Source organism: Malaclemys terrapin, chromosome 2 (genome assembly GCF_027887155.1).
Source record: "Malaclemys terrapin pileata isolate rMalTer1 chromosome 2, rMalTer1.hap1, whole genome shotgun sequence".
NCBI classification, from domain to species: Eukaryota; Metazoa; Chordata; order Testudines; family Emydidae; genus Malaclemys; species Malaclemys terrapin.
In genome coordinates this window covers 231487125-231559213 of record NC_071506.1, presented here as the reverse complement: position 1 = coordinate 231559213, position 72089 = coordinate 231487125, and the positions used below count along the sequence as shown (strand labels likewise).

Here is a 72089-nt window from a genome sequence, read left to right as displayed (position 1 = left end):
CAAGCTCATGGATTTGTTCAAGGGCAAATCCTACAGCAACCTTTGAGTCATCATAGGTTGCTATGAATGGACAAATGGATCCAGGAATTTAAGCACAGCAGAGTTCAAAAGTCCTTTCTTCAAATGTTCTTTTTGGTATATCTGAATATTGTCCAGGAACAGGTTCATTCTATTAATACCATTAATACCCAGGTGTTTTTGTGATTCCCTCAGATTCCATCATTAGAAATATTGGTCACCACAACAAAAGTCTATTCTACAGAGATCCCAAGTTCAGTGGAAGCTGGATTTCTCCTGTTGTCTGCGGTGGCTGATGATTAATCATCATCAGTTAACTCCCGAAGTACAAATTTCCTTCCTCTTGAGTACTGCGTTTCCAATGGATCAGATTTATTTCAGAACCTGAGTCCAAGAGTATTGTGGTTTTCTAGCCATCAGTGTCTCCAGACTGCCCAGGTATCTGGGCAGCTCTTTATGTGGGTTGTTTGTGCATCTCAGCATCTTCTGGTTTCCTGTGTCACATTTCCCTCTCTGCTTGGGCAATTCCATCTTCGGGGGCCATTGCATCTGCATTGCCTGCAAATATCATCTGGTTGGGGACCCTCTCAGGAAACAGTCTCTCTTACCTGACCCAGGGAATATCTGCAAATAGCTTGCACCTGGGCTGCCTCCATTTTTTTTAGCACTTCCCTAGCCATCTTTTCTCAAAGAGCTGCCAAGGAGTCACCCTTGAGCTGGGAATTAACACCTAATACCTTTAAGGAAACCCCACGTTTCAAAGCAGGACCAACCCCCAGACAGATTTTTGCCCCAGATCCCATAAACTGTCTTTTCACACACAATCCTCTCATGGTTTATTACTGGGCACAGGCTCCTTTATGCACTGCCACCTTCATAACAGCAGGTTCTGCTTTGCTCAAGCCATCTCCTGCCCAAGATGGTGCAGGGAAAGCCTCATCAAACAGTCTTTGTAATGCACACAAATAATTGTACAGGGGTTCTGCCTCCTGGCTTGTCATTTTTTTCCAGTATTTCAAAAGGACCAATCCCTCATCATAGTGGTTGTGTAACTGTCTGTAAGAATCATGATCCAGACTGGGAAGCTGCTGGTAAGATGCTTTGACAACACCATCCAAAAGCACCGCTTGGTCTGAAAAGAGAGCAGCAAAGTACTTTTCATTCACAATGAGCAGCAGTTCAAAGTCTGTCAAGTGCTATCAGATTACAGTTTTACCTGCATGACTGATAAAGTTCTTCTCAGGGGAAAGTGCTTTTGCCATCTTGAAGCTGCTGACACCAGTCATAGTACTCGCTTATAAAGATTTATTGTAAAAGTGCAAGTACCAAGTCCAGCATGCATGGCCATGACTGACTTTCTGCTAAAACCTCTAGAGACAATGCAATAACATATAAGACAACAGCTTAACACTAAGATAAAGATCAGGACTATCTACTGTTGGAGGTGCTACCTGCACTGATCATTCCAGATGGCTAAAAATTGGTGCTGGGGTTATTGCGCTAGTTACACTATTCCTCATAGCTATGTCAGGCTGTTCTATTCCAGACAAATGGCTAAGCTGCACAAAGAACCTCACAGAAATCTGAACTGGCAGGAAGTGCACAGGGTATAAAGCCCAAAAAGTCCTGCCACAGGATATCAGGCTTTTCTGTTGTACCACCCTTCACTTTTATTGGGGTTTTATTCCCTTCCAGTCCATGTTGCTTTGTTTAATGTTTAAACATATTCATCTTTAACAAAAGACAATGGCAAAAAACTCCCATAGATGTAGTTGCTAATATTTTTGTAAATTAATGGACATTTTGATGCAAGTAGTAAAGTCACACTGGTTTCTATCCCCACTGAAATGCACAGGGAGTGAAATTCACCTTGTGCAGAAGACTAGTCTAAAGACTATTGCTGGGTCTACACTAAAAAATTAGGTTGCCCCACCTATGTTGCTCAGGGGTGTGAAACATCTACACCCCTGAGCCATGTAGTTAAGCTGAGCTAGCCCTAAGGGTAGACCATGATAGGTTATGGAAGAATTCTTCCATTGACCTAGCTACCACTTCTCTGGGAGGTGGATTAACTGCAGCAATGGGAGAATCTCTCCCTTTGCTATAGTGAGAGTCGACACTGCTGTAGCAGTTTAAGTGTAGACGTATCCTCAGAGTGCTGTAATTCCTCAAAAGAAGACTTGATTGGCATTCAGGGTGTTCTTTCTACAGGAGGGAATTTCATCTGAGTTATCTGAACTCTTTGGAAGACAGAGTGGAAACAAAGAGAAATGTTTGCTGTCAACAAAGGATAGCTGACCTCTCTAAAAAGCTATGTTACAAAACTACTATAAGTCAGGGCTGCCCAGAGGGGGGGGGGCAAGTGGGGCAATTTGCCCCAGGCCCCACAGGGGCCCCCAAAAGAGTTTTTCGGGGCCCCGGGAGTGGGGTCCTTCACTCACTCTGGGGCCCCTGGAAAACTCTCGCGGGGCCCGGGTCCCTGGAGCTTCTTCCACTCTGGGTCTTTGGCGGCAGTTCAGCGGCGGGGGTTCCTTCCGCTCTGGGACCCGCCGCCGAAGTGCCCTGAAGACCTGCGATGGGGGGTCCTTCCGCCCCAGGACCCACCGCCAAAGTGCCGTGTCTTTGGTGGCAATTCGGCGGCGGGAGCCCCCTACCGCTGAAGACCCCAGGCCCCCTGAATCCTCTGGGCGGCCCTGCTATAAGTTCTCAATTAGGCCAACATTTTGAGTGCATAACTTGAGGACTCTTAAGGGGCTTGATTTTCAGAAAGTGATGAGCGCTCACTTTCTGAAAAATCAGGCCTGTTTAAGAGGACTCACAGTGAGAATCCAAAATCATAAGTCACTCAGACCTTGGCCTTACTATATATACTATGCAATATTTTTATAAAAGTATGTGCATGAAGAACATTTTAACTAAAAGTGTGAGTCAACAGCTAAATCGGTACATTGCTCAGGATTCTACCACAGAGGCCATCTCTGGTGGCTAAATCCTGGGAAGGAATTACTTGGGTCATGGGAAATGGATGGGAGAGACTATTCTATATCATGATTAAGGCTACGTTTTAGTCATGGATATTTTTAGTAAAAGTCGTGGACAGGTCACAGGCAGTAAACAAAAATTCACGGCCGGTGACCTGTCCATTATTTTTACTATATACTCCTAACTGAAACTTGAGGCAGGCTGGGGGTACCGTGGGTACTGGGTGGTGGTGATAGCCCGGGACCCCTGCTGGTGCTGGGCGGGGGGGTGGGGTGGGCAGCACGTGCCCCAGAACCCCCGCTGGTGCTGGGATGGGGGTGTGGTCCAGGACCCCTGCTGGTCGGCGGGGGAGGGTGGGGGAGAGGGTTGGCAGGCTCCCTACCCGGCTCCTATCGGCATGTCTCTGGAGCTCCTAGTGGAAGCCAGGGGGGCTCTATGGCTTATCCTGCCACAAGCACCGGCTCTGCAGCTCCCATTGGCTGGGCCCAGAAACCACAGCCAATGGGAGCTGCAGGGGCGGGAGCTGCGGGTGCGGGCAGCACGTGGGGGCTCCCCAGCTGCTCCACCTAGGAGCTGTAGGGACATCCCAGTGGGAGCCGGGGAACCCCCCCCCCAAGTAAGTACAGCCAGGTGTTAGCCCTGAGCCTCCTCCCATACACCCAGACTGAGCCAGCACCGTCTGCTGCAGAAGTCACGGAGGTCATGGAATCTGTGACTTCCGTGACCCCCATGACAGACAGGCAGCTTTAATCATGATTACTTTGTATCTTCTCAGCTGCTCTTGAGGAATTGTATGTAGTCAGGTAAAAAAAGATTCCTTCAAGTTTGAGCTACTGTTGAAAAGGATAATAAATGTATTAGAGAAATTTATAGTATTACTGTCTTTGAAGATTGGTCCTAACCGAACTGCATTGGAATCTGAACCTGGATTCAGGTCCCAGTTTTGCATCTGGCCTCTATTAATAGAGTGAACCAAAACCCCATAGTCAGTTATCCCTAAAAAAAAAAAAAAAATTGTAGGCGTGACATATTTTTGTTTGCATAGAATTGCATGCCTAAGTTGCTTTAGCCCTATATGCTTAGGGCTGTATATGGTACAATTTTTAATCCATTAGAAAGATTGATGAGGATTTGAACCCAGGACCTCTTGAACTATTCACCTGTTGTGGAGCTCAACATAAGCTTTTGCAATCTGAGCCTTTCTCTCCTTTATTCTTTCCCTTTCTTACTTTCCCCAGTGCCTACCCAAAACCAACCAACCAAAAAGGAAAAACAAAACAATTGTATTAAGCCTTTCACCAGTGCAGACTAAAATCCATTCCTTCCTAACTACAGGATCAGAAAGAAGCTAAATGACCACAATCATGCAGAAATACTTCCTTACAATGGCTGATTAAATGTTTGTTTGGAGAAGTGGTAAGTGTGCTACTGTTGCAAAGTCTAATGGTGTTGAAGACATCAAACCAATTGTTAAAAATGTGCTAAAATAATATAGACAAATATTTCTGTTCCCTCTGTCATCTAGGTCTGTTTGCCAGCCATCTGTTTTGAGTGCACTGTAGTGAATGTTACAAACACATTCTGTTTTTGAAAAGAATTCAATGAAATTAAATATTAAAAAAAATTGTGTTTGGACAAACTCCGTTGCTGATTATGATAGAAGAGACACCCTGCCAAGTGTTATACAGACATAGAAAGACACGGTTCTTGCCCTGGAGAGCATACAGTCTAATAAGCAATGTTGTCTAGACCAGTGTCATAAAATCAGGATTAGAGGGTGATCTGGTCAGTCAGAGCCACATACTGCTATCTGTTACACACTACTGAAAGAAGAAGCAGATCATAATTTAGCTATGATTGCCTAGGACATTCCTGTGTTGAATTAGGACTGAAATAACTCCTGGCATTACATTACATAAAATGAGATTTCCCAAAGGGAATTAAATCAGCCCACACAAAACCAAGGTTATGTCGATAGGATTTCCTTTCTATCCAGACTGAGTGGCGCAGTGCATCTGCCACTTGTTGCTCAGGGTTCACCATTTAGGTCCTTCTCTGCTCCTGGGTGTAACAAGTGTGGCCTAGTACGTTCTTTTTTCCCCTATGCCTGCCAAGAAGGGTGTGGACCTTGTTACAGTCATCCATATCTTTTCCATCCTTGAGCCTTAGTAAAAGGTTTCCTACATAATGCTACATCTTAAATCCATTTGGAAATTTAAACTGGTACAGAAGGTGGCTACCGTTATAGCGTGTGGTGCTTCATACAGAAAGCACAATACACTAGTGCACTGAAATCTGCCCTGGTTCCCAGTTCACTTCCAGCTGGAGTGTAAAGGATGGTTTTGATGTATAGAGCTCAGAATGGTTTAAGACCTGTCTAGTAAAAACTTGCCCGATGCCTGCATGACACTAACACATTTGTGATGAGAGTATACACTTGAGCTAACAACTTGAGCTTTTAAGGAAGCTGGCAAAGTAGCATTTTGTTTGCTATCCTGGACTTTAGAATTTACTTCTTCCTCTTGCAACAGTAGAAGAGACCCTGGAATGCTTAACCATTAAAGCTCCTAGAGCATAGAATAGGCACTACATAGACATCTAAATAAATCAAGTGTGAATGCAATGGAGTGAGTATGTCAGAGTAGCTGGCCATGCTGGCAGAAGTGTCCAGGAACTACCTTCCTCTTAGTTCCTGGTTTGTGACTAACTCTCAAGGCTGACTGGATACAATTTATTTCCATTTGAGCTGTAGCCTAGTTTGTGTTTCAGCTGTGTTTGAACAACTAATCTCCCTACAATCTATATGTACTTTATCATGAGGTGCACTAGGGCAGCTAATGTAACTGGAAAATGTTGATTGCACTGGCAACATAGTTCATTAAGTGATGATAAACCAGTTCAGAATTCCTGAACTCTCAAATCCATTTCAAAATGCCTGCTGACGCAGTCTCCTTGTGGAGAGAATCAGTTTGTAAATATCTATTTCTTGTTGCTTTGGTGGCCTTCAAGTCAAGTTTTAGGGCTTCAGTAGTTCTAGAGCTGTATTTATCCAGAAATGCTTCTGTTTCTAAAGCTGCTACTTCAGTGGGAGTTCCTTTTTCCTGAAGCAATTTCCTATTGATCAGAACTAAAACATTTTTGGGCTCACATTTCCTAAATCTAATTTACTTTATTCTAAATCATCCTTATCTCTGTTTTCTTCCCTCCTGCGATTGGTAGCTCATCAGATGCTTGCTCTGTGCATCTCAAGCTTCTTACATTTATGCATCAGTGTAGTTTTTTGGTTTTTTTTTTCCTTTTGTGTGTGTGTATACATGCCTGCATGCATACAAACAAGTCTATGGAGAGACGGAGTTATGATGAAGTACAGTAAAACCTCAGAGTTATGAGCACCAGAGTTATGAACTGACTAGTCAATCACCCACCTCATTTGGAACCAGAAGTACGCAATCAGGCAGCAGTAGAGACCAAAAAACAAATACACAACTGTTAAACATAAACTACTGAAAAAAATAAAGGGAAAGTTATTAAAAAAAAAATTGACAAGGCAAAGAAACTGTTTCTGGGCTTGTTTCATTTAAATTAAGATGGTTAAAAGCAGCATTTTTCTTCTGCATAGTAGAGATTCAAAGCTGTATTAAGTCAATATTCAGTTGTTTTTGTAAACTTTTGAAAGGACAACTTTAATTTTGTTCAAAGTTACAAACATCCTCCATTTCTGAGACGTTCATAACTCTGAGGTTCTACTGTAGTGACATAACTGGCATCTCTTCAATTAATATTAGTAAACCGAAACCATGGGATTTTTTTTCTTGAGCCATTTCAAAGCCTCAAGCTCCACTGAAATCACCACTGGCATCATTGCCAGGTCAGATTCAACTTTTTCATTATGAATGATGGAGACAGACCATCTCCTGGAGGCTTTTTTTTTTTTTTTTTTTAATTGTAATCAACAGTTGAGATTTAATGTAATCCACAAATTCTACATATTTCCTTAGAAGTGAACAAATTTGATTAGCTTTCAAATAACTGGGAATACTGCCCTTTCACTTATCCTGTAGGTGGTATTCGTGGTCAGTCAAATTCCTTCAGTCCCAATTTGTAGCTCTGAAGACACACAGCCTCAAAGTATCATGTTTTGATGTTGGATTATATCATGTTACATCCTCTGGATTAGGTTTGCTGGAGGGTCTGAGCACATACAGCCAGGGCTGGGGCAGAATTTCTGTAAGACACCATAACCTTAACTTGGCCTTAAGGTAGAAGTTGCTTCAAAAATTGACAGTGCTGGCCTGGACAGGGATGCCACTGCAGAGGCTGCTGGGGTGTGCTGATTCAGCCCTTCTCCACTGCAGCTACCACCTGCAGTGCTGTTACGGAGGACAGGTAGCAACCTCAATACCTGCCCTCCTCCTGGTGAATCTCTCTCCATTGCAGCAGGCACAGCAGTGCCGGCAAGAATGAATCTGTGCACCTACAAAACACACGTGCTCTCTCCACCAACTAGTGGCCAAGAATCCAGTTACAATGGCTGGATTTAAATTGCATGTGTGACGCACATTACTGAACTTGAGGCTCAGAATGGGCTCTCTGTGTTAGAGAACCTTCAGCTAGACAGGGGTGGGGGTTGATCTCGGATACCACACTGCAGGTGAATGCTTCAGTGCCCCTTGTAATTATGTTCTCTCTGGCCACCCAGCTGCCAGACACAAGAAAGTACACAATTTTATGAGCTGCTATAGTCCAGCTGGGAAAATCAATGATGTTTTTACAGGTAATATCCTATCCCAACAAAACCACAAAATATAGTTGTGTAAAATGTCTGTCTTTCAGACACACTTTTTCTTTCTCCATTTGATCATACTTAATATAAGCAAGATGTGAAATGAAAAGCATATTGTAAGTCTCTGGGACTAGATGAAACATGTATCATATAAAACAAATACATAGGGAGCAGCTCTTCTTGAATGATTCATCATTAGTGCTCTACTGTTTACATTCTCTCTTTGCATGGCAAAAAACTCAGGTGGAAAAAAAGACCTTTGATCACAACAGTGCCCCTAAACTCAGCCTGTAAATTTCATTGCTCTAGGTGAGGCTCCACTTCCTTTTTGCACAGATGCCAACTTCATTGAATGAAGTAGGGCAATCACCCTAATGTAGAATCCTTCTTCTCTTTTTTTTTTTTTTTTTTTTTTTTTAAGTTCATGTGTCAAATCTATTCTGAAAGTTTACTTTCAGTATTTCATGGATTTCAGTAGCTTTGCGTAAGTTCTGTTTTTTTCAGAGTAGGGGTTTCTGTCACAGCTTGATCCCGTTATGTTTATCTAACTGGATGGTTGCTCTAAGATGAAGGGCAAAAGTTCTCAGGAGCGATGATTTTGATTTGCTGAGTGCTGCCGTCTCTTCCTCGTGCACCTGTCAGAGATCCCACTCTCAACAGTCACCAACCGAGGGTGTGTGGGGGGGGGAATTCTGCGCTCCTGTGTTGGTGTTAGACCTGCTTTATGTGAGTGAAGGAGAAGAGAATCAGGCCTACCATGTACAGTATATTCATTCACTGCTTTAATTTTCTGTAGCACTGAGAAGGACACAGCATTTCCTTTCACAAAATGTCTGTCAAGAACCACAGGAACAATTACAATGAATCTTCACCTTGGGAAACCGCTCAGCACAATCTATAACATTTATGTCTGTATTTATGCTGAATTTCAGCTTGCTCATTTCTCAGAAGTTTGCAGAAGAGGATGCTGAGCAGATGACTCAAGTAAAATCCAATAAGAAACAAAGATGAATTGTAGCAAGAATATATAGAGATACAAAAACCTGGTTTTGAAAATGAGTTGCATCTGTTATAGGGGGCAGTGGAGTAACTAGTCAAATATTGCCTTTATTTAGAAATCTGAATCCTTGTTTGAGTTTGATTATTGGCTTGTTGTCTCCAAAATGAAATAATCTTTTTCTTTTCTTTCTTTGCCTATCAGTACTACTGTAACTGCTAGCTGAAGACCAACATGATTTATAATGAGTTTTTTGGCTGTTGAAAATTCTGTGGATTGTATTATTTAAAATCTGTCCTAGTTACAGCATGAACGTCTAGATGTCGCCTAGTTCCTCTTATGTGCACCCTTATGGGGACAAGTTTCGTTATATTCACCTTTCTCTGAGTGGTAGAACCATGTGATGCCACCCAGACTGGATCTCTGGGCTGCAGCCCCCTGGTTTACCAACCATGTTAACCTGACAGGTCCAAATGTGTTTGGTGAGCTCTTTTCTTCCAGGAGAATGTGACAGCAACTGATTAAGTGACTCAAACCAGCTTCTTCAAAACAAAGCATTATTTATTCACCTAAAGGTATCTAGCAAGCAGAGATAAAGGTAAAAACCAAAAAGACCTGTACAGATGGGTATTGCATACCAGCTTGAAATGAAGGACTAAAGTGTAAGTTTCCCCTCAGCCAGGTTGTGGCTGGGAGAGACAGAGTACCTGCTTGCTGCAGTTTCTCCTTCTCTCTCTGTGTGTCTGTTAGAATCTTCCCTCCTAGGCAATTGCTGGAAAATCATTCCACCTTTTTTTTTTCCCCATTAGGCCAGCATTTTTAAAGTGTTAGTATTACCTTTTGATCGCAGGATTGGCTCTGGGAAGCATAAACATGGCCAGCCTAGCTGGAGACAGGTAGGGGCTGCTGCTGCTGCTGATGGGCAATCACTCGTTACCGAGTATGATCATCTTCCATGGGAGTTATGGGGCCTCAGGTGCTAATAAGGCCAATCCTTGAAGCACAAGTTCTATTACAACAAGGGCTGATGTTTTTAGGCTCAGCAAGAGCAAGTTCAAAATGCAGGGGACCATCACGTAGGACTTCATTCCATTTTAAGCCTTCCTGGACAAGTGTCAATGTCAATATTACATTTTTTTTTTTAGGTTGTCCTTAGCGAGTCTTTGTAACTCTTCCATTGTCCACCCATGTTATGGTAGCCTTCTTTCAGCTGAGAGAACAGGACCTGTTTTGGGAGGCGATGGTCAGGCATCCAGACAACGTGACCAGTCCAGCGGAATTGCTCACAGATGATCATTGCCTCGATCCTGGTGGTCTTTGCCTCTTCCAGAACACTAATATTGGGGCGCCTGTCTTCCCATTTGTTTTTCAGAATCTTATGAAGGCAGCATTGATAGTGCCTCTCAAGGACTTTCAAGTGGTGTCTATAGGTTGTCCAAGTTTTGGACCCATACAACAATGTTGGGAGAATAACGGCTTGATAAACAAGAAGCTTGGTGTCTATTCGAATGTCATGCTCTTCAAAAACCCTGTGCCGTAAATGAGAAAAAGCTACACTGGCGTAACTCAGGTGATGTTGAATTTCTGCATCAATATCTGCGTTGGATGAAAGATGACTTCCAAGGTAGAGAAAATGATCGACGTTCTCCAGTGCCACTCCATTGATTTTGATAGATGGGGCATGTAATACCTCATTTGGAGAGGGCTGATAGAGCACTTTTGTCTTCTTGATATTAAGAGTGAAACCAAAACATGAGTAAGCATCGTCAAACACATTCAGGATAGTTTGAAGATCTTTCTCAGAGTGGGCAAAGATTGCGTTGTCATAAGCATATTGAAGTTCCACAATAGATGTTGTGGAAATCTTACTCTTGGCTTTCAGCCTGCTAAGCCTGAACAGCTTTCCATCCATTCTGTAAATGATTTCAACGCCAGCTGTAAAGAATGAGGGCAATAAAAACCACAAACATGGTTGGAGCAATGATACAGCCCTGATTGACTCCTGTTTGTACTTTGAAAGGTTCATTTGATGTTTGTTTAATTTCCTGTGTGTTTCTACCATTACAACATCATAAGAACGGCCATACTGGGTCATACCAAAGGTCAATCTAGTTCAGTATCCTGTTTTCCAACAGTGGCCAATGCCAGGTGCCCCAGAGGGAATGAACAGAACAGGTAATCATCCCCTGTTGCCCATTTCCATCTTCTGTCAAACAGAGGCCAGGGACACCATCCCTGCCCATCCTGGCTAATAGCCATTGATGGACCTATCCTCCATTAATTTATCTTGTTCTTTTTTGAACCCTGTTTATAGTCTTAGCCTTCACAACATCCTCTGGCAAGGAGTTCCACAGGTTGACTGTGCATTGTGTGAAAAAATACTTATTTTTGTTTGTTTTAAACCTGCTGCCTATTAATTTAATTTGGTGACCCCTAGATCTTGTGTTATGAGAAGGAGTAAATAACATTCCTTATTTACTTTCTCCATAGCAGTCATGATTTTATAGACCTCCATCATATCCTCTCTTAGTCATCTTTTTTCCAAGCTGAAAAGTCCCAGTCTTCTTAATCTCTCCTTATATGGCAGACACTCCATGCCCCTAATCATTTTTGTTGCCCTTTTCCAATTCCAATATATCTTTTTTGAGAGGAGGTGACTACATCTGCTTGCAGTATTCAAGATGCAGTCCAAGTATTCATGGATTTATATAGAGGTAATATGATATTTTCTGTTTTATGGTCTATCCCTTTCTTAATGATTCCCAACATTCTGTTTGCGTTTTTGACTGTCACTGCACATTGAGTGGATGTTTTCAGAGAACTATTCACAATGACTCCAAGATCTTTCTTGAGTGGTAACAGCTAATTTAGACCCCATCATTTTATATGTATAGTTTGGATTATATTTTTCTAATGTGCATTACTTTGCATTTATCAGCATTGAATTTCATCTGCCATTTTGTTGCCCAGTCACCCAGTTTTGAGAGAGCCTTTTATAGCTCTTTGCAGTCTGCTGGGACTTAACTATCTTGAGTAGTTTTGCCACCACACTGTTTACCCCTTTTTCCAGACCCCTGGGGGACACCACTATTTCCCTCTCTCCGTTCTGAAAACTGACCATTTATTCCTACCCTTTGTTTCCTATCTTTTAACCAGTTACCAATCCATGAGAGGATCTTCCCTCTTATCCCACGACTGCTTACTTTGCTTAATAGCCTTTGGTGAGGGACCTTGTGAAAGGCTTTCTGAAAATCTAAATACACTATATCCACTGGAACCCCCTTGTCCACATGCTTGTTGACCCCCTCAAAGAATTCTAGTAGATTGGTGAGGCATGATTTCCATTTACAAAAACCATGTTGACTCTTCCCCAACAAATTATGTTCGTCTATGTGTCTGACAATTTTGTTCTTTACTATAGTTTCAACCAGTTTGCCCGGTACTGAAGTCAGGCTTACCGGCCTGTAATTACTGACATCGCCTCTGGAGCCCTTTTTAAAAATTGGCGTCACATTAGCTATCCTCCACTCATTTGGTACAGAAGCTGATTTAAATGGTAGGTTACAGACTGCAGTCAGTAGTCATGCAATTTCATATTTGAGTTTCTTCAGAACTCTTGGGTGAATACCATCTGATCCTGGTGACTTATTACTGTTTAGTTTATCAATTTTTTCCAAAACCTCCTCTAACGACACCTCTATCTGGGACAGTTTCTCAGATTTGTCACCTAAAGCGAATGACTCAGGTTTGGGAATCTCCTTCACATCCTCAACTGTGAAGACCGATGCAAAGAATTCATTTAGTTTCTCTGCAATGGCCTTATCATCCTTGAGTGCTCCGTTAGCATCTCGATTGTCCAGTGGCCTCACTGGTTGTTTAGCAGGCTTCCTGCTTCTGATGTACATAAAAGTTGTTTTTGCTATTATATTTTGAGACTTTGGCTAGCTGTTCTTTAAATTCTTTTTTGGCCTTCCTAATTATATTTTTACACTTTGTTTTGACAGAGTTTGTTTCTTTCTATTCTCCTCACTAGGATTTAACTTCCACTTTTTAAAGGATGCCTTTTTGCCTCTCACTGCTTCTTTTCTTTGTTGTTTAGTCACAATGGCACTTTTTTGGTTCTCTTATTATGTTTTTTAATTTGGGGTATATATTTAAGTTGAGTCTTTATTATGGTGTCTTTAAAAAGTTTCCATGAAGCTTGCAGGGATTTTACTTTTGGTGCTCTACCTTTTAATTTCTGTTTAACTAACCTTCTCATTTGTATGTAGTTCCCCTTTCTGAAATTTAAATGCTACAGTGCTGAGCCACTGTGATTTTTTTCCCCACCACAGCGATGTTAAATTTAATTATATTATGGTCACTATGACCACACGGTCCAGCTATATTCACCTCTTGGACCTGATCTTGTGCTCCACTTAGGACTAAATCAAGAATTGCCTCTCCTCTTGAGGGTTCCAGGACTAGCTGCTCCAAGAAGCAGTCATTTAAGGTGTCAAGAAACTTTATCTCTGCATCCCATCCTGAGGTGACATGTACCCAATCAATATGGGGATAGTTGAAATCCCCCATTATTATTGAGTTTTTTATTTTAATAGCCTCTCTAATCTCCCTGAGCATTTCATAGTCACTATCACCATCCTGGTCAGGTATCAGAGGGGTAGCCGTGTTAGTCTGGATCTGTAAAAAGCAACAGAGAGTCCTGTGGCACCTTTAAGACTAACAGATGTATTGGAGCATAAGCTTTCGTGGGTGAATGCCCACTTCGTCGGATGCATCCTGGTCAGGTGGTCAGTAATACTGTATATCACTATTGCTATATTCTTCTTATTAGAGCATGGAATTACTATCCATAGAGATTCTATGGAGCAGTTGAGAAGACTTAACTAATTAGTAGTGTTCCTTCTCTGCTGGCTGGCCTTCCTTTTTTGGCAAAGGTGTCAGGGGGTTGGCAGCACAACCCCACTGACTACTTGATTAGTTTTTTTTTTTTTAAACATTGGACAAGTTAACCTTTCAGAAAAGATACATATCAATACAGGTTATTACAATATTCTACTACTGCCCTATAACCCAGACTCACTATTCAAATCAAGGATCTCAAAACGCTTTACAAATGGTTAGTAAAGCCACACAGTACCCCTGAGACGCATGTGAGTAATACCTATGTGGGTACCTGTTTCTCTGCTGAGAGAGGACTGAGATTAATAGCTTCTCTGTTGATCAACCTGTTTCACAATGATCGCTGAATAGCATGGCAATAACTTTTGGTCATTCCTCACCTGGGTCCAATTTTGTGACTGAGACCTGGAGGTAAAAAGGCTAGAAATATCCAGCTTCCAGTATTCCATATTTTACTTAATCACATTCAACTTTTTTGTATCCCACAGAAAACAGTTCTTAAAGATGAGGGTTTTCCTTCCTATGGACTCACCATACAGGCTTGTAAACTTGGCAGACTATTTCTAAAATAAATTAGTCTCCGTCCAAGCTGTGATGAAGATGATTTCCCAGATCTTAAACAGGACTTCATGCAACCAGAGTGGAACTTATTTCTAAAGGAGACCAGTTTGAAATTCAGTTGCTGTATCTATGGTGCAGTAACTGCCATGATAATTACTTTGATAATTAGAACTAATGATTATTGTTAGAGTTCCTAAATCTGTCTTTATAAATAGATACTCTGTCTACTCACACAATTTAGCTCCATAAATATCTTTATAGTAGGATTCTTTTTTAATATATACAAATCGTTTCCTTTATGAGGAATGATAAAAAATATTCTAATGAATGCATGGAGCCTAACATTTCAAAGTGGCTGCTTAAATTGTATTCATACAACCACTATGTGTGCAGAAAGATTTAGGCACATATAATATTGTTTGTGCTGCAAACTTATGTGTACATCTGTAGGAACAAATATAGGATTTCCATATGGAGTTTAAGTGGCCAAAAATTGGGCCCCTTGTTGTAAATGTTCCCTCAAAAGGAATCCTTAGACTCAGATGGTTGGTAACTTAAAAAATATACTAAGGGTCAAATTCTTCTCTGATATGGCCATTGATCTTTAAGGCCTTTGTAAACAGAATTTGGCTGTTTTATTTTTTTAAATAATATTGTCATTGCTTCCCCCATTATGCCCTTCCTAAATTCTATTCAAGAGTTGACCCTTGCTTTATTCCCTCTGTTGCCTGCTTGCAGTTATAATGACTGCTGTCTAATTCTGCCCAGATGTAAACTGCAGTCCTTCCCACTGAATTCAGACATGTCAGGGCAGAGTTTAGCCACTAGATAAACTTATTAGAAGTGCAAATGCCCATTGGACTATTACTACACCTCTACCGCGATATAACGCCACCCGATATAACACGAATTCGGATATAATACGGTAAAGCAGTGCTCCGGGAGGGTGGGGCTGTGCATTCCAGGGGATCAAACCAAGTTTGATATAACGTGGTTTCACCTATAACGCGGTAAGATTTTTTTGGCTCCTGAGGACAGCGTTCTATCAAGGTAGAGGTGTATTACAAGCAGATATTGTACTGAGTTAAACAATTCACTACTCTCTTTGGTGTGTGTTCCCGGTTTATAGACAGTTTTGTAAGCTGTTTTTACTGAAAAGAGTACATTGTATGTAAGAAGGCCTATAAGTTTTCTAATTAAAGTGGAGTTGTGGTAATAACAGAAAAATGTGTGTATACCACCTTGTACTCACTAGATCTCATTAGCTTTGAGTCCTATCAGCTTCACTGCAGGGTTGAGCTGTATTCTATTTCTTATGCATCATCAAAAGCATTGTGTCTAGATTCTACTGTTTGAATAAGTGGCAAAACTCCCATTGTGACATTAAAGGGGTAAGAGCAGACCCTACATTTCAGCTACCAGGCCAAGTTGTTCTCTCTGTTACAATCCCATTGAGGACTAAAGGGTTGTACAGTTGAAACTGAGGACAAATTTAGCCACAGACTCTTTATTAATACTGGTGATATGTAACCAGAAAGAAAATACTTTCAAATCCCTAAAAATCATATTTTGGGTGTACTATGAATTCATGTGGTGAATTTGCCCATTGAGAGACAACACTCCATAATGTTAATTTTCCAAATTCACTTTTGGTCATAAGACCTCACTTTAGACTACTCTTGTGTGTACTTTACATAGGAAGGTAAGGTGTTAGTAGTGTATAATTAGTGAAAAAAGACTCTCTTGGTTTTGGGAAGTATTTGCTTTACCGTCACAAATTAATTGTGCTCAAAACATAATATCAATTTCAGGTAAATATTTTTGACACAAACTCATATTCTTCTCTGCTTTCTTTGGTTGAATCAAGGTGAATAATGACTCACATTTTTGTAACTGAGGAATTTGAATGCAATTTTTTTTTACTCTAGATCTCTACAGTTTGACACTATCTTTTTGAATAAGTCAATAATTACTGGGTAGAAATAACAGTTGCTTCATTCATTGAGTATAATTTGAATGATTTAATTATGTGGATGGAAGATTTTAGTTTTTCAGCTTTGCTGTTTACTTCCTTTTTTGAGTACAGATTATCAACCTAACATCTTTTTGGCAACTGAGGAACGAACAAACAGAGCTTGTCAACATTGGGATATTCAGGAAAATTAATCCAAATTAATTAAAGTTGTGAATTTTCAAGAGGATTAGTTTAGCTGCATTAAATCCCTGTGTGGTCTTTCTCATTCAGAATTAAAGTGGCTTTAATTTGATTTAGCTTAGTCTACTTAAAAAAAAAAATCACTGAAGTGAAGTCTTATATGTCACTGCACATCAACTGGTCATGAAGCCATGAGTGCTCCCTGCCACCCTTATATGTTGTGACAGTGAAAAGTTATACTGCATGCATGTGTGTTCCTGATTGGTGAGAGAGACTATGGGTTTGTCTATCCAGGGACGATCTCCTTACTTAGAAGTCCAAAAATTTGCTAGGTTTATGCTTATCCTGGCACAAAGGAGGTGAATCCAAGGGTTCTTGGGAGAAATTATTTAGTGGCCTCAGAGTGCAGCCACCAACTCTTGATGGTGGCCATTCTCACACACATTCCTAAAACACTTAATTAGCGTTAGGAAAAACAAATATTCACATAGACCTGTCCAAATCATTGTAATTTATTTATTGCTAATCTGTTGTGAAAAGTGATATTAACCAATGTACAAGTATAATTTTTCACAGCAAGCCTGGGGACAAATTAAGCCCTAGACAGGGGTTGGGGGAGGTAGCAGGGGGTAGGGACGATGAGGGGGGGAGGCAGTGGGGCTGGAGGATGGAGCAGAAGCCACGCGGATGGAGTCTGGGGCAGGAGCCTGAAGCCCATGGCCAGAGTCTGCCACCCCAGGGCTAAAGCCCAAAGTCTGAGCCCCACCACCCCTGGGAAGGTGAGGAACTCACTGGCTGCCTGCTCCTCCAGCGTTGTGCCCCAGGTGTCTCCAGAGGGGGACAGGGCCAAACCCCTGCTGATGTCCCAGCAACCAAGGTGGTGCATCCAGGAGCACCAGGGAGGGGTAGGGGCAAAAAAGCCACTGGTGGCCGCATTGAGAAATGCTGGACTAGAACACCCACTTAGTGCTAGGACAGACTCTCTTATTACCAGTCCTAGAAGCCATATAGACCATACGACTATTAGCATTGTGCAAGTTGGCATATTACCAGTTTCCACAAATATTTTTGGGATTTACCCTTTCCTAATGATATTGTTAGTGCCCCTGGGTTTTTTTATGGCTCAGTAGAGGATGTTATGAAATTATACAGCACAGAGGTATTTTTTCTCTTCTCTTTGGTGAGTCATCTTTTCTCTGTTGGAAGAACACGTATCCCTTGAGGTTTCAGTGCAAGAAGAAAGACCTTATGGCTCACTGCACAGCAATCCGTCTTCAAGACCTGAGTGCCCCCTCCCCTTACTTGTATGTTATAACACTTAACCTTTATTTTTTTTTTTAAATTCAAGCATAATCAAGGTCCAGTAGTGTGAATTTTTGTGTGCCCAGAAATAAGAAACTCTCTTTATTTTTAGGCATTTTACTTTGTATATGTGGTACAGACAAATTAAACACATTACACTGTTGTAACACCTAGTTCATATGTTCATATGCATCATGATGACTTAGTGGGTAAGGTGCTAACCCGGGACATGGGAGACTCCAATTCCTTGCTCTTCCATGGGCTTCCTGTGTGACCTTAGGCAAATCACATAGCCTCTCTGTGCCTTGGTTTGCTATCTCCAAAAATGAGGATAATAGCACTTCTCTACCTCATGGGTATAGTCAGGATAAATACATTACAAATTGTGAGGCACTCAAATATTATGGTAATGGAGGCCTTATAAGTCCCTAGGATACATACATGCTCACCTCTGCATCTTCTCGTTATACCACAGAAGATGCAAGTAATTTTCATACACAATCTTTTTAAAACATCATTAATGTTGTTTGTAGGCCACATCATTGAGAATAGCCTATCTTTTATTTTATGTACAAGATCAAAATATTTTTTGTATCCTACATCTTTAGACAAAGGGAATTGAACAATCTAAGTAGTACTATGGGATCGTTAGAGTGTAATGTAGAGTGTTTACACTCCCTTTGATTTTAACTATTTATTAATTAAACTAATGAATAAATAATAGTGAAATCCTTCCAAGGAAGAAAAGTTTGAGAGAAATGCCTGACCCACAGTAACTTCTACTTTGGGATCTGATTTTGGGTGCATAAGTCTGACATGAAGGTTGAGAAAGTACAAGTTAATAAGAAATGAAGCATAGTCTATTCAGTAGACTCACTTCTAGAGGTAGGCTGATATTTCTTTGAATTAGCCAGTCCTTGACTGTTGCTTGATGTGACGTACATGAGAGAATATTTGCTAAAGGTCAGCTTCCTTAGAATGTGGAATTGCTTTCCAAGCTGGAGGAGTGGAAGCAGGTGCCTCTTCCAAGCTACTCTAAAACAGAGTCCATGCAAAGTCAAAAACTCACCACTTTCCAGGGCATTAACTTTATTAACAAAGAAAATAACAAAACCATAAATTTCAGCTCAAGATTTCTCCCCAGTTTACATCCTGGATATAGCTCAGTCCACACTCAAAGACCTTTCCCCCTAGACAATCACACTCCTCTTCCTTATATCTGGGTAGAGTAGCAAGCCACCTGCCAGGAATAAATCAGCAGAATTCCCTTGAACCTCCCCCAGGAGAATCAACATTTATTAGCAGGGTAGGGTGTTTCTGAGAAACACTACAACTGGAGTATGCAAAGTGCTAAAATACATAGCGTAGGGAACAAGGCTGCATGGATGTGGTGCCATAACAGATGACCCAAGTAGGTCTTTTCCTTTTTTATTTCTTTAAATGTTTGTAGAGACTTGCCTGAACCAATTTGCCAGATTGCAACACCAGGAAGCTGGCGTCATTATCTTATGTGGGATGCCTGCAGGTATATAGAGGAAATGATACCTCACACAGTGGCTTCCTCCTTCTTTGAGACAGGTGGAGCACGATTCTGGCTTAACATCTGTGACGGAGCAGGGAGCGGGGCGGATTTGACCTGGGAATGTTGCAGGGGGGTTACATTGGGGATGGAAAGGAAGCTACCTGAGCTGTAACCTGAGCCTGGAGGGGGTTGGGAGAAGTGACACTTTCTGCCAGGGAGACTGAACAAAGGAGAGGAGGAGCAGAGGGGAGGGGAGAGAAAGCTGCTGGAGAAGTTTTTGTTTTCAGTTTGGGCTGGGTGGTGCAACGCAGGGAACCCCACGCTGGGGTCTAAGCTCCCTAAACCCCCCAGAAAGACTTGATTGAGGGGTTCTGGTTGTACCTACATGCTCTGCTTGGGACTATGTTCCTGTCATCTAATAAACCTTCTGTTTTACTGGCTGGCGGAGAGTCTCGGTGAATCTCAGGAAGGGGGGTGCAGGGCCCTGACTTCCCCACACTCCGTGACAACATCTACTTAGAGGATTCCATGGACCTGGGGAAGGAAGGCTGGGGGAAATGAAGAGGCACTCTTTGAAGTGGTTCTATGATTCAAGGAACAGTTGAACCAGACCAGGTGCCTTCTCATCACTTAAGGAGACAGAATGCTCTCTCTGTTCACGTGTAGCATCTCTTTATCCTAAAGGTTCACAAATATATCTGCCAATAACAGTAAACACTCCATAAGCTACAGCTATTTAACAATGCACAGTAGCAGCTTGGGACAGAAGTGAAGCGCATCATGTCAAATTGAAACAGCAAAGATAATGTGGTAGTTAATCTGAGTAATTAGATCCTGGAGTTGTCCAGACACCAGTACCAATATTGCTACTCTTCTCAAAAGTGCTACAGGATTTTTAATTGCCATGAGGATTTCTACTTTCCATTTTATACTGATGATCTGAACAAGCCATTACCTCCCATGAAGGAAGGAAAAGAAAGCAATAAGTCTTAATTTGACTGGTCCGCTGGGGGTACAGCTCAGCATTTGGAACTTTCCTTTCACCAGTCTTTTGATAAGAACAGGTTTAGAACATGAAACAATTGAAATCAGGATCGGAGCTCATTCATCCGGTTCACGTTGCTTAAATGCTGAGGTGTCCTAAAGTCTCTGGTTTCCATGGTAAACAAAGCTGCAGTGTTTTTCTTTTGTTCTGGTTCAGTGCAAATATTTGCACGCTGGGAAATGTTCAGCTCCACAGACCTATACATCAGCCATCTGCTTATAAAAGCCAACACCCTTTTGCTCAGAGACGGATATAGGGGAGTATCCTGTTCTGTCAGTTTCCTAATTCCTGGGCCTCAGTTCATTGACTTTTAAAAGTCCAAGTTCATTAGACCTTCCCTGTTCAAATTACAGCTGATAAGTCTAGAAAGGAAAATGTGTGAGAGGCAATAGAAGCTGCTGTCACAATGAAGCAAGTCTGTAGCCGAGCTAGAAGAATGCCAATGATGTAGATGTGTCCTCTTATACAGGCTTATAACAGATTATATTGTAGACACATCTACATCATTGGTCTTCCTGAATGATAGTTCTGCTATACTGCTATTACAAACTTGATTCAATGTTTAAAAACAAAAACAAACAAACAAAAAAACACAGCTTTTATTGCCTCTCTCTCACACACTCTCTCTCTGTCTTTTTTTCCTTCCTGGTCTTCTCAGCTGTAATCTAAACAGAGGAGACCAAACAAACCTGGACTTTCTAATGTCAATTAATTGTGGTCTAGGAATAAGGAACTTGAAGGAACAGGATCCTCCCCCTATATCACAAGAGAAGGAAATAAAACCGTTGATAAATCGTCCGCAGCGAATACAATGAATAAGTAGCACAGCAGCCAAGAGAGGGGAGGAGACAGGAGGGAGCTTCCTCCCTTTTCTAACTATTCCATCCCTATCTTTTCAGGGCAGCATCAGAGGGGGAGGAGAAAGGAGGAGGAAGACACTGCTGGTCATGTCATGGACTACCATGTTATTTAGCTTAAAACACACATCTCTGAGAAATGACATAAATCTGAGATTTCAGCTTCTTGTTACAGCACCAAGTCTGGTACATGGAAAAGTAAATCTCAAGGGGGGAGAAGGGGCAGGTCAACTGTTAATTTAACGAGACTTTAAAACTGAAGAAAGAGGAACACATTGAACTCTACAAATACACAATGTGTTTGTTCTCTGAACACATAGCTCCACCCAATGGACTGGATCTGAAACCTCATTACCTTAAGGCTCCTGAAATCTTTTCTTTTATGCCATCATTTCAGGTCTCTAAATCCTCTCATTTTTTCTACTGCTATGCTCCCTCCTAGACCCTCTAAGTTGCAGGTATTTTCATCTACTTGTGTTAATATTTGTGGCATCTGATCTGATTCTTAGCCACTTTGTTTTCATGTCCAAGGAGGCTAAATTATCAGCAGTGGCCATGTTTGTGATACTGCCTACTTCTCCACCATTGATTGCTGTGCTGGTGATTTGTTTTGCGTTTATGCTGGGTTTTAATTTTCATATTCAAACTCTTTAGGCAGAGAGTATGCATTCTTATGTCTTACACCATTTAGCACATATGCAGGTGCTGCTGTAATATGAATAATTATAATAGCCCAAAATCTTGCTTCCTGTGTAAATTAGTCCCCTTACATATAGCTGATAAATTTTAATGGACATCTAGTCTCATGTCATCAATACACGATAGAATTAAAGATCAAATTCTGTCCTTGGCTGAAGTTAATAAGCTTGCAAGGCTACAACGGAGGGCAGAATTGAATCTGATACTTAGGACTGAATAAATGAGAGAAGAAAGAAGGTGAAATCAGAAATGGGATCTTCCAGCTAGTAGGCCCAATAAAGCTAATCAGACATAGAACTAAAATGTTGAAAAATGCTTCATTTTGTGTTGATCAAACCAAAATGTGGTGTTTCAAATTTTTTTTTTAAATGTTTTAAAAGCAAGGGACATCCCAAAGTGAACCGTCTTTCCGAAATAAGACATCAGAACCTTTTCTTTCAGAAATGCAGATACAAACTTCTTCAACGTGTCTGTTTTTTCCCCTTTTTCTGCAGAAAAAGTTCATCAAAATGGACTAAAAATCATGAATTGCTTTGGTCAACCTGAATCTGCATTTTTCTGCAAAAAAGTTTTCAGATTAAAAGTTTTGTCTAGCTCTAATAATGACTTATTTCAGTGAGGTGAAGTGAGTATTATTGATGAGAAAGGTAGGGTTGAGAGTGGGGTAGGGAGTTTGAAGGGTTACTCAGAAAGGGAGGAATGGCTTTATACCTAATGGGAGGCATCTATAACAAAAATAAACTGTTTCATAAAGTGCTTTTAAAATGCAACAGTAGGGGTTGCAAGGCACCCTAACCAGCAACACGAGTGATTATTGTTTTAATAAACATGGACGGGGAATAGGTGAGCTTGTTAAAGCTCAGGAAGCCCCTCTCCTGTGTCATGATCCTTGAAGAGGCCAGGTTCACTGGGATTCTTTGCATTCAGAGAGCATAGAGTCTCTGCACGGTTGCCATCACTATTAGCACTAGCCTTTGTAAAACGGGTTGATCATGTCCTTGACCCACTCCCCCAAATTGGCCAACAGCACTGGCTGGGAACAGAGGGGAGCAGAGATTGCATTGTTTCCAGTGGTGGTGCACTGCTAATGCTGCTTCCGAGGCTCCTGACCTCCTCCCCACTTCCAGCATGGGGCTGATACTATATTCCATAAACCAGTCTGAGGGTTGTGCAGCTGAAATCTGTACAAAAAATGTGTAACAGCAAATGTTAAGCACTTGGCTGCATTGCATGTTTGTGCTATTAGGAAAAACCTTGCTGTTACTGGTTCCATTATTAAATTATGATATAAAACATACAAGGTGTGGAATGTAGCTGAGTTAACAATGCAATTGGAGTCTTAATTGGTGCAATTCTTCTGAAATTGCCCAACCTTAATGTTGCATGAATTCCTTCTTGTATGCATTGGATTTGGGCCCCAAATGTTTGCTGGCAAAATGACAGATGTAGTCTCAGTGCCCAGAGACTATGCATATTTTTAAGGTAAAATTATACAGATACCTGTCTCTAAACATTCTATGTATGCCCCAGTGGAATGTTTCTGCTCTGCTGCTGAGTTCACCAGTTGCAGGTGGTTGATTTCAATGACATGTTTACGGTTGACTGACTGGAGCACTAAAGATGTAGGGGCGGTTTGTTTTTGATGGTGGTGTAGCCGTGTTGGTCCCAGGATATAAGAGGGACAAGGTGGGTTAGGTAATATCTTTTATTGGATCAGCTTCTGTTGGTGGAGTGCATAAGGGGAGCATTAGTAGTCAAAGAATTAATGTTGCAAGGTCTTTGATCTTGGACTATTTGTGGGGGAGGAGCTTTTTGTTTTTTAGTATAGCTGTTGTAGCTTCAGCCCTTGAGAAAGAAGCTGACAATGCCATTCAGTTTGCATTTAATGGCTCCAAGTACTTGCCCTATAAGAAGCATAGTTATAAAAATGTTACTGAAGTTGGGCGGGGCGGGGCGGGGGGGGGGGGGAATTGCCTTGTTTCGCTTTCCATCCTCGTATTCTTAAAACTGGCTTTTGGTTTTGGAATTATGCAAAATTCAGTATGCACAAGGTAGGCCTGATTCTCCTTTGAGTTAAAGTGGTGATTTATATTTTTAATTCATGGCAGAATTGCTTAGAGCTAGACATAGGCACTTTAAAAAAATTCTTTATAAATCAAAATAAATAACACCATTGACTTCAGTGGAGTTACTCCTGAGGAAAACATGAATAGATAAGTGTCATTTACCCTTTCCCACAATAGAAAAAACAGGGTTCACCCAATGAAATGAATAGGCATCTGGTTTAATACAAACGAGAGGAAGTACTTTTTCACACAACTAACCTGTTGAACTCATTGCTACGGGATGCTGTATGACCAGAAGTATAACAGGGTTCAAAAAAGAGGCAGATATATTGATGGAGGACAGGTCCATCAATGGCTATTAACCAAAATGGGCAGGGATGCAACCCCATTCTAAGGGCAACTCTAAACCTCTCACTGCCAGAAGCCGGGAGGGGAAGACAGGGGTAAATCATTCTAGCTGCCCTGTTCTGTACACTCCCACTGAAGCTCTGGTACTGGCCACCGTCAGAGACAGGATACAAGGCTAGATAGACCGTTGGTCTGAGGCAGCTTGGCACTTCTTATGTTCTTATATTCTGAGTAACACTGGTGTGACCAAATTCAGGTTCTGTGGCTTTCTCCTTTGAAGTTATATCACCATAACATTTGGTGGAGATGAGTTGTCTGGGTTTATTTTCAACATACATGTGTTTTGTATTTTTCCAGCAAAAGGCAAGGAATAGAATGTTCATACATTTATAAACTCAAATCAGTCTTGCAGCTCAGTGTAGCTGTTTCCTTTATATTACTGTATGTATGATGAATGACCTTTCCTTACTACAAGTTTTATACAGTGTCTGAATACATAGAGTACAAGATGAACGTATGAGTCTTTTATGACTGGCCCAGTCACCCTTACATGTTATAGTACCAGCTTAAGTGGTAAGGAAGGAAATAAGATTTCTTTTGTCCAGACTCTTAAAATGCAGTAACATCAAGTCTTCAATGCTGCTTTAAGAAGCCATGCCCTTCCATTTATTTCACTCACAGCCTCACTGTATTTCCAATCACTGTGGGAGTGGAAATCATTATGATTGCTAGGCATATTTCTTGCAGTCCTCTGGAATGGTAAGTGGCTTTTTGGACTTGACCAGAGAATATAGAATATTGTTCTGCACTGAGGAGTCAGTCCTTGATACATGAAGGACACCAGGACTCACAGCTAGGGCTCATTAAAAATAAATTTATTATAAATTAAAATTTTAATTTTCAATGATATTTCAAGTTTTCACGAGGGGGACCCGCCTGCCCCCCATTCCAACCAGGTCTAATCTGACACTTGAAAATGACAGCAAAGTGAAACCACTTTTATTCTGGCTATTCTCTGGATTTCCTATGCCACACATACAATTTAATTGTGTATCAAATGAGTAAACCTAACAGGGTTAGGAGGGACATATTTGACAGTTTTATTTTATTTTCAATATCTTCCTACAGGTACAAAATTCATTTCACTGGGTGTCAAGATAGTATACTATTAGTGACTCATGTAAGAAATTGAATTTTTCTTTAAGCATACAGATCATTTCTCTCCATGTCTCTCTCAAACTCTGTTATAACAGCAAATCTCTTTATTAACAACATTTTACTTTATAGCTAGGAGTAACTTTTAATTACTTCTTAACAAATGAGTCTATGGCAGTGTTCAAAAAAGGACTAGATAAGTTCATGGGGGATAGGTCCATCAATGGCTGTTAGCCATTGGGCAGGGAAGGTGTCCTAGCCTCTGTATGGCAGAAGCTGGGAATGGGTGACAGGGGATGCATCACCTGATGATTAGCATTCCCTCTGGGGCACCTGGTATTGACTACTGTCAGGAGACAGGATACTGGGTTAGATGGACCTTTGATCTGACCCAGTTTGGCCGTTCTTATGTCTGGGTGTTATGGCCCTGAAGCTTATGTTGAAGCTGAGAATTCCTTCCTTCTAATCCATTACATTAGTATATTTTCCTCAAAGTCAAAGGCCTTTGCTGAATTTTATCTGACAGAGCCCAAACTGTTCACTTGTTGTATATTCAGCATCAAAGTATATGTTCTGCTTTTAACAATCACATTATCGTACAGAAGAATGCTGGACACAAAGACGAGCCACTCCCACACTGCCAACTGAGCTTCTCTTGAAAAGTTATAATGAACATATTATCCTTTTCTGCTCCAGCCTCTCTAGGAAATGTCTTCTGATCTGATCCTCTCAGCAAAGGTTATTAACTGGTGCAGGCTATGAAGCAGTCATCAGATGGGATGGGTTACAACTTCTGGTCAAGCTTTACTGGACCAGATTTGAATCAGTGACCTAGAATTCAAAGAATTTTTTTTTTGCATCGTTTTACCATTCCCCCTGAATTTATCTGTGCAGCTAAGGTTTTACATGTTTTAAATATTTCCGTTCATCCATTCTAAACATTCAGTTCACTTTCAGAAGTGTTATATATACCTGGGAATATATTTTTTTCATATGAAATTCTGTGTACCACAATTGATTGCTATAAGGTTTAAATGCTAATACAGACAAATCATCTAATGAGTATATTTCAAATGTGATGGGGTTCCTTGTACCATTTCATCTCGTAGAGGTTATGGTGATTTCACTGCCACAAGTTACAGTTCAGTCTGAATAAGGCGTAATGCTTTCTTCATGTTCTCTATCACTGGAAGAAGAATAAACCGCAAATTAAAAAAAATATTTGAAGTACATTTCTATCTGAAAATAAAATCTCAATTTATCAAAATGTTTCACTTGTGAATTAATTGATGTATATTGGGGCACAAAATATATTGTAGATCTTTTATTGTGGGATTTTTGGCACCGTTTACTGAAACCGAGGGTGTAGAGTTTCATGGTTCATCACTACTAAGAACTTGACAAGCTCCATTTAATCACTTTTCACTTCCCTTCATTTTTCATATTTTAAAATTGATCCTCAACAGTAAATCTTATAATCATGCTCGAAGAGCTAACATACAAATCAATAGACTTCAGTACATCTAATATTCTATTTGGGGTAAGAAAAATGTTATGCATTTTGATAGATGCTGTGACATGAAAGGGACAAGGTCAACTTGAAAAATTACTTTTCTGTCTGACAATGAGTAATCCTAGGTTGTACCTAAGTAACTCTAAATTTAAAAAGTTGGTAGAAAAATATTTTCTCAATTTTTTCCCTAGACTGTTTACTTTGTGCATTTGACAGCCCTTTTGTGGATAGTAATTTTCACTGTGCCAGTTAAACCCTGGTCCTGTAAACTTATGAACGCATGCGTAAATTGACTCAATTGAGTAGTCCTACTAATTTCAGTGGGAGTATTTGTGTACTTAAATGCTTTGCTGGATCAGGACCAGAGTGTTCGACCCCTTGCAAGAATTTCCGTAGGTATTTTTGGGGTGCGGAGCAGGAAGGACAATGAAATGCTGTCTGATCCTCAAGCACAGGTCAATGGGTAGGGTATGTCTCACTGGTCACAGTGTGAAATGCAAAGCATTCACAATGGGGATACTTACAGAATGGTATGTCTTGGGGTTCGTAAGTATAGAGTCGATTAGAATATCTTCCAGTGATATCAGCTCTTACTGTGAGAGAGGGGTCTGAAAAAGTGGACATATTATACAATTATCCCATTGCATTCTCAGTAACAGCATCTTCAATGTCTACTGGTTGTGAATATGAGGCAGAGTCAACTTAAATATAGTTTTGGAAGATACTAATTTAGAACAAATGGAATAATTACATTCTTTTCCACCCAGAGTTCTTATTACACTATGATGTACTGAACGAGTGACAGATTTATTTTAAATATTATGTATTAATTGTTAAATAGGGATATATGTTATGTTCACCAGTATGTATATTCTATTGCATGTTTAAGGGAAAATATCACAAAAAGAGGCCAGTCCTCTTGAATATATATATTCAGTAGAGCTGTCAAGCAATTAAAAAAGTAATTGCGATTAATTGTGTGATTAAAAAAATTGTCATTAATCTCACAATTAATCGAGTGTTACTAATGGAATACCATTTATTTAAATAATTTTGGATGTTTTTTACATTTTTAAATATATTGATTTCAATTACAACATAGAATACAAACAAGGTTGTTTACATTTGCAGGAGATAATGCTGCCAGCTTCTTGTTTACAATGTCACCTGAAAGTGAGAACAGGTGTTTGCTTGGCACTATTGTAGCCGGCATTGTAAGATATTTACATGCCAGATGTGCTAAAGATTCATATGTCCCTTCATGCTTCAATCACCATTCCAGAGGACATTGGTCCATGCTGACGATGGGTTCTGCTCAATAACGATCCAAAGCAGCACAGACCGACACATGTTCATTTTCATCATCTGAGTCAGATGCCACTAGCAAAGGTTGATTTTCTTTTTTGGTGGTTTGCATTCTGTAGTTTCCACATTGGAGTGTTGCTCTTTTAAAACTTCTGAAAGCATGCTCCACACCTTGTTCCTCTCAGATTTTGGAAGGCACTTCAGATTCTTAAACCTTGGGTCGAGTGCTGTACCTATCCTTAGAAATCTCACATTGATACCTTCCTTACATTTTGTCAAAGCTGCAGTGAGTGTTCTTAAAATGAACACCACATGCTGGGTCATCATCCAAGACTGCTATAACATGAAATATATGGCAGAATGTGGGTAAAACAGAACAGAAGACATACAATTCTCCCCCCAGGAGTTCAGTCACAAATTTAATTAACACATTATTTTTGTAATGAACGTCATCATCATGGAAGCATATCCTCTGGAATGCCAAAGGTGGCCAAAGCATTAAGGGGCATATGAATGCTTAGCATATCTGGCATGTAAATACCTTGCAATGCTGGCTACAAAAGTGCCATGCAAAAGCCTGTTCTCACTTTCAGGTGACATTGTAAAAAAGAAGAGGGCAGCATTATGTCCCATAAATGTAAACAAACTCATTTATCTTAGTGATTGGCTGAACAAGAAGTAGGACTGAGTAGACTTGTAGGCTCTAAAGTTTTACATTGTTTTGTTTTTGAGTGCACTTATGTAACAAAAAAATCTACATTTGTAAGTTCAACTTTCATGATAAAGAGATTGCACTATAGTACTTGTTTGAGGTGAATTGAAAAATACTATTTCTTTTACAGTCAATATTCATAATAAAAAATAATATAAAGTGAGCACTGTACACTTTGTATTATGTGTTGTAAATGAAATCAGTTTATTTGGAAATGTAGAAAAAAAATCCAAAATATTTAATACATTTCAATTGGTATTCTATTGTTTAACAGTTTGATTAAAACTGTGATTAATAGCGATTATTTTTTTTTAGTTAATTGCGTGAGTTAACTGTGATTAATCAACAGCCTTAATATTCAGTATGTAAAACTATGCACATACATTGGGTAAGGCATTCTGGCTCTGAAAGCTCCACATAAATTATATGAATCATGTATTACTGTGATTCTCAGACTTTTACTTTCTGAGGGCCAACTTTTATTATCCTCTCTTTGGCTCACTTCCCTTCTCTGACTAAAATTCTCATAACTTGAATTATATGGTCCGATCACCACAGTATCTGAGCGCCTCACAATCTTTAATGCATTCATCCTTTAGATAACAGTATCATCCAAAATACTATTATCCTCATTTTACAATAGGGGAACTAAGCCATAAAAAGACTAAATGATTTGCCCAAGTCACTTAAGGAGTCTATGATGGTGGAGGTATTTGAACCCAGGCCTCCACAGGCAAAGTTAGGGCTATAGCCCGTGCACCATTTTGAGACTTGAAAATGATTCATTCTGAAGACCGCCAAGAAGAACACCTTGGATTCCTGGTGATCTACAGGTCAGGGGTTTAAGAGCCACACTGAGCTCGTCCATCATTGATCCTACATGATTTCTCTCTCTTTGTGACAGTTTAAAAAAAAATGAAAATTCCACCTTTGCCATGAAGATACAATTCTGTGTGTTTGTAACTGTCGGTTTATATCCCCCTCATTGGCCCTTTCCTAAAAGAGGCAACTTGTTTGAAAATAATGACTATAGGGACCTGTCAACAATACCTTTCTGTGATGTTGCACTCTATATGATTTTATGAAAGTATGCTGATGAATGCGAATACAATGTAATTAAAATATGCTTCATGCAAAAAGTTTCTTGTAAGGTATCATTACAAAACTTATAATCTACTAAATGTGTTCATCCTATTTGTATGAATGTATCATTCTTGTATCTGAAACTAGAAATATGAAATATAACTCTGAGGGCCTATTGTAATTATGCAAAATATGGGCCATTAATGATGGTTTGGAATCATGATGGCTCCCATCAACCAGGACAATTGACTGTAAATGGCTCTGTTTTACTTGTAAATCTTCCTGTATATATGTGTGCTGGCAAGTGGGTAATGAAGTCTTACAGTGACATGTGATCATGTCTTCTGAACTGGAATCCATCTTTAACCTGGTGCTTTTCCATTTAGAAGGAGGGGTGGGAACACAGAGAGGGGAAAAAGGATTCCCGCCTTATGCAAAAGATATACAAGTGGGTTGACCAGAACAAAAGGGGCGGTCATCATGAGAAATCCCCTAGCTACCACCTGAGCTGGAACCAGGGCTGTACCAGGGGAAAGGATTGTGCCCAGACTAGGAAGGTGTCCAGTCTGTGAAAGAAACTTATTGAAACATCTCTGAGGGTGAGATTTTATCTGTATTCAGTGTTATTACTGTACTAGGCTTAGACTTGCATGTTTTTTATTTTTATTTTGCTTGGTAATTCACTTTGTTCTGTATCAGGGGGTAGCCGTGTTAGTCTGTATCCACAAAAACAACAAGGAGTCCGGTGGCATCTTAAAGACTAACATATTTGTTTGGGCATAAGGTTTTGTGGGTAAAAAAACTCACTTCTTCAGATGTGAAGAAGTGAGGTTTTTTACTCACGAAAGCTTATGCCCAAATAAATCTGTTAGTCTTTAAGGTGCCACCAGACTCCTTGTTGTTTTTGTCACTTTGTTCTGTCTGCTATTGCTTGGAACCACTTAAATCCTACTTTCACTTTTTACTTCTTAATTAACCCAGAGTATGTATTAATACCTGGGAGGGGCAAACAGCTGTGCATATCTCTCTATCAGTGTTATAGATGGCAAACAATTTGAGTTTACACTGTATAAGCTTTATACAGGGTAAAATGGATTTATTTGGGGTTTGGACCACATTGGGAGTTGGGCATCTGAGTGTTAAAGACAGGAGCACTTCTTAAGTTGCTTTCAGTTAAGTCTGCAGCTTTGGGGCATGTGGTTCAGACCCTGGATCTGTGTTAGAGCAGACTGGCGTGTCTGGCTCAACAAGACAGGGTGCTGGAGTCCCAAGCTGGCAGGGAAAGCAGGAGCAGAAGTAGTCTTAGCACATCAGTTGGCAGTTCCCAAGGGGATTTCTGTGATCCAACCCATCACACCTTCATCCCCCCATCTCTCATCCCCCGCATGGGGCTTATGGCAGCTGTAAGGGCTGGCACTTAGAAAGAGAGGGACCAGGATCGACAGGAGTGGTGGTGGTGTCAAACACTCATTAGCATAATTTCCCCATTTACAACCTCTTCCACTTGAGCAGCCCTGGGATTGCATTGCAGCTTCAGAACACCCCTACCCCCATGTGGCATTGGATTCAATTCTTTTGGGGATCAGCTGGCCTCATGCAAAGCTGGGTTATATTGCAGGCTGACATATCCCTTTTTTACCAGCCTAGTGACGAGTGCATTACAAATACACACTGCACCCGTGAGACTATTTGCAGGGACATACTATTTGCAATGCTGTATGAGCAATTTATTAGACATTCATGGAGATTTCTTTCTAGTTAGGCAACTCAGTAAACTCCTCCTTTTGCCAAACTTGCCAATAGCTGAGACTCTGCTTGGTTTTGGAGGGTCAGGGAAATATGTATATAGCATTGATTTCTTTTGTGGACAGATCTGTGGCGAGCTGCCTGGTGGACTGATTTTAAATCCAAGTTGTTTAAATCACTTCTCTCTCTCTCTCTTTTTTTTTTTTCCATAGCTTGTGGATCCCTTCCCCTTCTGCACCATCTGCCAGTGCTGCATCTTTCATTTATTATCTCCTTTCCAGGATGTGGAACCATTGGCCCCTGCCATCTCCCTCACCCCAGGGGCGAAAGATTCTACACTGAGTGGCAATGTTTTGAAAATTTCACACCATGTTCAAGTTCTTCCCAGGAGTGGGAAGAACCTATGGTAATGGAATTCTAAGATTGAAGGGGGGGCTCAAACCCAAGCTACTTTCACATACACTTCACCCCCAACTCTCACCTATCCCTTACTCCTCTAGTGTGCTAGTGTGCTGGATGAGATGAGCCTTGCTTTTTCTGTGTGCGTGTGCGCATCTGTCTGTCCGTGCTGTCGGCTGCTAGAGGAGATATTTAAATACTCCCTCATTCTTCCCTTCTCTAAACTGATAAGTCTTCAGATAGGTAAAAGGCTGTTATAAAGAGGAGGAGGATCAGTTTTTCTCCATGTCCACTGAAGGTAGGACAAGAAGTAATGGTCTTATTCTGCAGCAAGGGAGATTTAGATATTAAGGGAAATGTTCTAACTATAAGGGCAGTTAAGCTCTGGAATACGCTTCCAAGGAAGGTTGTGGAGTCCCCATCATTGGAGGTTTTAAAGACAAACACCTGTCAGGGATGATCTAGGCATATTTAATCCTGCCTCAGTGCAGGCAGATGGACTAGGTGGTTTCTCACGATCCCTTCCAGCCCTACATTTCTATGGTTTTGTTTGATGCCTTGAAGGAGGCAAGGGTTTGGTATATACCATGCTAACTCAAAAATTAATAAATTAAAATGTTAAATATCCTGTATATCATGAGGGAGAAAATTCCTATAACACATACATACTATTGAAATGAGGTTTCATTTTTAAAGAAGATATATATTGTGCATACCTACAAACATGATTCGAGGTACATATTGTCCATCAGGTGACAAGTTCTTATCTGTGGTTTCATGCTGGCAGGAAAATTAAAGGCAAATTATTAAATATTCATTTGCACTTTGTGAAACTAGCGAATAGGAGCATATGAAGCCATGGTAGATAATACTAATGTGACAACGTATGCTGAAATGCATCAATTTAAAACGTGCAATATATATCTCCTTACCATGAGATTTAGCATGATGAAGTTATTTTGAGCCATTTCTTGTATTTCCTCATTTTCTGCAAAAACCTTCTTCAGTGCTAGAAAAGATGTTGTGATGGTTTTAAAAGCTGTTCTCAATCACTGCTTCTAAAACCTATTTTTCCTTCTACACTGGGGCAACATATGCATGAGACTTTGCTTTCTCCACATTTCTAATGAGACAGGTCACAGATCTATCACCACATTTTGGTTTTGTCCTGTGTCGGGACAACCTTCAGCTATACAAATGGAAGCTTTCTCCTGTTATTTCTGAAGCCTTTCATTTCAATGGGTGTCAAGCAACATCTTGACAAAAGTGTATTATTCTCCGTAAATTCTTCTTAGGTCAATTTCAGCAGTCATGCCCCAGTCTCCTTCTCTGGTTACCAGTTCAAGAGGAAAGAACAATATTAAATCTGTTCAATGAGTTAGGAGTAAATTCATGCATCTTAATTTAAACCATCTAATACTGCATCAGGCTTTGCAGAACAGCTTTGTAAGGTATTTTTTCATGTTCTCTGTTGTAAAAGGCTTGTGGTGGGGTTTGTAAGCAGCCTGTTTTCATTATTTACTTTTTGGAGATACTTTCTATTGAATATGCAGCACATCTGAGAAAGTGATTCAGTGTTACAGATAACTATAGAAAGGGGCCATATAACAATCTAGAGATTGGCCGATATATGTTCTAAAAATCTTCAAATTATTAGTTTAACAGTCAGACAATTGAAATTACCTTGGCAGTATTGACAGTCCTCCAGATGATGAATGACCATCAGTGGTTTGTTACTTTCATAACAACAAAAAATACATAATTAGATCATCTGATGAGTGTAAAATTAGAGTCATTTGGATAAACAGGCCTGGATATGCAACTGCGGTTGTATCTTATGTTACACCAAACTAATAACTAGACTGAGGCATTGGGAAGAATGGGGCATATTTCTGAGTGTCATGTAACTCGTTCATAAAAAGGAACGCAACAAAATAGAGATGCAAGATATATTCTAAACTGAGAGGTTCTCAGCTTGGAGACTGCAGAGGATCATCTTTTTATTATTGCTTAATATATAGTTCCAGGAAGGCTTACAAAGAGAAGCATTCTCCATCCTAGCCCAGTCTTGTGGCCACTTACTACTGAGTAGAGCTAGTCAAAATTTCCTTGCTCTAGTTTTCTACAAGTTTTTTTTTTTTCATAAAAAAATCTATTTTTGATTAAACTGCCCCTCCCTTGAAAATTGGCTATGAAAAGTTGCATTGAAAAATTGGGGGGGGGGTGTTGAACAGCTGCGGAATTGGCTTACATTTTTCCCCAAATGAAAAATGTTGATGAAATTTAGATATCTTTCAACATTTTTGGGAAAAAAGTATATATTCGATCATAAGCCGGTTCGTTTATAAGCCAACCCCCCCAAGATGGATAAGTAAAAATGGAAAATTTTTATGACCCGTTCTTAAGCCAACCCAGGGGTCAGCAAACTTTGGCTCCCGGGCCATGAGGATAAGCCACTGGCGGGTCGAGATGGTTTGTTTACCTCGAGCGTCCACAGGCACAAAGGTAAACCTTAGTAAACGAAGTGTCCCGGCGTGCCAGATACTTACCCTGACGGCTGGGACAGCAACTGGTGGGGAAATTTTTTTGGGTGGGGAGAAGCTGGGGGTGAGGGGAGTAACCCATCCTATCTCTTCCCACCTTATCTGGGAAGGATGTCTCTGGTCTGGCCGCAGCATGTTCCAGCGGGCTGGGACGGGCGGTGCGGCTGCAGCATGTTCCAGCGGGCTGGGACGGGCGGTGCGGCTGCAGCATGTTCCAGCGGGCTGGGACGGGCGGTGCGGCTGCAGCATGTTCCAGCGGGCCGGGACGGGCGGTGCGGCTGCAGCATGTTCCAGCGGGCCAGACCGGGCGGTGCGGCTGCAGCATGTTCCAGCGGGCTGGGATGGGCGGTGCGGCTGCAGCATGTTCCAGCGGGCTGGGACGGGCGGCGCGGCCGCAGCGTGCTCCAGCGCCCAAGCGGCGCAGCCACAGCCTGAGCTGGGGGGCGGGGCTGAGCGGCATGTCTGCAGCCTGCCAGCCCCGGAGCTGCAGCTGCTTCGGAGGCTGGGGGGAGAGCAGCGTGGCCAGAAACAGAGAGATTCTGGCCCCGCCTCTTCCCTTCTGGCTGTGTTGCTTCTCCTTGCTCTCTCTGTTGGGGAGAGGGGCTGTGTCCCACCTCTCCCTCTCTATACCTGTTCATAAGCTGACCCCTTTCTCTGGTGCTTCCCTATTTTACTAAAAAAATTCGGCTTATGAACGAGTATATATGGTCAGGGCCGGCTTTAGGCCGATTCCACCGATTCCCCGGAATCGGGCCCCACGCCTAAGAGGGCCCCACTCCCCTGGCTGGAGCGCAGCAAGCCCTGCGGCTCCACTCCCCCGGCGGGAGCCGCGGCCCCGCTCCCCCGGCCGGAGTACCGGCCCGGCAAGCCCCGCAGTGCCGCTCCCCGGTCAGAGCGCCGGCCAGAGCCCAGCAACCACGTGGCCCCGCAACCCCGGCCGGAGCACAGCAGTCCGAAGTGCCGCTGAAGACTCGGAGCGCCGCCCAGTGAGTACAAGCCCCTCTTGCTAAAGCCGGCCCTGCATACGGTAATTAAAAAACCCAAATCTTGTGAGACAAATTTTTATTCTTTTTTTGACCAGTTCTTGTGCTCAGCACAGTGCTTATTACTATGTGTTTTGCCACTGTAGTCAATAGTGCTCAGTAGGATTTTCCTCCTTGCTTTCACAAGGTATGCAACAGATTAGTTGCCCTTCTTTTAAACCTGAGTTGGTAGGTTGGCCTCGGACTGTGCTTTGTTGCTGTAGAAAGAAGTGGGTTTGGAGGAGTGACCTGGAGGAGAGTGAGGTTATGAGGTGTACAGGAATCCTCAAGTGTACTTCCCACTGAATCCATAGTGATGCTTATTCAAGAACTCATTCTGGACGAGTTGTGAACAGTGAGGAACTGCCCATGTATTTAATACTATAAGCCAAAGGGGAAAGCATTGAGATGATAGTTAATACAACAGAATGTTGCCTGAGGTTCTATTACTGGCTCATGCTGTTGTGGTAAAGCTGAGGAATTAATCAAATATAAATACCATCATGAAAACAAGTCTGTTTACTTTCTGATAATAGACCTTTATCCTGTGGCAATTTTCTATTCCATAGCACACACATAAACGCCAACATCTTGTCTAACAGTGCTTGATGCAGTAAGCCACAGTGCGATTACCAAAAAGATGTTGCTTTTATTTATAGAATTACATTTTTGTTTCATTACAAGATGCTTTCTATATTAGCTAGAGTGGGATTTTTTGTTTTGCTTTGTTTTTTTTACAGTACTTTGATTAGATAGTTCAGCTGACTTGACAACTTTATCTTTTCTAAATGTTCTTTACCTTTTTCTTGCTTGAAAAAGCCCTTCTTCATAGGTTTGCACCCAAGTAATATCATCTCCCCAGCCTGTAATCACAATGGAGGGATTAATCAACAGAGTCTTGAAAATAACTTCTGTTTTGGGCATTTATCAATATCTTGCACAGAGATAGGATTTTTTTTTATCCAGTGCCTTCAAAACTCCATGTAAATATTAAGTCTCTCAACTTTTGAGTATTACACTAATTTAACAGATAAGTAAACTTAGGCACAAAGGACCAGGGAAGGTGGTTTACAAAGGTATTCAAGTTTCTAAAGAGGCAGATAGGCACCAAGTTGGAATTTCAAAAACACCTAGGCAAGTTACTTGCCAAACTTAAGCACTTAGGCAAGCACCTAGTGGAATTTACAATCTTCATTGGTCCTCAGGTCCCTGAGTCTGGCTGACCTTCATTTGATGCAGAACCTGAAGTCAGGGGACAAAAGTAGGATGAAAAAAGAGTTCCCAACACTCAGAGTTGTGGAGAAAAGTTTGAAAATGTGACCCCGTAAAATTTCAAATACCAGCAGACAAAAGGATTCCAAAATCAATATTTTAAAAAAAACTCTCATATTTTTTAATCTAATCTCATAATTTTTGGGCCTGAATCATGATTTTTTTTAACATTAGGAGTTGGCAACACTAAGTCTGTTCATGCAGTCTTTATCAAGAATTAATATTAAAAATATTTCCAGATGAATTACCAGCCTCTCTACTCATCCCCACCTAGTCATTTTCTGGTCTTGAGGAGGGTATTGTCCAATTGATTCATGTGCCTTATCAGATCCCCAGTGTGCAGGTTCTTGTTTAATAGGTTCAGACTCCTCAACAATGTTACTTCCCTATTAAGGCTGTAAGAGTTGAACACCAATTGATTTGGATTTGGAACCAGCTGAAGATCCTGCCTGATTCTTCTCTGCTGAGTATCTTGGTCAATCTCAACCATGTAGGAGCTTGTAGTAAAGCTCCACCTAGTGACAACAGCCAATATTGTTCAATCTCTTTCCTTATCCAGTCTTGTCAGTATTTGATCTTTGATAAGATTTGGGCTGCATTCTAATGGGTTAAAGAGGAAAGCCTGAGATGTTTTAAATCTGGTATCTCTTGGCCTCCTATCATTTAAGGAGGACCATTTAGGTTAATGATGTATCTCTCAGGTTGGTAATATTATTCTGATCTGTTTCACCAATAAGCAGCTGAGCTTGGCTTGAGTCAGGGACTGAGGTAGGGGGTTGTTTTATAGCTCAGAAGAGCTAATATAAGGTCTCTTTATTGAAGTAGAGATTTCTTAGCAATCTGGACTGCTGGAAAGAGCAATATACTCCCTTATGAGTTCTGGTGGCTGCAAGTTACATACTTAAACTTATACTGTGTCTCAGAAGCTTGGAATTCAGAGCAAGCAAGCTGTCACATGCTGTCAGTGACTATTTCTTCCACATTTCCAAAATAAGGAATGATGCCCTATGCTGCAAAATTCAAATGATTCTAGCTTCCATTTTCAATCCTGTCCTATGTGGAGTGACATATTAGGGCTTGGTCCTGGCATTTTTTTAAAGCATTGCTGGTCAAGGACTGTAGGACTTCAGTATGATTGCAATAGGTTATCAGACTTTCAGCTACAGAGAGTTCCCCTCTCTTTGCATGGAAGGATGTGTGAGCCCTCAGGGGTACTTGGGATTAGATGGGAGTTATATGGTGCATGTGCCTTGTGCTAATTCTCTTTGTGTGGGATGAATTTTGCCAAGTGTGAGTTATGGGTACTTGAGGACTATAGAATTCTTAAATATTACATGATAGGCAGGGCTGGCTCTAAGCACCAGCAAAACAAGCTGGTGCTTGGGGTGGCACATTTTTAGGGGTGGCATTCTGGCGTGGGCCATGCCGCCCCTAAAAATGTGCCCCGGCCGCCCTAACTCACCTCCGCTGCTGCCGCTCACGCACCGCTGCTCGCCCTCCCTCCCAGGCTCTCAGACCCGGGAGGGAAGGGGAGATCCCGAGCAGCCGCGGCGCGCGAAACAGCTGATTCGCACGCTGCGGCCACTCGGGATCTCCCCCTCCCTCCCGGGTTTGAGAGCTTGGGAGGGAGGGGGAGACCCCGAGTGACCGCGGCGCATGCGCTGCTTCTCCCTCTCCCTCCCTCCCTCCTAGGCTTGAGAGCCTGGGGGGAGGAGGCAGGGCTGGGGATTTGGGGAAGGGGCGGAGTTGAGGCAGGGCCGGGGGTGGGGTAAGAAAAAAACAGGGGTCGGGGGCAGCCAAAATTGTTTTTGCTTGGGGCGGCAAAAATCCTAGAGCCGGCCCTGATGATAGGGAGAGGCAGGGGAGGTAGCTGGAGATTATGCAAAGCAAGTAAATTACCCAAATTCCACAAATGGAGATGGAGAAGTGGCAAGGACCTTGCAGAGCTCCTACACTATTCCTGTACCCATATTCTTAAGGGAATTAATTAACAGAGAGAAAATCATTACATTTAAAGTTAAAGACTAGTTAACATTAAAGTTGAAAATTTTGCATAACAAGGAACTTCTTAAGTGTGAAAATGAACAGCTAAAGGACAGGAGATAGATATGTGAGTATCCTCATTGGTCAGTCTCTAAATGTGCTTCTGTTCTGGAAAACAATTAAGCAAAAATAGTGTGGGTGGCGGGGGGGAGGAAGTCTGTGATTTCCATGTTAAATGTGTCAAGTTGGGTTATTTGTTTCTAGTACGTCATTATTAGTAACAAGTTCTGCAGGCCAAATGAAGCTGTGATGTGCCACACAAGGCAGTGCAGGTTGAGTGAATTAACCTGATAGGCTGCAACTGAAGGAGAGACAGAGCTTGAAAGGCTGATTGAAGGTTGAACCCAGCTGAGAAGGAACAGACAGGGCTGGAATAAAGCCAGGAAGTTAGCAGCTGAAAGCTGCTGCAGGGGAAGTGGTCTGCAGTCACTCCCTGGGAGAAGGGGATTTGGGTTGATAAACCTAGAGAGTGGGGAGGCTAGAGGGTGAGAGCAAAGAAATAGGAAGGAGGCCAGGGAAACAGCAGCAGGGTCTGGGTGCAAGCAGCAGGGCCGGCTCCAGGGTTTTTGCTGCCCCAAGCGGCAAAAAATAATAATAATAAAAAAAAGCTGCGATTGTGATCAACTGCAGCTCCACCGCGCTGCTTTCTTCTTTGGCGGCAATTCAGCGGCAGGTCCTTCCCTCTGAGAAGGACCGAGGGACCCGCCGCTGAATTGCCACCAAAGAGCCTGATGTGCCGCCTCTTCCCCTTGGCCGCCCCAAGCACCTGCTTACTGAGCTGGTACCTGGAGCCGGCCCTGGCAAGCAGACCATAAGTACTGGACATACAATGCCTGACCTGGCACCTGGAGTGTAGTAGGTGGGCCCAGGTTCCCCTACCAGCCACTGGGATAGTAGCATAAACTGAGCACTGGAGCCAAAGACTGCCTGGGACAGATGCCCAAAGGGACTCTGATACCCTGGAATGGGAGGGCTGTACTGTGACCTGGCTGGAGGACTAAGTCACGAAGAAGGAATACCCTGAGTTCCAGTGAGAGATCACGGGGTGAGGAAAGGTATGCCAGACCAGAGTGGAGCTAATTCCCAGAGCAGCCAGGAGGAGGCACCCTAGTGGTGAGTGGACTCCGTGAGAGAGGCCCTCAGTGCTATCTGTACAACTCCAGTGCTTCATTGGGTTTGCGCAGGCATAACTTATTGGAACTGTGTAAATTATTTCATTGCACAAGATGAAACAGAGCCCTATTCCCTGTTAGCTCTGCTGGTTTTGCAGAGCTAAAAGGAAAAAAAATCAGTAAACGTGAGGGGTGGGAATGTAAAGTTAAGAGTGAATGCACACAAGGGGTAGATCTGTTGAATAACAAAAAGTGCTCTTTTCATATAGCCCTTTTCAGAGAAAATAAGCACACTTAAAATAAACATCATATGCTATCAAATGTCTTAAAATAGAAGAGTATATTGAATTTAAACATGTGGCTGCATTTTATATTAACTAAACAATTAAATAAAGTGAACATACTGCACCTCTCGACAGCGTCTGGGGAGCTCTTTTTTCCTTTTTGATTGCCATCGCGAGGTTGGAAGAAACTGCGATTAGGAGGAGTGACAAAGCCAATGCTGAATGCATCGTTATCTCTTTAAGAAATCCCCTTTCAATGCAGCCGTGAAACTGGAAAACAAAGCAATCTTTTTAGATGGGTGGGTTCATTACAAGTTGCCATCTGGAAGATGATTTTAATAGCATTCTAATAATCTACACCACAAGGACTGTTTTGTTTGTTTTTGGAAACAGTGGACTTGCTTGATGACAATAGTCCAGAGTCCAGGTGGTCTACACTAGATACGTAAGCATCCTGCAAATTTGTCAGAAATATACCCGGAGAACAATCTAGAGTTACTACTATAGTTTTGAACAGTGAAAAATTAATCAGTTTCACTTTTATTTCTAGTCAATTTCTCATTCCAGTTGTTATACACTAGTCTAATCTTATATTATTGAGTTGAAAACATGGCAGGACAATGCTTCTGGGTTGTGTTTTCCTTTCCCCAAACTGTATTGTTGGAATTGTTAATAATAATAAAAAAGAATGGCATGGGAACATTTCTATTGACAGTAGGTTTTGTGCTCCAACTCTAGTTGATGATATCCGCTCTAAAAAAGTTAGCTGAAATTATAAAAAGCTTGTCTTCTGGTAGACTCCAGTGTAACAAGAAACATCAGGAAGGGATTTCCCAGAAAACAAACAAATATTTTTGCAATTTAAAATTACAAAGTGAAAAACACATTTATAATTATATTTTTTTAAAATGTTTTTTTAATAATGAAAGAACATCAGTGCTTCCACTGAGAACAGTATTTGAAAGTTTGAGTGTCGGTCTGATCTTTGTCCAAAATATCTGAATATCTTAACTCAGAAAACTTCATGGAAATTACAGTATTCTAGGAGTACTTGTTTTTATTCATGACAAAACTCGCATGAGAATAGTCACTCTTGAAACTTCATGATTTCTGCTTCTGATTAGACGTGAAAAGGGCAAAATCTGTGCAAACAGGATTTTTAGTGTTTTAAATCAAACTTTTGAACCTAGTTAGAATTTCTGTTTTAAAAAAAATGGTGCTTTTCCCCCCCTCTGGTCTGGTCCAATCATTGCTAGGTATTGTATCTCCAAAGCCCCATGTGTTGTTTGAATGTCATTGGCAAAGTATGCAGTGTTGGTGGAACTGCATGCTGCAGAAGAGAACATTGAATCTCTGTATTGGCTCACTATCACTTGTGATGCTAATTTTGATGTCAGCGCTTTATGCATAATACAATCTGTTGAGAATAATAATAAACTAAAATGTTCCTGTTCCTGCTATAAATCCAGTTCCTGCTATAAATAAATCAGAGGGCTAACTCCTCCCCACCCTGGTGTTTAATTAAGTTAAACACCAATGTTGACACACGAATTAATGGATATAAACTGGTCATCAATAAGCTTAGGCTTGAAATTACACAAAGGTTTCTAACCATCAGATGAGTGAAGTTCTGGAATAGCCTTCCAAGGGGAGCAGTGGGAGAAAAAAACCTTACTGGTTTCAAGACTGAGCTTGATACGTTTATGGAGGGGATGGTATGATGAGACTGCTTACAATGGCATGTAGCCGATCTGCGACTGCTAGTACAATATCTCCAAAGGTCGGGTATGGAACACAAGATGTGGAGGACTCCAAGTTACAACAGAGAATTCTTATATATATCTGGCTCTGGGTCCTGCCCACATACTTGGGGTCTAACTGATCACCATATTTACAGATGGGAAGGAATTTTTCCCTGGGTCAGATTGGCAAAGACCCTGGGGGATTTTTGCCTTTCTCTACAGGATGGGGTATGGGTCACTTGCAGGTTTAAACTAGTGTAAATGGTGAATTCTCTGTAACTTGAAGTCTTTAAATCATGATTTGAGGACTTCAGTAACTCAGCCAGAGTTTTACAGGAATGATTCTGTGGCCTGCAATATGTAGGAGGTCAGAGTAGATGATAGTCCCTTCTGGCCTTAAAGTCTATGAGAGAGGCCTCTGACTAAAAATACAAACCAAGCCAGATGAAGCCTATTGTAATGGAGAATACCTTACATTTGAACTCAGCAGCTACATTCATTGTGGAATTTCACCAGGACCAACTAAGACTGAATCCTATCAGTGTAATAGTCACACCATCATCTCAGGATGGGCAGTCATGAAAAGTTTTGGGGGCTTTTACACTGCCTATACGCAAGCCCGCCAATGTCACAAGTAGCACTGTTACTAACTCCAGTTCTGGCAGGTGCATTCCAGTACTGGTTCTCCTACACCTGTCAGTCTCAACACAAAAAAACAGATTCTCTTCAAAGAGGCCACAATAGAATTTGCTGCTTAGAACAAAAAACAACAAGAACAACAAAATCCTTGCAAGTGTTATCCTCTCCTAAGGATTCCATAACTATTAAGAGACTCTGCTAGGCTTCTAAACAATCAGTAAAGTCACCATAACATTTTCCCTCCCAACCCTGGTCCCTAGTGGTTTACTTTGTTTCTTCTGGGGTTTTAAGAATCCTACAATTTTTTCTTTGTTTTACATACTCCACCCTCAGTGTTGCGTGTAGCAGATACCCTCCCTCCATTCAGTAATGGATGAGAACCCCTTTGGAGCTCTTTAGCTTGCTGAAGGGCTTGAAGTTCAGTGCTGAGAAATGGGAGGTTTCCCACTGCTTCATAAAGAGGGACTAAGACTACTGCTTTAACCCTGGGACTGAAAAATGATTGGGAACAGAAAATCAATCCCAAATTCTCTTCGGGGCTCTGCCGATCACTACCCATGGCCATTAAAATGATAGGTCTGTAATCTACAGCATAAACTCAACAAAAATATTCCTTGTAGCCATTGCATGTGGGGGTTAATAATCCTTAGCATTAGATAGGCTTTAGTATTAATCTTTGATCAGTCTGTCACTTATATTTTGTTCTATATTTTCAGTGCTGTGAAAACATTAATAGTTATGGCTTGGTGAAACAGTCTCAGGTTTCTGATGATAGAACAGCTATGAAATGTGCAAATCAGTAATTTCCTTCAAGATAAATAAGATTCTTCTTACAGTCAAGAAATCTCAGGAAATAAACACAGTTTTTTTAGCTCAGGGCCAACAGAAATATTTTTCTCACACTTAAATAACTTTTTCCCCCCCAGAAAATCATCATAAAGAAAGCCCAGGATGGCTTCTATGACAGATAATTGCCACCACTGTTGATGGATGAAGCTTAAAAATCCATTTTTGATATTATGAGACCCAATGCCAGTGTGGTTTAAACGGTGAATTCATTATAGGACACACCCTTGAAATCCGTCCCACTGCTCTGTTATATATTCCCTGTAGAAGAATTTTTTTTTGCCAGTTAACCTTTTTTATTCTTCTTCCCCATCAGCACGCACATTATAGGTAGATTATATACATCATAGATAACATAGATTCACGACCAAATAAATACATATTAATGCTGAAAACTGTTTGCTCACCTTAGCTGATCAGTTCTGCTGATAAAAGTTCTTCTTTCTGGAAGTGGCTAGTTTAAAAATGGGTGTGATTTATACACACAAGAATATCTGACCTGCACAGTTCTATGAGCACAGCAACAAGAGTGTATTCGCCTGCAAAAACAACAGGAACCAGTTAGTCAGAAACCAAGAATTTTTTTTCTTCCCACACCCCTTTTACCCTCCCCTTTAACTTTTTACTCTTGTGAATTCTCATGCCTGTACACTAAATACTCCGATTTCTCTCCATCTTGGCTTGTATCAGGTGTCATCATATTGGGACGCAAAATAAATAGTGACTTGTGTGTGTCTGTGACTTTTTTCCCCCAAATAGTTTGGATCTGGCCTCAGTCCAGTGAAAAAAGAAACCATCAGTGAAAGTTGAAACTGTATGTACTATTATTCCCAATGAATGGCTGGGTTCACTGGTGCTGGCAGATTAGATATGAAGTTAATAGGAGGACACAAGAGTTACTTTGTATGGAGGAATGTAATTAACAAATGAAGGAAACTTGTTTCTTTAAATTTAGGAGGAAAACAGAATGCTACTTAAAAATCATGAATCTAAGGATTATATTGTTTCTTTAAGTTAAAGTTTAAAGGTAGGAGGTTTTTTAGACATGATGCCTAATATAATTCTGACCCAGCTTGACAAACATAGACGCCCTTGAATACAAAAGGAATTACTTAGGTTATCTTTGTCTGCTCTGGTGCACCTTTTGCATAGAAATCGAGATACATCAGAAGCAATCTCTCTAATACAACTGGATTCTTTCTCTGACATTTTATATTACTGAGTAGTATTGTAGTAACTGGTGTAAGATCATGTGTCTTAAACCAAAATGATTTCCTCCAGTTCTCTCTCAACTGAATTTTGGCTCCAGCTTTTAGCTCTGCTACTTTGGCCCATCCCTGGTTATAGCTCATTGATGGCTGAAATTATCACATGAGGACTTCCATATATGATTAAAAAAAAGCTCTGGAAAAATTACAGCTTTGTTTTATAGAATTTCCTTTTGGAAAGTTTGCTTTCTAGTTGGTATCGCCACACATGCATTTTCTCCTTATTTGCAGTTTCAGTGAAACAACTATTTTTTCACTAAGCTATGAAAATGTGACTTCTTATTGTGTATACAAAAGCCATCTTTAATATTTGTAATTGAGTGCACAGAAGTTTGTATTTCAAGTATTTTTGCATTTAATTACACAATATTTTCACTACCTTAAGGATCAAATACAAAGAGAATGTGGACTGGTTAGAAAATAGGAAGCAAACGTTTGTTTTAAAACAAATAGTTTTATTTTATGTGTTCATTTAGATTTTGGTCTAAAGAACCTTCACAGCAAAGGGCATCCATCCATCCAAAGCTCTGAGCTACCTTGACTTACACTTTAAAAGTGTAATCACCCAGGAATGCCAAACATAAAATCATACAAAGCCTCAATATGTCTTACTCTCCACCTTACTACAAATTGCTTAGTAATTAAAGAATTGTTTGGAGAAAAATAGGACTGAAAAATGTTGTATGTTAATTTAAGGATGTTGATGGATAGATTTGACAGGATTGTTCCTCACCTCCTGGAGGTACTCTACTGTTGTTGGGATTCGAGGCATAGTAGTTCAGTCAGATGGGATTATAACTGGAGATGGGCTAAATGCAAAGCTGCTTAAATTACACTGGTCTACAATTTTTGAGAAGTCGTCTGCTTCAGAGATAAAATGTGCTATTTATTATGTATTTTGATGAGCTGAATTCAAATATGACAATTAAAACAACTGATTGGCTACTGTTTCTAAGATATTTAAGTTTTTACATTTTATGTCTATGTATATTGTGTAGATAGTAGAGTTTTAATCATAAATTGTAAACCTAGGTCTTTTCATGTGTTTATGGTTGCTTTACATGAGAATATGTCACCTGTCCTGTTTATGTAACACTTTAAAAATCAGCAAAAGGGTTATATAAATAAAATTTATTAGGAAACAAAAGGCAAAAAACTATTCTGTACATAGTTAGTCCTATTCAGTGTCTACTCGGCGCTTCTTGGCTTGTCTCTTGTATTCATTAAATGGAGCATCTCTCGTTACTGTCCAGCAATAGTCTGCAAGCATTGATGGGCTCCATTTGCCCCGATAGCGTTTCTCCATTGTTGCAATGTCCTGGTGAAATCGCTCACCGTGCTCGTCGCTCACTGCTCCGCAGTTTGGTGGGAAAAAAATCTAGATGAGAGTGCAAAAAATGTATCTTTAGTGACATGTTGCAACCAAGGCTTTTGTATGCCTTGAGGAGGTTTTCCACCAACACCCTGTAGTTGTCTGCCTTGTTGTTTCCGAGAAAATTTATTGCCACCAACTGAAGGCTTTCCATGCCGTCTTTTCCTTGCCACGCAGTGCATGGTCAAATGCATCATCTCGAAGAAGTTCACGAATCTGAGGACCAACAAAGACACCTTCCTTTATCTTAGCTTCACTTAACCTTGGAAATTTTCCACGGAGATACTTGAAAGCTGCTTGTGTTTTGTCAATGGCTTTGACAAAGTTCTTCATCAGACCCAGCTTGATATGTAAGGGTGGTAACAAAATCTTCCTTGATTCAACAAGTGGTGGATGCTGAACGCTTTTCCTCCCAGGCTCCAATGACTGTCGGAGTGGCCAATCTTTCTTGATGTAGTGGGAATCTCTTGCACGACTATCCCATTTGCAGAGAAAACAGCAGTACTTTGGTCTGCAGACTGGATACACAAACAAGAGAGCAACAACCTTCAAATCACCACAAAGCTGCCACTGATGTTGGTCATAGTTTATGCACCTCAAAAGTTGTTTCATGTTGTCATAGGTTTCCATCATATGGACTGCATGACCAACTGGAATTGATGGCAAAACATTGCCATTATGCAGTAAAACAGCTTTAAGACTCGTCTTCGATAAATCAATGAACAGTCTCCACTCATCTGGATCGTGAACGATGTTGAGGGCTGCCATCACACCATCGATGTTGTTGCAGGCTACAAGATCACCTTCCATGAAGAAGAATGGGACAAGATCCTTCTGACGGTCACGGAACATGGAAACCCTAACATCACCTGCCAGGAGATTCCACTGCTGTAGTCTGGAGCCCAACAGCTCTGCCTTACTCTTGGGTAGTTCCAAATCCCTGACAAGATCATTCAGTTCACCTTGTGTTATGAGGTGTGGTTCAGAGGAGGAGGATGGGAGAAAATGTGGGTCCTGTGACATTGATGGTTCAGGACCAGAAGTTTCATCCTCTTTCTCGTCTGACTCAAGTGAGAATGATTCTGGTGCATCAGGAACTGGCAGTCCTTCTCTGTGGGGTACTGGGCGTCTAGCTGATGGAATGTTTGGATAATGCACAGTCCACTTTTTCTTCTTTGACATACCTTTCCCAACTGGAGGAACCATACAGAAGTAACAATTGCTGGTAGGATCTGTTGGCTCTCTCCAAATCATTGGCACTGCAAAAGGCATAGATTTCCTTTTCCTGTTCAACCACTGGCGAAGATTTGTTGCACAAGTGTTGCAGCATATGTGTGGGGCACACCTCTTGTCCTGATCTCCAATTTTGCAGCCAAAATAAAGATGATAGGCTTTCTTAACCATAGTGGTTATACTGCGCTTTTGTGATGCAAAAGTCACTTCACCACAAACATAGCAGAAGTTATCTGCACTGTTCACACAAGTACGAGGCATCTCTGCTCACTTTGGCTAAACAGAAATGTGTCCCTTTGCAAAATCAAACACTGACAAATAAGAGAGCACAACACTGTATGATTTCTAGAGCTGATATAGGGCAGTTTGTTCAGCAGAGTGATGTACGCTTCGTTATGATTGCATCATCCATGACTTCTAGGAATAACATGATGCAATTCATATAATGTATGACGCAATACCAGCTTCAGATTGCATCATTCATTGTTTTGCCTAAAAAGCAAGTACTGTCCAAACCCAGTCATAGATTTATTCATAGATCCAGTCAAAAATGTATTTTAGTCATTTCTGGTTTAAATTTAGATCCCTTCCCTTTATAACTCACTTATCCTCCGCCATTCCCAAGTCAAGGGTCGTATATACTGACCCAATAGCATATCTTGAAAACTAGAGCCAATCAACAATTTTAAGCATCATTTTCGTTCTCAGTGACCCAGAATTAGTAAAGGTTGACTACATTTATTTCAGAAGCATTTTCGCTGTAGAGCAGTGTTATCAGGCATCTGCCCTGTCAGATATCTTCTGTGCTCCTACCTATATATCCTACAGTCTCATGCGCAACCAATAAGTACGGGCCTAGGAGCACAGAAGATAAATATCTATATTTTTGGCATGTAGCTAACATGATTGTGATCAGTCAGGAGCTGGAAATACTTGTTGCCCTGATTCACCTTTTGGCTTCTCCTTATCTCCATCCACCCACTTGGTCCACTTTCATGGCACAAGCACAATTCTATTCCTCTATAAAACTTCTGATCTTTTAGCGCCTTTCATCTGAGGCTCTTGAAGCACTTTGGAACTATTGAATTACGTCAGCGTCTCCCCGCCTCGGCAGGGTAAATATAGTTTTCTCAGTATTACAGATGGGGAAACTGAGGCAAGGAGGCTACATGACTTGCCAATGGCACAAAAGTTCATGGGAGAGCCAGGAGCAGAACCCATATTTCTTGACCCCGAATCCCATTCTCTAGCCACAAGCTTCTGACACTGCTGTGCTTTCAATGGGCTTTAAAAGCTCTTGCTTGGGTACCGCTTTGGCAGTCTGTGTGCTGATTCTAACAGGACAGAGAAATGTCAGTCAGATATAGAGAAACCTGTCAAAAGGATGTCACTGTCATAATGGAGGGTTTGGACACTGGAGGGAATTGACTTGACTGTTACAGAGAGCCATGCTAGGTGCCTTAAGTTTCTAAACCCAGGCACTGCTCATGAGGTGGAACTCTCTAACCTGCATATATGCAGCGTTCAGGTCAGTGTGAGTTTGAAAATGGAGCTCATACAAGCAGAGCCAGCCTTCCATCACAGCTTGTCAGCTGGACTTATCTAAATATCAAACAATGACTAGTATAGGTGCAGCAGCAATTACCTGCCAGATATCAAATCCTTACACTGAACATGTACTTGTGCTAACTGCCCTGTCAAGCTTGGGTTTTTAACCATTAATGCTGGATAGTATACATATAAGGTGAAGTGGAGGGGGAGGTATTTTGCAGCCTTTCCACCCTCCCTCCCCCCGCCCTAAAGGATTAGTTTCTGAAGTAGCAGCTAACTAGAAATGTACTATACGTATGCAAATGCTGCACCTATCCAGTTCTAAAATCAGAACACATGTGAATAAGTTATATGGGAACTAAGCCATAACTAGACTGTAAATAAGTCGGAATAAGGCATACATAGAGGGTAGTCTGTTAGGAAGAGGAGAGGTTTTTTTTTTAAGTTACCAGACAATAGAACTGCTATACATTGTCTGAGTAACCATTTAAGGAAGGTTTAAATGACTATGGACCCATCTAAGGAATTCCTTGTGAAATGCTACCTTAAAAAGTGACCTTGGATTGAATTTTGTCTTTTTTTTATATAGTGAGAGAATAGTATAACCTAATATTTATATAGAGCTTCACCTGTTCAAAATCCTGTCCAGACATTAGCTGATTAAGATTCACAAAACTTCTAATGCAGTTGGAAATGGGTAAGTGGTGCTATCCCCATTTTACAGTTAGGGCAAGTGAGGCAGAAAAGTGAAGTGACTTGCCGCAGGCCATGCAGTGAGGCAATGACACCGCTAAAATGAGAGCTCAGGATTTCTCAACTCCCATCTTGGCTCATTCTGAAGTCCCTTGGCTCCTTGGTTAGGCTGTATACAGTTCTACAGTCATAGAGTTTAAAGCCGGAAGGGACCATTATGATCATCCCATTTGACCTCCTGCATAACACAGACCAAAGACTCTCTCACAGTAATTTCTGCATTAAGCCTATGCCATTCAATTGCCATGCTGTGCACAGTTGGGTTGTGTAACTTTTATTCTTGCGCTGTTTCACTCAGTTAATTCACATTATAAAGTCAGGGTACCAAACAACTTCTGGAACCCCTCTCCGCAACCCCCGCAAAATCTGATAATTTCTCTCTGATGTGTGCTGTTTTGTCATATGCTATTGCTTATCTTCTTGATGCCAAATATATGATCCCTCTGTCATCTTCAGTTGTGGCTGCTAGATATCTGAACATCTACTGTTGCAAGGAAGAGAGATCACATTTGATTAAAATGATACTGGAAGACTCTTCTTCTGTTTTTGCATATTAAAGCACTCCACCCTTCTATTTTCTGTGCACAATTGAAAAATTCACATCCAATGCCTCCTTTTACTCTTACTCTTACAGGCTATCATCATCGAGATTAGGTTCTTTATAAACACCTGACTAGATAGTGTAAACCATGGAAATGAACAGGGTGTGTAGTCCAGTAGCACTACACGAATATAAAGAGAAATTACATTTTTAAAACCGTTTTTAATTTTAGCTTCTATGATTTTGAATATCTTTCAAACTTGAACATTTCTTATCTCACAAGTGATGTGGTTTTCAACTTGCCAAACTGATTTTTATTTCTTCCTGTTACTTAGTGGATTTTGTTCAAGCCATAGCTGAGGGCTCATTTCTTAAGTACTTTAACTTAAAAAGAAAGAGGTAGGGGAGAAGGTGTGGTTAATTTGTTTCTAAAGAGGATCAGTGATTTCATTACTTAAGTTGATAGCGCCATCTGCTGGTACAGTAGAGCCATGCAAACAATGAGACGCAATGAGAAACTCAATGGAGTCTGGCTAAAAACTGACTGCATTTCTTTAACAGCTGAAAAACAACTGCTTGACCCGTTGTTTTGTAAATAGGTCATAATGAGCTTCCTTGATGATGATTAAAATGAATCAGATTTATGAAGGGAAAAGAAAATGTATTACAATAATTGATGAAGGGAATGATCAATTCATGGTTCCACTGATTCGTAACTCCCATGTGAAGCTTTTTCTTCCGCTTCTCAGTTCTGAGTTGTCCCAGAAAGATAATGTCATTGAGGACAATGTATGCCATTGCTCATTTTAGCATGGGAGTGAAATCCTGGTCCCATTGAAGTTAATGGGAGTTTTGCCATTGACATCAACGGGGCCAAAATTTTACCCTGGATTTTCAAAAACTCCTAATGGAGTTATGCACCCAACTCCCATTGACTTTCAATGGTATTTGAGTTCCCAATTTGCTGTGTATCACTTAGCCCTATTACATTGTGAACTCTACTGTAATCCTAGTAAGAATGCTCAGGTACGGCAGTGTACACCTAACATACAATACTTACCAATCTTAATCAACCTTGGGCTGGCTGACTGCCCCAAGAAGGCTAGGGAAGGAGCAGAATAGAATTAGGGGCTTTGATTACAAATTGTCCAAATTAAATGGGCTGTGCAAGTAGAGAGGCTGCTTGCACCCCTTGTGCCCGGCTCACAGCCTTTTGCACTTAAGGGCCAGTTACAGATAAGTGAACTTCCCACTTCAGCAGCTCATTGGCCCAGATGTAAGACATGTCTGAACGTATTCTCAGAGAGAAAGTAGTGATAATAGAAAACGGCATGTATAAAGAGGGTATTGTTCTCCACCTGCCCAGCAAACCATGCTGCATGGTCTTTAACACCAAAGAAAGTGCTAAAAACAACCCCCAAGCCAAATTATCCCTCTCATCCACCTGCTGGAAAAAACTTGTAGAACTATACAGGAAATACCTTTGTTTAATTTACTGAGTCAGTAAGTAACACAGACTGTAGTGTTAATTTGTAACATACACCTGTTATAGTGCTCTTAAAAATTTAGAAGGGCGATCTCTTGAGAATTAGGTTTGCACAAGCAGTTATGTGAATAGCTTTACAATGTGTTTAAAGTACAAGTACTGACATTATGTTTTGTTATTTGTTTTTCCTATTCTTTTACTGTAGAAGGTTGAAATCTAAACTCAAATGATTAGTGGTCTTGTAAGAAATCAGAGGTTTTGGTCTTATTTACAAAGACTGAAGTCAAATGTCTTTGGGCTTTCAATCTGTGTAAAGTTAAACTGAGTGCAGTTTTAGTTTCTGAATCTGGTTTTTGTATATTTAGTTTTCAGTTTAAATCAAGCTAGAGACATTCTTAACATAATGGAGTAAGTGGAAAGTTTCAGGAGTATCACTTTTCAAAGGCTTTAGAAAAAAGAAGGCATAAATATGATCCTCAAAAATAAATAACAAATACCAAAAAATGATCTTGTTACTGTGACTGTTTATACAACATTAGAGAAGACCAGACTTACTTTTGGTGGTTTCTAAACTTCTTTGGTGAAAGCCACAGAAATGAACGTTTGTGAAATCGTTTAATCACTGCTAAATAACATCTACTAAAGCTCTTATTAGTAGATATCACAATGTGGTGTATTAGTCTTCCATGGAAAAGGGTCTATTTCCTCTTGTACCATTCAGATGTGAATATAACCAAAAGTGTTCTGTTTCCACTTGACATCCTGTGAGTCCAATCTCTGAATGTTCTTTTCCTGCTGTTGTACTTCCTCAGCTCATTGCTAGAAGACCATCATAAATACTAGAGAACACATTGACCAGGAGCTATAACCTGAAAATTGGATATGGGCTAAGGAGGATTTGGGGGATGGTGAATGAGGGTCCATCAGACTAGGGGGGTGAAAACTGGAAGCAGAATATTTCCCTGTACACGTCACTATTCTTCAAAATGCACAGCACGACTTGCATCTCTATCGTAGCTTCCAAAGGCCAATCCACTTTGAGCTATGGAACTGAAGATGCTAAACTACTAACACAATCATATTAACTTGTACACTAATAATGTTATGGCCTGGTTCTCAGCTTTATCCATAGAAAGACAAGTATTTTAGAGTTACATGTGAATAATTAACTGATAACAGATATTTCATTTTCATCTCTTTCTTCTGTAATCTTTAAACACTTGCACATTGATAGCTTCTCACTGAAATGATGATACTGTAATTCTGCATTTTTCTATATTGCTTTTCATCCCCAAAGGTCTGGCAAGTTGATATAGACAAACTATACACAAGGACTACTTTGCTTTGTCAGTGAAATGCATCTGCATCTGTGGGGAAACGCATCAGTGGCTGAACAGCATCAAGCCGCACTACACAACATTTTGGGACAGCAAATAAGTGAAGATGAATATTATATTCCATTGAAACCACTGTAGAGTACTACAGTGGTTGGTAGCTGACAATCCAAGTAGCAATTCAGTAAAAGCACAAAGATTAACACCTCTCTCCTTACAATATATGCTGTATTGACCACAAGTGGATAGGAAGGTCCTGGCTTTGTCTTATCTGAAAGATGGCACCTTGAACAGGACAGTGTCTCCCACCACCATGGCTGAGTATTGTCTGAGAGCTGATTCTACAATTTGGCAGGCAGCACTCACCATTCAAATCCTACTTTGTGCTTCACCCAGAAAGGAAGTCTGTCACCTACCGGGTAGGTAACAAATCAGGTCAATCATGCTTAGATTGTGGGAGGTGAGGAGCTCAGAGCCCAGCTGGAGTAGAAGCAGTAATTCAAAACTGCTCTCTCAAAATCTCTATATACTTCTACATAGGGATTAAAAAGATTTTAATAACTCCCAACATACATATGCATTTTAAAAGGTATTTGAAACACCTCCTTAGTTAGATAACTAGACTACAGAGCACAATGCCCAGACAGATTATACACTGAACTGGATGAGAATACTTCCTAAAACATTTATGGCCTGATTTCTTCAGAGATGATGAGCACTCACAGTGCCCACTGCTGGCAGTGGCAACAGCAGGTGTGTATCATCTCTTGACATTGGGCCATTAATAACATTGTAATCAGGAAAAATGTATTTTAAAACAACACAGTGGAGGATCAGATTTCAGAACAACCCAAGAATACTGCACACTAACTTGCAGGGTTTTTCCATCAGTGAAAGTGTCTACTTGCCTTAGGGGTCTGAATGACAACCAGAAAATCTCTGATTCATCTCAATAAAGTAGTTGAATGAAAACTAGATATCATATGCTTCGCCCTGTCCCCGCCTCTCCCCAAGGGCCCATTCACCATTGTGGAAACTCCACTTCTGGCATTACAAGATGATTCACAACAGATGTGCACTTTAAAAAAAAAAGTGCTCTAGGTGATGCTAGAATGATTAAAATACAAGTTTTGCTAGATCTGAGCCACAGTGGTTTTGTTCCTACTGAATAACTGTTCTTTGTTGGGTTTGTGTTCTGGTTACTTTCCACAACAATTATTTACGGTAAACGTAACATCATAACTGGAAGAACACTTATTGAATTACTCTTCTCAGTGGTTTATATTGGCTGTAAACTTTACTCTGTTTCCCAGCCTAATGCCTAAGCTCCCCTGGCTCACATCTTAGCCTTCATCTTGTTCCAATAGCGTTGTCTCCTACCCTTTCCAGTTTGTCTGCTCACACTGACTCCTCCATCTTTGAACTATCCTGCAGTGTAGTCCTGGCAAACCTTGCTTCCTTAATCTTTCTGCCAGGATTATTTTCTCTTTCTCAGCTGCTCTGAAGTTCTGAGGTTCCCTGACTCACTGCCGTCTTTCCATCTGCTTCCCTTTGCCCAATAAGATTATTTCCCACTCATGTTAGGCCTCCCAAAGCTTCCAGCTCCTTTTACAGATACTTGGGATGGATGAATATAAGGAAAAAATGGAACATATCACTGAAAATGTGTGTTGATGGATAGGATCAGATCATCCATGGATATGGTTGACTAACTTCTTTAGCATAAAAAAGACATGTTGCCAGATACTGTATTTAATATTTCTTGAGCAGCTCTAATAGATACAGCCAGTGCTCATTGTCTGTCGCCAGAGCTTTCTAGGATGTTGGACTTTCACATATGACTGTGTGTAAAATAATCCTGTAAAATATCACGAAGGGAGGGGCAGGTTTATTTAGATTGGGTTTAATATTCTTAGGGCTAAATCATGCTAATAACATTGAGCAGTACTAAGGAGTGGCGTGGGGCAGCACTGCTCCAGGGGGAGCACTAGGAGGCATTCTGCCCCCCTCCCCATCTCCCAGGGGCTCCCTGGTGTGCATGAGAATACACACACTGCTACGCTGTAAGGACAGCAGCTGTGATGCACTGGGGTTCACCCAGACCAGTAAAGGGTTCGGTCATCACCTGTGTTCCAACTCTGGGTGCTCACAGCCCTGACTCTAACAGCCAGCATACAAGCATGCAGGTCTCAACCTGGCTTTCATCACAACGAGTAACATCTTTCTGCAGTGTCCACTCCCTCTCACTTGAATGCTCACGCAACTGTATTAAGTTCTCTGCTCCTTTGAAAGAGATGGTACACAACAGGCTTACTGAGTTGACAAACCCACCACTTCAATCAAAGCACTGAGTTGGTTTATTGTAAAAGTAAAATAACTTTATTAAGAAATGGACAGAGGTGTAAGTGATATCAAGTATAAGGAATAGGGATAGAAATTGATACAAACAAACCAAAAGTAAAAAAATACACATCTAAAACTCAACCTAACAAATAGTCTTTCATTCCAAGAAGTTTTTCTCACATGGTAATTCTTCCAGCATGGTCGGCCTGTTCTTTAGCAAGGACCAAACACACTGGAGTCCTCAGGTAAAGGATAACTTAGAGGTTCTCTCCTCTTCTTTTTATAGTCCAGTAAATTTTGAAAAGTAAGACCAGATAGAACTTCTCTCTCTCCTGCTAGGATATAGATGCCATGCTATCTTTTTCCCTCACTTATTAGCTTAAGTGCTTTGTCTACCTTACATGTAAACTTACTTTCATTGTCTCTGCCTGATGGCCAGGATGGTCAGATAAGCAAATACGCATTCCTTTGTCTAGGAAGGACTGGGCTTATGCATTTGCTTGCCAAGCACATATATATATAACTTTTTATACACACCCCTACATCAATTGTGGGCAACCTGCAGCCCGCTGGCTGCACGTGGCCCGACAGGGTAATCCACTGGCAGGCCACCAGACCGTTTGTTTACATTTGCACAGCCACCCACATCTCCCATTGGCCAGAAACCTTTGTATGGCCACTGGGAGCTGTGGGCGGCCATGCAAATGTAAACAAATGGTTTGGCGGCCCGCCAGCGGATTACCTTGACAGGCCACGTGCATATGTATTTTGGGGACCTGCGTGTTAACAGTTTGTATATAATACCTTACATGACACCTTTTAGATACAGATTATGCCAACAGTGTGTGAGGTATAGTGAGTGTGCCAGGCCTGACAAGAGTTGCTGACACAGAGTAGTGAACCACCAATGGGCTCCTGTCATCCCATGGCAAACCAGCTCTGGTGGCTGGTCAGAGGGTGAATGGGTGGTGCTTCCTTTGGACCGTTATGCTTTCTGGAGGGAGCAGTTTGGAAGCAGCCCTTGTATTATCTAAGTCCAGTAGCTATATTTCCCCTTGCATTGAGCTGCTATGTAATGGTGAGCCACAATCTAGTCCACTGGAATAAGACTACAAAACCTAGAAGCATCGATCATATTGAATCTGTTCTAATGCAATGATACAATAAGTTTGTATAAATCAGAGAATCAAATGCAGTAAGGTGATCATTAAACCCCTTTCTTTTGGGGTATATGTTGTCTGTACCCAGTTCCATATATTTCCAGTTTAAAAGTGAATGACTACCTTTTTCACAAGGGTGTTTGTGGGTATTGCCTAAGGTTTATCTGGCAGCCATCCTGCATGTGGAATGTCTGCAGGATTGGGCCAAATATATGAGTAGTCTGAATAGATTACAAATGGTTTTAACTGTGAACCTATCAATGTTGGGTGAAGGTTCTAGTATGTCATCCAAGTAGTGTGTTGTTTCTTCACAAGCTATTTATCACTTTAGTGACTCTTGTAGGAGGCAGAAAATAACATCGTCTTGTGGTATTATTTGCATTTCTAGATGGTGGAAATATTGAGTGAATAACAGAATTTGTGGTGTTTCTACTCCATATCTGACTTATTGAGGCAACAAAAGTCTATAGAATAACAAAGGCAAGCATCAATATATTTGGGAGTTTGGCGGGCTGGCGTTCCTGTTGAGCAAATATGGAATTTCAATATTTATATCTTTACAAACCCTCAAAGAATACTGATGTGGTCCATGAGATAAGGACTTGATAGATACAGTTCCTCTAGTTGGCAGTGTTGCATTGTTAATAGTTAAAAGATCGATGTTCTTGTTTCAGCTTCTTTGGAACCTCCTAATGTGTTCAGGACAAAAACTTTAAACAAAAAACAACTACATGTAAATATTCACAATGCTAAGGGAAAATGTTAAAAATGCATTTAAATAATAATGATTTTAGGGGGTTTTTTGTCTTCATTTTTTTTGTGCACACAGTAATTTGAGGCAGGACAGGAGCAGAAACTCAGACCAGATTTTAGGGAAGAGAGCCAGGAAATTCAGCATGTGTTTGGAAGAGACTGAGAGCTCAGAAATATTCAATGAAACTTTCTGACTGCCACAAGAAATGAAAAGCAGCTGCATTCCCCTACAGTCAAAGTGTCCTATTAAAGACTTCACAAGCAAGATTGGTCTCCAGAAACAGATTGGAATACTTTGCTGCAGCTGTGAAAGTGAGTCAACCAGGCATCTGTTGAAAGAGATGGCTGTTGCTGCAGTATTTTTATGATGATTTTCTGCAGTGACATCACTCTCTGCTTTAAAATGTAATACTATATAAATAAAAAACACTGTAAAGGGGAAGTATTTGGGTCTTGAGTACAGGCATTCCTTTACCTATTATTATAACTAAGGGTCCATCCTAGGGCTTAACTCCCATGAGGCATTGACTCAGGAGGACATGAGAACTCAGTATGATTTAGCATTGGGCTCCCTTTTAGCCCACTATTCTTCAACCAAACCTTCTTAAGGCTTGATCCTGCAAGCTGCTGAGAACATATTTACCTTTAAGTACCCCCACTGATGTTAGGGTGACCAGACAGCAAGTGTGAAAAATCGGGACAGGGAGTAGGGGGTAATAGGAGCCTATATAAGAAAAAGACCCAAAAATCGGGACTGTCCCTATAAAATTGGGACATCTGGTCACCCTAACTGATGTCAATAAGACAATTCATGTGCTTAAAGTGTGCTGGGTTAGGGTCAGATGGTGCAGGATCAAATGCTTAGTAAGCAGTTATGAACGCAGCACTCATGCTATGAGCTGAAGCTGCCTTTTCTGTCCCTGTTGGTGTCTGGCTGTTAGGAAGATGTTCTTAATGAGCACCCCTCATCAATCTAAAAAACCAAGGAGCTTCATTAAGGTCTAGATTTCAGCTCTGATTGTTGAATTATGGAGGGAATTCAAAATACGATAACTTCAGTGTGATACATCCTTGAGGTCACTGCATGGGCCTTGTTTCTGATATACAAAAATTAGAGTAAGTTTGAATTCATTCTGTACAATTCCATGAAGTAATCATTCATCATCAATCAGTTATGATATCATAAAGCATTTTTAATTCAAGCAGAGAAGGAGAAAATATCAATGAATTTCGACTCTCTCTTCATAAAGAGCCTGTTTTCATACAGTTATTCTCTGTAATGTAGACTAAATGAAATTCAGAAAGCAATCTAGAAGAAAATGTTTCAAAACAGATTTTTTTTTTCCCAAAGGTTTTTGAGGAGTCATGGTCTCTCTAATTATATGTCATGTGTCAGAAGCAAAACAAAGATATTAGTGTCTAAGTGAAGACAACACCACACTAAATGTAGGTCAGCAAGAGAACACTTTAAAGATGGGAATATCGAGGAAGGTGGACACATCCACTGGCATGAATTTATTCTTGTGGTCTTCAACATTTTGTGAAACAGGAAGATCAGACTCCAGCATCTATTGCCTAAAATCTCACCTCTATAGTTACTTTCTATTCCTACCCTAGATTCAGTGTAATTTTTTTCTGCTTTTTTTATACTGAAAGCCAACATGCCTGACATAGAACCAGTTTTAATTCTGGAGTGGCTTCTATCTGGCTACAACATTTTAAAAAAATTAAGTCAAGGACTAATAAGAGGCAGATAATGACATAACCCAATGCTCAGCATTACAGGTGAGGCCTGGGGTCAGCCTGGGATGCACAAAGATGATCCATCATCTATTGCACTGGAATCACTTGGACTTTCCTATTTCATTTCTAAATTACCTCCACAAATTGGGTGCTGCCTCAATACAGATGTTAGTAGTAACTTACGGCCTCAAAAACACAGGAGGAAGCTCTCTTTTTGAGCTTAAATGGGCTGAGGTGATTTGAATAAGAGCATTGTAGATCAGCATTAGCAGGAAGAGTGCTCTATAGTCAGCGAGGCTGGGCCTCCAAATTTAATTAGCCAGGATGTGGTTATCTCATGCGCAACTGCCCCACAAGTTGTCATATAAATACATATAATTGGTCTGAATATGTGAAAAACACAGTGAAACTAGATGCTTTTGGCACCTACGCTACAATACCCTGATACTATAATAATATTGGTCAATGAAGGGTTTCAACTTTTTTTTAAAGGTTAACTCACTGACTCTCTCTATCCTATATTAGTCTTAGACCAAAGAATATGCTTCATTGCTTTACATTCCTATTGCATTTGAACAGAACATTTTCAGATTGTTCAAGCACTGTGAGATGACATCTTTATTGTTTAATCTGTCTCTGCGTCTCTTGGCAGCACAACACACAAAAGCCTCTTCCAATTAATTGCCATCTCTCTGTTTAGTAAAATATCAGCACATTAATAATGCCACATTTCTGGTTTTGAACACGATTCCAGGAAATACATCACAGATGTTTCTGTCAGAGAAGTGATGCTTTGGGAATGGCGGGATAACAACAGGGGATATGATTTAGAGTGTTATCTCATCGTATTACTGCTGATCGTCAAAGCTTTGACACCGGAGTACCAAGAAGAGTGCTCAGACTTGGCAGGAGAGGTATAATAAGCACAAAAGTGAATAGGTGAACAAGGGTTATAATATTCTCAAATGCAAACCCATTTCTCTTGGACTGGATACAGAACAATGTCTGAATTTTCTCATGTGTTGGGGACAGTTTACTCAAAGCTCCATATATTTCAACATATGGTTAAATACCATAACCACATTACTGATACATAGATTAATCTTACTAAACCCTTAAATCTATGACACTGGTTAGAAATGACCAACAGGATACACCTGCTCTGGTAATTGTTGTTTCACGACCCTAATTGTAATAGCTTCCAGATAGCACAAGAAGCATGCACTTGGCTCTTCATAAATGGTTTTCCAGAATAGGGGAGCAAGTGAGACACCTCAGAAAAAGACCTTTATAGATTCAGGCTGAAAACTTGGCTGCTGTTCATTTATTATGATGAATATTCAGTTGTGGTAGAGAAACCAGAATGTTTCTTCTTCCTTTCCCTGATGTTATGAAGGCTGCATCACTGTTTTATACAACTCTAGCTCTCTGCAATTGTAATGCATATTGCTCAAACAGTTGTATCCTCCCGCCGCTCCTTTTTTTTTGACACTTATGCTGCCTTAGAAAGAACTATTCTGTAGTTAGGGTATGGGCCTACTGGCTGAGACAGCTGGGTTCTGCCACAAATTTCTACATTGAGCTTGGGCAAATTATTGAACCTCCTCTGTTTCTACCAAAGGAATGATTGCCATTTTGCAATCTAATAGGGACAGCATGAGATCGTGAAAACTTTATAGAATTGCAAAGTATTACTGTCAAAACTGAAACAAATATGGATCATTTTAAAACATTTGTCTTCTATATTTATATCAGGTACCTCTCCTAACCTTAAATTACCAAGAATCTGAATCTATTTTCCAGACCTTTCCCTCACATAAATAAAAAGGGTGAAATCCTGGCAAACCCCCCACTGACATCAACAGAGCCAGGATTTCACCCAAAATAGTCATCTTTTTAGCACATTATTATAACATGGGTAAGCAAAATAGAGCAAAGGCAATCAATTACAACTGCAATTTTGTCCTGGAAAGCGGTTCCCTTATTATGAGTCTCAGTGATGATACCAAGTCTGAGTATTTAAGTTCCAAAAGCCAGAGTCAATTTCTTGATTGCTTATCCACAAAGTTTCCTACTGATTCATGATCCCAAAACAAATAACCTTTGCTTCTGTTGGGCCTATATTACTGTTGGACATAATGAAGTTGATTTGTAAATCATCTCCTGTAATGCTTTTTCTATGGGACAGAAGCCTCTCTTATTATGACCTAGGTGAGGTTTCCAGGACTGGGAAAACAAAATTTCTGTTTCCTTGACCTTTGTACAAAATGATTCCCCTTTTCCTAGGTTACCAATATTCCCCCCCTCACACACAAATACAGGCCTCCTAGATTTCATTTGGCTTCAAGCAGTTTCCATGTAATCTGGGTTTTACTAATACACTCACTTTATATCTTCAGAATGTAACTCTTCTTCTTAATTATTCCTACCTACTTAGTTCCAGTGTTTCAGGGCTCCATTTTATAAAGAAAACAGTTGAGGATCTTGCTCCCAGAAGCTAGAAAGAGTTTCAGTTATTGGTTAAGGTCTTCACAATCTCTAAGAACCTGTGCAGTAAATTATTATTTTTCATAGACATGTTTTCCACTAAAATATGATTCCACACTGAAAAATGACTGTACAAATAGCATTTTTTTAATGCTTATGTGTATTCAGTTAGGTCACAGATGTTCTTCTATTTTTATACTCTTCTTTGCACTAAAGGTCCAATAGAGCTATGGGAAAAGTGAGTGTGATTCTGGTCACATATGTGGTCTGGCAACAAATGTGCTTACTTTGGGCTTGTTTATACCGGTATAGCCAGTAAATTAATCTGAATTAACTAAAGGTGTGAATTTGAAGTGGATTAGTTTAAACTGCATTAAACCCTGTTGTGAACATCCTTATTCAGAATTAAAGTGGCCTTAATTCAGTTTAGTTTAATTCACTTTGGAATTGAATTAAATTAACAAAATTAAGGCACTTTAATTCTGGGTATGTCTACACTGCACGAAAACAAAACACAACCCTTCCCTTCTTTCCCCCCCGCCCTCCGCCCACTACAGTAGGCAGTCTCTGAGCCAGGGTTAACTGACTTGGGCTTGTGCTATGGGGCTAAAAATAGCAGTGTAGAGTTCCTGGTCAATCTGGAGCCTATGCTCTGAGACCCACCTCCCTTGCTGGGTTTCAGAGCCAGGGCTCTAGCCAGAATGGGAACATCTATACTGCTGTTTTTAGCCCTGTAGCACAACCCCAAGTAAGTTGACCTGGGCTCTGAAACTAGCTGACACAGTCTCTCTCTTCCCCTTCCCTCTTCCCCCTCCCCCCCAGTGTAGACGTACAATCTGATGGTCCATACAGGGATTTAATGTGGTTTAAATAATCCATTTCAAATTCACACCTTTAGTTCATTAAGATTAATTTTACTAGATGTCTGTCTGTAAACAAGACTTACGTTTCAGATTTAGAACCAAATTCTGCCCTCAGTTATACTTGTACAACCCCATTGAAGACAGAAGGAGCCTATTTCTTCCCCAGGTTATATGGGAACGACTCTCACTGCAGTAAATGAGTGTTGCAGCCATGTAACTGAGGGAATAGTTTGTCTTTTAGTGATGATATGTGAGCCAGAATGAATGCAACCTGATTTTCAGATCGAGGTTGTGTTTACAGGGCTGGCGGTTGGAGGAGTGTGGGGGACATTTTCACTTGTAAACTGAGCTAACGATGTACAGTGTACCTTTTGAGAGGCATAGAAAACTTGCACTTTACTTTCACATTCCCTGAGTGGGGCAGGGAAGGAAAGGAAAATTACTTAGTTTCCATCAGTGGTTATAGGATTAGAGTGATGAGACTATGAAATGAAAATAACAGCTGCCAATTACTGAATTCGCTTGCCCATGTTGACAGAGTATAGAATTCCAGGAAAGGCAAGTTCAAATAAATTAAAAAAAAACAAAAAAAAACCCACAACCTTTAGTTGCAAGATCTAATAAGGGGAGGAAAATCCAACACAAATGATATAGCTGTGGCCAATGGAAAACACACTGGCAAGAACAACTTTAGCATATTGTTAGAGAACATGAGTTAGAGTGAGTATTAAGTTCACAGTGAAACATTACAACATTAGCTGATAAAGGCAGGTTACGGAGAGGGAACTGGACTGGTAAGAAGACTGTTAGTGGGGTATGAAGACTTTGAACTTCTTGAGGTCCTTGTCTGAAATTCTGCTCAGGCTGGCAGTGACAAAAAGCAGCATATGTGAAAAGAGATTTGTCTCAGTGCATTTCATCATGGACTGGTGTCCAGTCAGACACTAGACCCACCACTGCAGTAGCTATTCAGTGGGTGTGACATGGATACCATACATTTCATGGCTAGTGCATTCAGCACAGGATTAAGACAGCGTGGAGACAAGTACGTCCATACTCTACCTGCTCTGTGGCTAAAAGGCTCACCATAGTCTCCCCTATGGCAGCATCCTATTCTTTGCGGCGGGGGGGAGGAAGCGGGAATAGGAGTAAGACATGAGTCACAGAATTAATATCAAACATTGGTGGGTTGTTGTACCATTCTTTGACCTAAATGCTGTACTGAGTTCTGTTCATCATGTGGGGAAAAACAAAACCTTTCCCTGATTATGTTCTGTTATGAGAGTTCTGTTATGTGGGGTGAATTACTCACCATGCTGGGATAATGCCAAGATAGAGGTAGTGTGAAAACCAGTTATTTATTCCCTGTTTTATTTTAATTAATACATTTATTTGGCAAACAGTTTGCACTGCTTTGACTTGTTTCAGAGCTTGCTTTTCAGAATTAAGGAATCGAGTTTTTTAATTGTTCCAAGAGAAGTTTGGTTCTCGGTTCCTAACCGAGCCAGTTTGTGTTGATCTATACAAATATTTATATAAAGGTAGAATTACAACAAGTTACATATAATTCCTCACTACATTCAAAGCACAAACAAAGCAGAGAGGATTAGAATAGGATGACGCCACATAGTATGACTCTGAAATTGAAAACAGCCATTGACCTAAAAGGTCTGGGTGATCTAACAGTGCACAACTAGAGCTGTAATTACCTATCTTAGTTTGTTGCCTTATGTATAGCATCAATCTCTTTCAGCAACTGGGCCCTGTAGGGTGGGCAAATAGTTCAGGAGTAAAACTGATCTTTTGCCCAGGGTGCCATCTGTAAGTCAGCTTTTTAACTATATTTTGTCATAAGTATTTTTGTATGCCTCTGCATCACTGAAATTGGTGGTGTAATTGTCATTGGGGGAATGTTAATGCCCAGGGGTTAATGTATGTAGAAGGGGAAGAAAGAAAGGAAGGACAATGATATTTCTTCTAGGAAGAAGTGGTGGTTAATCACTGAGACTACTTAATTATGTAACTATACCTATCTTTATTGTACCTTGTCTTCCATCCTACCTTGCCCTTGTTCAATCTGACTGCACTTTAGCAGAAACCTAGCCAATGAACTCTTTGATGAGGCGACTGTCTGAGTTACATTCATTTGTAAAATGCCCAACACAATGGGGCCTGGTCCCTGACTGGAGCATCTAGTCACTACCATTGGGTGAATAACAAATAATAGTTGCAAAACAATTGAGCAACTATACCAGTAAGACGAGCGGTAAAACTTGGAGGAGGCTACAAAAACATGAAAATAAAAGAGGAGCTGCAGAGAGCGGGTTTTGGCAATGGAGGAGAATGAGAACAGAAATACCCTACATCACAATCAAGTTTGGGACCACAGGCTGATTCACTGATGTGTTTTAACTACCCTGCAGGTAAGTATGGATCATCACAGACATTCTAAAGTAGTGCAGAAGGCACTAAAATTAGACTCCAACTAAATGAGAATCCGTCCTAGGCCTACTCCTTATCAACATGGGGGAATTAATGCTAGGCCTCCTGGACTACAGTGCTTGAATTCACCATATCCCAAAGTTCTGCCTGGGGAGGGGGAGGGAAATCAATGTAGCCAGATCCTTGAGTGCAGCCAAAGTGCACAGAAAGGAAGTCAGTCTGTGGTGTGCAAAAGGAGTTTTAAAGCTTTCCTTTGCACGGCCCTGATTCTGGTGCTTTTTACATACCGTTTCCCTCACTCACAGCAGCCTGTAATGCCATGGAGTACTGAAAATGTTGCCCCAAATTGGCATCTTGTGAGCCTGACCATGCCTCCTTTTTTCTAGCCATGCCCCTTTCTTCCCAGGAAGGATCTGACCTGCGCTAGTGAAGTGTATGGAACTTCTAGAACAGGCCTTAAGCTGGAGGTAAAGAGTGTGTGGTGTGTATATAAGCTCTTATGTCAGCTCAGTGTCATTTCAGGATCACTGGGGTGAACCACTCTGAGCTGGCTAGGCTGAGTTTATGGTTTACACATGACAAAAGTACATACAGCATCAAGCAGCCTCAGTACACCCACGGACTTGGCCCCATATTTCCGCTGTCTCTGAAGTTCATAAACCAGAACACTGCTTATAAAAACCATCCTCCAGATGTCCCAGAAATATCCTTCAGAGGAAGAGTTTTACAACCAATAAAGCTCCACAGTATAAAGACTGAGATGTATTGCCTCACTGTCAAAACTACTCTACGTTTCTGGAAAAATGTTTTATAGTGTAGCAGTAGGGGGAAAGGATGTTTCTTTTGACTTGGAGATGGGAACACCTGGGGGTAGCTATATAAAAACAGACACCAATGAAGCAAAATATTATTCTGTGAATATGAGGACTATCTTATGGACTTCTTCCCTGATTATTGGTACTAGAAAAAGATACCTGTCTTACATGATTATTAGGACTAGAAAGATACGTCTACCTGAGTGGTTTGAGGTTGGAACTTTCCCACTATGGCTTATATGCACTTGGTCTACTTGATCTTGGAAGAGAAAACAGACAAGACCTCTGAAAGAGGTCATGCTAGAAGAGAGAGGTCAAAGGTCACCTGAATTAGAATGTGAGAGTGGAAGCAAGGATGAAAATTCAGCAGAAGACTGTCAATGGGGAGACACTAAACAGAGAACTTCCAATAATGGTCCAGAGTCACTGAAATAATCCAGGAATTAGGGTACTACTGGGTTCCACCTGCTGGCTAAAATATGGGAATAAAGGAACAGAGCTGGGTGAGAACTGGATTTTCTGCTTCACAGGAAATTCTAAGGCTTCCGTTTTTTTTTTCCTATTCCCAAAATGGAACAAAACCAAAAAATGTTGTGCAAAATAAAAAATTTGGGGGAAAAAAATCACTTTGGGTCAATCAAAATGTCTAGTTTCAATTAAAACTGAAACAATTCATTCTGATTTTGGCTTTATGTTTATAAATTTTTAAAAAGTGGCAGTCATTTTGAAATGGAAAGCTAAAATGTTTTCATTCTGAAAAGGTCAAAATGGAATGCTTTGACTTTATTGAAATGCTTAATTCTGGTTTTGTTACTCAGTGAAATTTTATTGAAATGGACGTGTTTCTGCAAAACATTGAGCTTTTTGCAAATTAACCCTTTTCCAATGGAAAAACATACATCGTAAAATTTTCCGCCCCTACAAAGGAGTGCATGGGAAAACATCTTTTAAAATTAATTTTTCCTGCCTCTTCTCTTTGGACAGTCTTTGATAATGCCTCATCCTTTTTACCTTAAAAGTGAAGGTTCACAGTAGATGATTTTCCAACATCCTCTGTAATGAAGACTTGATGCAAAGAAATTATTTAGCTTAATCCCTGGAATGTCCTTATTCTCTTTATTACTCTCTTTTACTTCTTTATTTCAGCAGACATGGCATTTATAACAGTTTTATCACTTTGGCTTCTTGCTCTTTTAAATTCTTTTTAAAATCTCCTTATGTCCCTCTTACACTTTAACCGCCATAGTGCTTGCTCCTTCTATTGGCTTAATTTGGGTTATTTTCCATTTTCTGTTAGATACCAGGTTGGTTTAAATGACCTCTTGAGATTTGAGCTTTAACCAAACCATGTATTTGTTGCCTTCGTACTGCCTTTATTTTGTGAAAAGATGTACATGCCTTGTCTGATGCTGTTTCGGGGCATGTTAGTAGTGTTCCTGCTGAGCATAAGGATTTTAATTTCCCCATCTTTAACTCCTAGTGTCTTTTTGCTGCTTCATATGTTTTTGGAAATCCCCATTTCTAAATAAAAGAACAGGAGTACTTGTGGCACCTTAGAGACTAACAAATTTATTAGAGCATAAGCTTTCGTGGACTACAGCCCACTTCTTCGGATGCATATAGAATGTAACATATATACTATGAAACCCATTTCTAAATGTTTCCTATCCCAATGTTTTTGGTATGAGTCCACCCAAATTACATTAATTTTTGTCTTCTCCTATGGTCACTACTATGTAGTAGCTCAGGGGTCGGCAGCCTTTCAGAAGTGGTGTGCCGAGTCTTCATTTATTCACTCTGATTTAAAGTTTCATGTGCCAGTCATACATTTTAACATTTTTGGAAGGTCTCTTTCTATAAGTCTATAATATATAACTAAACTATCATTGTATGTAAAGTAAATAGGTTTTTAAAATGTTTAAGAAGCTTCATTTAAAATTAAATTAAAATGCAGAGCCCCCCGGACCGTTGGGCAGGACTCGGGCAGTGTGAGTGCCACTGAAAACATTGCTCTACAGCCAAAATGCTTCTGAAATAAATGTAGTCAACCTTTACTAATTCTGGGCCACTGAGAATGAAAATGATGCTTAAAATTGTTGATTGGCTCTAGTTTTCAAGATATGCTATTGGGTCAGTATATACGACCCTTGACTTGGGAATGGCGGAGGATAAGTGAGTTATAAAGGGAAGGGATCTCCATTTAAACCAGAAATGACTAAAATACATCTTTGACCGGATCTATGAATAAATCTATGACTGGGTTGATCTTGTAGCCTGCAACAACATCGATGGTGTGATGGCAGCCCTCAACATCGTTCACGATCCAGATAAGTGGAGACTGTTCATTGATTCATCAAAGACGAGTCTTAAAGCTGTTTTACTGCATAATGGCAATGTTTTGCCATCAATTCCAGTTGGTCATGCAGTCCATATGACGGAAACCTATGACAACATGAAACAACTTTTGAGGTGCATAAACTATGACCAACATCAGTGGCAGCTTTGTGGCGATTTGAAGGTTGTTGTTCTCTTGGTTGGTCTGCAGACTGGATACACCAAGTACTGCTGTTTTCTCTGCGAATGGGATAGTCGTGCAAGAGATTCCCACTACATCAAGAAAGATTGGCCACTCCGACAGTCATTGGAGCCTGGGAGGAAAAGTGTTCAGCATCCACCACTTGTTGAATCAAGGAAGATTTTGTTACCACCCTTACACATCAAACTGGGTCTGATGAAGAACTTTGTCAAGGCCATTGACAAAACACAAGCAGCTTTCATGTACCTCCGTGGAAAATTTCCAAGGTTAAGTGAAGATAAGATAAAGGAAGGTGTCTTTGTTGGTCCTCATATTCGTGAACTTCTTCGAGATGATGCATTTGACCATGCACTGCGTGGCAAGGAAAAGATGGCATGGAAAGCCTTCCAGTTAGTGGCACTAAATTTTCTCGGAAACAACAAGGCAGACAACTACAGGTTGTTGGTGGAAAACCTCCTCAAGGCATACAAAAGCCTTGGTTGCAACATGTCACTAAAGATACATTTTTTGCACTCTCATCTAGATTTTTTTTCCACCAAACTGCGGAGCAGTGAGCGACGAGCACGGCGAGCGATTTCACCAGGACATTGCAACAATGGAGAAATGCTATCGGGGCAAATGGAGCCCATCAATGCTTGCAGACTATTGCTGGAGAGTGACAAGAGATGCTCCATTTAATGAATACAAGAGACAAGCCAAGAAGCGCCGAGTAGACACTGAATAGGACTAAACTATGTACAGAATAGTTTTTTGCCTTTTGTTTCTTAATAAATTTTATTTATATAACCCTTTTGCTGATTTTTAAAGTGTTACATAAACAGGACAGGTGAAATATTATCATGTAAAGCAACCATAAACACATGAAAAGACATAGGTTTACAATTTATGATTAAAACTCTACTATCTGCACAATATACATAGACATAAAATGTAAAAACTTAAATATCTTAGAAACAGTAGCCAATCAGTTGTTTTAATTGTCATATTTGAATTCAGCTCATCAAAATACATAATAAATATCACATTTTATCTCTGAAGCAGACCACTTCTCAAAAATTGTAGACCAGTGGAATCAGCTCACGTGCAGCCTTTGGCACGTGTGTCATAGGTTGCCTACCCCTGTAGTAGCTCATTTATACTTACTTCACTGTGCTAGTGTTATATCCACCACAGCATTCACATACCGGGTTTGTTGGTTGGTTGTGGCATTTTCATAACACTTTCTTGTAGTTCGGTCTCAGGTAAAAATCAACAATGACTGAAGAAAAATTATAAAAAAAAATAATAATAATAAAAAAAATCAGTTATGAATCTACTCTGATCTGGATGATATTTACTATGTGTTTTTCTTTTTTGTTGTTTATTATTGAAGATAGTAACAAACATCCTGTCAGGAATAAGGATCTTCAGTAGAGCCAGTCTCCAGATGGCCTAATGAGAGTAGCTGCCTACTTGGCTACCCCATCTCATTGGTGGGAAGAATCAGAAGACTGGCTCTTAAGCCCAGCACCAGTTTGGCAGTTTCAAGCTGTCTGGAATGGCTCAGGAGCATGAGTATCGACCTCAGGGCAGGTTACAAACCAGGCTGTGAGTTCTATACTTAGATTTCACCAACCCAATATCAAGTGTGAACTCCTCAAGGACTATAACAGCCTTATAATGGAGTCATAGACAGTCCCCTGGGGTATTCTGATCTATCTTGACACTCGGGCAAGTTTGCCATTGGGATAGATGGTCCCTTACACCAAACATCACAACAGGACTCAGGTTACTCTCAGTCCCAAAGGATCAGTACTTACTCCAGATCAGTTGCACCTTTGATCCTATAGCAAAGACAACACTTGTTGCCAATCCTTTAATAAATTAACTGAAGGTTTATTTACTAAAAATAAGAAATTAGTTACAAGGTTAAAGCAGGTAAACATACACACATAAATGTGTTATAGTCTTAGGTGATAGAGGCTACTGTAATATGCAAGCTCTATACATCCTCTAGGGCTAACCCAGGCTAAGCAGTTGGGGTTCCCTTACTTATGTTTAGTATCAGAAGGGTAGCCGTGTTAGTCTGGATCTGTAAAAAACAACAAAGAGTCCTGCGGCACGTCTGACGAAGTGGGCGTTCACCCACGAAAGCTTATGCTTCAATACGTCTGTTAGCCTATAAGGTGCCACAGGACTCTCTGTTGTTTTTTACTTATGTTTAGAAATCTTGCTCTCCCAAAGTCCAAGCTGCAGAGCTCCAGCTTCTTGTCAGGGATTTTTGTTCCCTTCCCCCAGAGTTGAAGATGATGGGACAAGTCCCCAAGCATGTCTCCTCTTCAGGGTGTGGGGAGAGCAATTAACGAAGTCTTTGTTCTCTGATGTTTTACAACGGCTCATTTAGTTTCAATGGGCCTTCTTGGTGGGCAGGATCTAACACCTTTTGTAGGAAGCCAGCATTTTACATTGCTTAATGTTCCGTTCCTGCTTGATGACTTACACAGTTACAGAGGTTTACAACGCAAACACTCAATGTAACCTTATAATATGGGGTACAGATGTTAAAGTGAGATTACTACATGCTGCATCCTACAAGCATTTCATAAAATCTGAACACATTTTCATAAACTTATCACCTATTTTAACAAGACTAACACACAGGGGAGCCAGACTGGTTTCCAGCTACGCATTGTTCAGTGCTCAGTTGAGGCCTAGGAGCTATGGCATGAGCTGGTGTGCCAGCATCACAGGTGGCTGCTCAATGCATTCGCCCATGGCTGCGGTAGCACCTGCCCCTGCCTCGCCTCACTCCAGGTAACCTGGCTCTGTCCCCTCCGTTCCAATTCCTGACTTCTGACTTTGGCTCTGACCCTTGGCTTTGGCCTCTGGCCTTTGACTCCTGCTCTGATCCTCGCTCCCCTTCCTGATTACCGACGCCTGCTCCCATCACTAGGCACGACCACTGATGTCCCAGTTTCTGACACAAACTCTTTTCATACAAAGAGTTCAGTGTGTCCCTTTTACTTCTCTATTTTGAAATCCTAATCCTACAATAATGATGCTGTTATAATTTCCATAGCAACTAATTGATATAAAAATGACTCCATACAGGGAATAAGCAACAGGAGCAGATGAACTTTTAGGAAACAATTATATTTTCATGCAGGTAATCAGTAGTACTAAAGAACATGGGACAAAAAGTAGAATACATTACATTAGCAGAATGGTTTCTAAATAGATTGACATTTCAAAGAAAGTGTTGAAAAATAGTGTCCCCTTAAACTTAGAGTGCTGGGACTTGCACACACAGTCAGTATTGTTAGCCGTGCATCTCTCCCCTACCAATTTTGTTGTGGCAGAAAATGTACCAACTGAAGTGTTTCATGTTACTTTTTATAACTGCTTCCTTGTTCATCATTTCAGAGAACAGGATGTGCAAGAAAAGACTGACAAACCTCTAGCTGGTATAAACCAAACTGCTCATAGCACAGCATCTAGACCTTTTTTCAGCTATGAATAAAATACAGATCTGGCTAAAAGGGTCTAGACAGGATTTCCTTTATGGAGCACTAGCTGTTTTGTGGTTGGAAAGCAGTAGCATAATAGAAACAACCCCTCCCCCCTCATAATAGATTGTCCATTTTCATTGGCAATTTTGTAGTCCTGTTAGATTTTTATTTGTATTACAAGATAGAACATGTTTTAAATGTGACAAGGATCCCCGGAGTTTGAGTTCCAGTGTGTAATGCAATCAGTTATTAACAATTCCAACCCCCA

The 72089-nt window shown here is 40.6% G+C and overlaps 1 protein-coding gene across 2 annotated transcripts; it reads right to left on the bottom strand.

The window, feature by feature from the left end:
* Positions 1 to 25332: 25332 nt before the first annotated feature.
* On the bottom strand, positions 25333 to 44150 carry AGR3 (anterior gradient 3, protein disulphide isomerase family member). Of its 2 annotated transcripts, XM_054019102.1 has the most exons (9): positions 44061 to 44150; positions 40552 to 40696; positions 36515 to 36578; positions 33834 to 33886; positions 33083 to 33159; positions 32867 to 32930; positions 27430 to 27513; positions 26487 to 26578; positions 25333 to 26223 (listed from the first exon to the last, which is right to left on the bottom strand). In XM_054019102.1, the coding sequence occupies exons 2-8, from the start codon at positions 40652 to 40654 to the stop codon at positions 26529 to 26531; spliced, it is 495 nt and encodes a 164-aa protein (XP_053875077.1). In that variant the 5' UTR covers positions 40655 to 40696; positions 44061 to 44150; the 3' UTR covers positions 25333 to 26223; positions 26487 to 26528. The 2 variants fall into 2 exon arrangements, with proteins under 2 accessions (XP_053875077.1, XP_053875076.1); XM_054019101.1 differs by having other exon boundaries at positions 25333 to 26578.
* Positions 44151 to 72089: the final 27939 nt, after the last annotated feature.

What these genes read in the sequence shown, in the direction of transcription:
- AGR3 (XM_054019101.1), bottom strand. Translation starts at nt 40,654, where the DNA reads ATGCATTCAGCATTGGCTTTGTCACTCCTCCTAATCGCAGTTTCTTCC. An exon ending in TCCCCAGACGCTGTCGAGAG is followed by an intron (nt 36,579 to 40,551) that starts GTGCAGTATGTT and finishes TTGTGATTACAG; the next exon opens with GCTGGGGAGATGATATTACT. An exon ending in ACCTCGAATCATGTTTGTAG is followed by an intron (nt 27,514 to 32,866) that starts GTATGCACAATA and finishes CCACTTTTTCAG; the next exon opens with ACCCCTCTCTCACAGTAAGA.